Below are 72,089 nucleotides of genomic sequence, written 5' to 3'. Positions count from 1 at the left end.
CTGGATCCTCCACTAGACAACCTAAGCTCCTGTTTCTCTCTCACTAATTTCTAGTTTATTTTTCTGGGAGTTGATCACTCCCTCCATGGGCTGTATGCTTTAGAAAATAGTGATTTAGGGAAGGTTTTAAATGTGACACCCTGAATATGTATTTGTTTCACTGGCTAGGGACTCACTTACTAGGAGAGGCCTTGACGATGACAGGTGAGCTTACCCCAATATAGCTATATTACGCACATAATTCCTCTTTATGTATATGCTGACACACAGTGATTTATATATTGTTTGTTTTTTAGCGCCTGACAACAATTTTACGTTGGTCAGCTTTTGCTGTGTAATTTGCAGTAGATAAAAACTAATTACTGATTGGTAGCTGTGGTTTAATGCAAAGTCTGCACCCAAATGCAATGAAAGTAAGTTAAGTCGTTGGAATCGAAAACACACTTATCAGTTAATGCTGTAGAGGTGCTGATAAGTTGAACTGTTGTTTTCCAGTCACACTGCAACAGCAAAATCAATAGTCACAATTTGCAATCTTATCTTGTGGGATTTAAAAAATGAGTGGAGATGACTTTACTAGCAACAGAATAATAAAGATAGTTTGCGACTTTTGTCATATCACGTGCATAGATATGTGAAAGTTCATCTAGTTTTCCACCAATACCCAAACCATTTGGAGATGGGAGCATTTGCTGGCTGGAGATAGGGGGAGTAGTTTACTGGAGACGATTTTTCCCCAAACAAAAGGTCTTCAATTTTCTTTCACTTCAGAAGTCATGTTGATCAAGTCCTATAAGTGGGATGCAATGCAGATACCTGGATCCTCCATTAGGCCACCTCATATCTAGGGCCCAGTGAGCACTGAGGGGCCCGGACTACCCTAACCCATTTTTATAATGTTTTAACAAATGGAGGTGGGAATGGGATTCAAGCTGTTATGTTGCCAAGTGTCTCATGGCTTGCTTTTCCGGCCCTGGCGATGTGGACTTCAGTGCAAAATGCATTTCTAAGCACACATTGTCCAATGTAGTAAATATTATTAAATACACAAAAGTGCCACGCACAACGCCGGATTAACCCTAGGTCTAACTGGGCATTCATCTTGTCAGGGGGCATTCCCGTCCCTGGCTTGTCAGCTTGAGAATGGCAGGCAGCTAACAACAAATGTTAGGCTGCTAGCTGCCTGCTCTCACTTTAGTGCTCCAGCAGCGTGCAGTGAACTCCATACTGAGGAGATCTCATAAGAGTGAGTCTCACTCTCCTCAGTAAGGAGATTACTGCGCGCCGCGGGAGCACTACAGGACGTGCCAGAGGAACGGAAGCAGGTAAGTGCTCGGGAGGGGGGCCTCATTGGGGATTTGGCCAAGGGGGCCAATTGGGCCTCCATTCCCTTAATCTGGACATGGCCACGTATAATAAAGCCAGTCCAGATTTTCAATTGTGAGATGATTGCCATAATATTAACAGTGTCATGTCAGTATTAAAAGGGTGTAGAATAAATAAAATAGCTCTGCAAAATGTAGTAATATTTTATATGTATCAATAGCTCAGTGAAAGCTGCTAACTTATGTTTATGTATGTCATATTGTAAAACTCTGCATAGACAGTAATAGCATGAAAAACACTCCAGACATGCCAAAGCATAAGGTTTTTTCGCTGTAGTATCACTTATTATGAAATTTAATTATTAGGTAGACAACCAATTTCAAATACAGCACAAAATTTGGTTGCATTGTGGAAAATGCCTACTTCAAGCTAAACATACCATAATGCACACCCTACTGATATTAGAAGACTGTCGTAGGTTCCATGGCCATATAAAGGCACAAGTTCATATGCCAAGTACTTTTATATGGGAGAATGGCACAAATTAAGAAATTACTGGTATAATTTATGAAATTACCTGGTATATTATGCATAGATCATTTATAACACTAGAAAGAAAAAGTGTAAGACTTACAGTAATGACCTACAGTAATGACCTTAAATATTCAGCCTAATTGTGCTAACTTAATAATTTACTAACATCATTATGAGGGGTTAACAGAATTACTGTGACCTCCATATATTAAGATAACCATATCAGGTTTCATAAAGTACTAACTTTTGAATGTAATGCATGTGCACAGTACTTAGAACCCAAGAAATACACATTACACACAAAGAATGCACACACCAGACAGATCTCTTGCACTCACTGCAACAGATATATGGAAACACACCCTTTTTTATACAGAATCAACTTTTAGGAAAACTTGCATAAAAAAAATTATACAGAAGTGGAAGCTGCTCAATCAATTTATAGGCTATAGCAGGTGCTTGAAAAGGTGGGGTTATCCTAAAAGGAACAAGCACAAAATTTTCCCCCCAGCACACTGCTATAGCCAGCAACAGATCTGCCATTTCTACTGTAGATAAAAATGCAAAAGTCCTAGTTGCACACATTTGCAAATGTATGTCAAAGCCACCCACCACTCCACAGCGCTTTTGCTAATAGGGTGGTTCTAACTCTAAACAGTGAGAGTCCCATATATTTGGGCCATACATATGTGTTTTTAAATTGAGAGTTAACTTACCAAAGAGGTACCCCAGAAAAAATTATATATATATATATATATATTTTTATCAAGTGAGAACTGACACCTTCTTATATATCTCCACAATTCGGCAAGGAGGTGCGGTTGCCGCCATCTCAATTCACTCCAGTGGTGCTAGAGCTGCACAATATTTATGGTGTAGGCAAACTTTGCAGCCCTGTAGGCTGCGTTTTTCTACTTGTTACTGAGGTAACAAGGAGAAGGATTAAGGATTCAGTCATAATATATGTTAGGGCATGAAGTTCAACCTGGCGAATGTGCTCGCTCTCATTTTTGCAAGTGAATGAAAGCTTTCAACATTCTACTTACTGATTTCCTCTAAGGCCATGTGTGGGCCTAGCCACGTCAGCCGCAGATCCCTTCTATATCATATTAAAATGTATGTCTTTCATTTGTCAATCAATCTCAATAATCAGCCAGACACAGGCAATTAGTGGTGTAACAACATTCACACACAAGTAATCGCAGGAGAAAATGGCCGTAAATACGCTATATAACAGCTGGAGAGGCAATCATTCAGCCTTGTCATTTTGTAATCACAACCTACAGCAATGTGATATGTTGTTATACAGCTTCATCTAGTTGCCCAATCAATCATTTATTTCTGTGTGCCCAACATTCTCTTCTATTGGTGAGTACAAGGACATAAGTGGGACAGTGTATATATACCACAACATTATTTGTAGTAATTACTGCTTTTTTCCATGTTTAGAATGATGGCTGAACCACAGCAACCTGGCCAAAGCCAAGACTCTGGATCCTCTGCCTCTAAATGGAGGCAGCCATATTTTTCAGCAAGAGAGGTGGAAGTGCTAGTGGCAGAGAAGTTGTACACTACCAGCCTTCAGCTCTCTGCCCCAGCTAAACAGCGGATCTTGGAGGAGATCACTGTGTAGGTCAATCTTGTAACTCCAATTAGAAGATCGATGACTGAGGTCAAGAACTGGTCAGCATTTTTTTTTACATCAAAATTATTATATTGTGCTCTGCATACCTAATGAAGTTATCTGAAAATTTGGCAGGACATAAAAATGTTGTCTAAGGTATGGTAGACCAACATTTTTAATAACTTTAAAAACTTGTACATTCTCATTCCTACTTTGCTATTGTTTATTGAACATTTCACACAGGTGGCAGGACTTTAAGTGTCGCCTCAAAGACAAAGTCCAAGACCACCACAGGCATGCTAGTTACCATGGCATTTACTAGCATTGGCAATCAGTTGGTGCATGTCTTGTGGTGGATTCACACACACCACTCTCACCCAAAGATAAATTGCAGATCACAATACAGGCATAAAAGACATTTGACTTAGGGAGCGGGCCTGGATTAGATGTCTTTTAAAAAGGAACAAAAAGGGATGCCCGGGGAGGGAGAGAGGTTGTTGGAGTATCTTGAGAGAGCAAGGACTTGGATTGATTGAGAGTAATCCTATTCTCTCAGGGCCAGAAAGTATTTCTATAGCAGGAGTGGACATCTAGGATTGATTCTGACACCACTCCATCGGGAGACATTCATAGATTCTAGGAAATCAGTGAGCCTGCATCGACACCTGGATCCCACCTGGGTATTAATTAATACCCTGTACCTTAAGGCCAGGATTTTTAAGGTACAATGACCTACCTACAGACTAGAACTCCCGGCGCACTTGGACTATCTTCTGTGGACTGATATTGCTGGGACTTTGTGGCTGCTAGGACTCTGTGTTGGGGATGTAACCTGCTGGGGTCTTTGTTGGGGAATTTACTTGCACTGGTCATTGTCTGACCATTGTTAATTTTGGTAAGGGAACATGTTTCTCCTTGGGGAGTACTAGTGTATTTTACTAAGTGTGTGCACTGTTTAATAAAAGGGATTATTATCTCTTACCTGTGTGACCTATGAACCTAGAGTATCTAGTAAGCTTCGGTTCCAACCCTGCTGTTCCCACAGGTTATATGGCACTTTTATTACATTTTTATAAAAGATAACACTACATATATACTTGGACTTTCAAACAGATTTTTAATAAAATAGATTTTTAATGAAATCTTCTAATATGATGCAAAAATCCTGAATGTTATGGAATCAGAGATGCTGATGTTGGGGTTTTTTTCATCCACTGTACTAGCTGAAGTTGCTTATGATGAAAAGGATGTCATCACTGCAAACGTGCACTCAAAACTCACCTCTTCCGCAAAGCCTACCAACCATCTACTTAACCACCTCACCTCCTCCACTCGCTCTCCCTTCTGGCTCCCCTTGTGCCTGTTTCTGTCTAACCTCCTTTAGGATGTAAGCTCACATGAGCAGGGCCCTCTTCCCTCCTGTCTCCTCACCTGTTCTTCTGCTCCGTGCTTATTGCAGCATCCTGTCTGGAGTTTCTGAAGTATTGGTATTTTTGTTTATTGTTCTGTACTGTTTCACCTTGTATAGCCGACTGTTTGTACTGTGTACGGCGCTGCGGAAATCTTGTGGCGCCTAACAAATAAATGATAATAATAATAATAATAATAATCACTGAGGACACACACAATGTGACAGAAGATACACCCATGGATAAGAAAGCAAGGGAGCAGCCTTCAAACTTCCAACAATTTTATGAAAACATATGCTAGTCAAATAAACACAACCCATCACACCTTCCAACACATTAATACTACATTGACTTGTCTCACCGATCTCATTGCCAATATTTCACCTATAACCCTCCTTTCCCTATGACATACATTTCCTTTCTTTCCCCTGTGCAACATTTCTTCACTACTGTCCCTATGCAACATTTCTCTACTCAGGCTCCTAGACCCCAAGTTTTCTGTTGTTATCCTCCCCAAGTTTACCCTCAATAACATTCCCAAATTTACCCTGTAACCACACACTGCTGCACCAATGCCATCTTCAGCCCGACTGCCACCTCCATCTCTGGTACCATCTCCATAATGCCCTCTGCTGACCCTTCACCCAATATTGCCCCTCCACCCTCTGCATTTCTCCATGCTCCGCTAGACCTCCTCTGCTTCACTTAACATCTGCTGACCCACCAACCTCTGCTGCAGCACCTGATCCTCCATCGCCTGTGCAATCGACATCATGGGTACCACAGAGTCAGGCTAAGCGACCCACCATAAAAAATGTTGGCCCAGGTGGCAAGTGTGTTCTGAAATAGATATAGTTTTGTTCCTATGTAGATTTCCAAGTATGATTTGGTCTGTCACTTTTTTATTGTTTTCTGTTTTTCTTTATAGACACAATAGACTTGGGAATCTGGAGGACTCGGATTGAAGTCATCCAACCCCTGGACGGCACTCTCAGCCTCTTCTACCTATGAAACCCCATTCATGATAGCGATGGTATGTAATACCACACACAGAGCAATTATGTCACATACAACACTGGGCGCATACATAAGAGCTCTAACAGACCGCTCAAGACAGCAGAATCTGGACTTTAACAGGTCAGAAGTCTGCTTTATGCCAGATCTGGTGGACATCTGTGCTGATTTGTATGCACCTTCTTGCTCCTTGTGTGAATTTAGAATGTGAGTGAGGAGCCAAGGGCGGGGGAAGGGTACACATTGACTCCTATTAAATATAACAAGAAAGAAAATAAAAATTACTAGTAATGAGTAGCTAAACAAAAAAACAATTAAGAAGATCTTTTAACATGATATGATGCTATTGTAATGCCACAATATTTACCAATTGATTCTACAAGTACATCATATGGCAAACAGTGATAATATTTTGTATTTAGGACAACAAAGGGTTACTATAAATAATCATGTGAGATAAAACAGTACTTAAGAGACACATGTTACCATGTGGCCTTGCACCACCTTGCCTCTGTTGCAATCTGCTCCACATGCCTAATTGCCTGAAGGCACAGGAATCATGGGTGATCCCCATCCACTTAGCAATCAGGCATCAGTCCTGGAGAGATGCATCATATATAGCATGAACATTGATCGAGTGGAAATGAAATCTATTAGAATAAATATAAGCAGGGCTACCATCTACTGCCCCCATAATGTTCGGAAATCCGGCTATGGTGGAAGACGACATAGGCAAGACATTCACAAGCTTTTAAAGCACACAACCGCAATGCAAATCATCATCATCATTATTATCATCAGTTATTTAGATAGCGCCACTAGTTCCGCAGCGCTGTACAGAGAACTCATTCACATCAGTCCCTGCCCCATTGGAGTTTACAGTCTAAATTCCCTAACGTACACACACAGACAAAGAGACTAAGGTCAATTTTGATATCAGCCAATTAACCTACTAGTATGTTTTTGGAGTGCAAATGTATGCAAGCGTGTAGGAACTGTGCAATATGCACATAACATTTTAAAACACACAAGCGTTGGTAAATCTTTACACATGACTGCATGAAAAAGGGATGAAAATTATTTGAGAGATATTTGCAAAAGTATGCAGTGTTTGTAAAATATAAAATAAAGCACCTATCTGTTTGGTATATAGCAATCCCATAATCCTCAGCAAACAATATAAGTAACATAATATAATCCGTGTGAGGAAATAGCACAATAGTAATCTGCCTCTGACGGTCTTATATAGTGTTGCATTACGAGGTGAGTATGTGCAGGTGAGTAGTCACTTCTCCCATTATCTGAGGCATGTTGTGTTTGGTCATCACTATCATCCATCAGTTAAACTTATGGCTGAAAAACATCATACCTCTGCGTGTGCTGGAACTTGCATCGCACGTGCCTGCTGGGGAACGCCTTTACTGTATATTGCTCACGTGCATCCATCCCTTCCCCACCCTGTTCCCTTGCTCTCGAAGGTAAATTAGACATCTCTGCGTTCTTTGGCCTATGTTCCATTTCTGAGCATGCGCAGAGCTATTTTACGCAACATATCGGCATTTACCCGCCTTAATGATTTAGGGTCTGATTCATTAAGGAACTTAGGGCCTGATTCATTAAGGATCTTAAATGAAGAGGATCCTTATTTCAGTCTCCTGGACAAAACCATGTTACAATGCAAGGGGTGCAAATGAGTGTTCTGTTTTGCACATAAGTTAAATGCTGTCTGTTTTTTTCACGTAACACACAAATACTTGATTACTTATTTGTACACTGAAATTTAAAGTTGATATGTGTGTGTTACATGAATAAACAGTCAGTATTTAACTTATGTGCAAAACAGAACACTCATTTGCACCCCTTGCCTTGTAACATGGTTTTGTACAGGAGACTGAAATAAAGATCCTCTTCATTTAAGATCCTTAATGAATCAGGCCCTTAGGCAAGAATTTGAGTACGTTTTCTTAATTAAGTTTTCTGGACAAAATCATGTTGCAATGCAAAGGATTATTATTTTGCACAGAAGTTAAATACAGGCTGTTTTTTCATGTACCACACAAATATCAACTTTAAATTTCAGTGTACATATAAGATATTGAGCATTTGTGTGCTAAGTGGAAAAACAGCCAGTATTTAACTTATGTGCAAAATAATAAACTAATTTACACCCCTTGCATTTCAAAATGGTTTTGTCCAGAAAGCTTACTCAATTTCTTGCCTAAGTTTCTTAATGAATCAGGCCCTTAGGCTCCTGGGGCCTGATTCATTAAGGATCTTAACTTGAGATCTTCTGATTTCAGTCTCCTGGACAAAACCATGTTACAATGCAAAGGGTGCAAATTAGTATTCTGTTTTGCACATAAGTTAAATACTGCCTGTTTTTTCATGTAGCACACAAATACTTGATAGCTTATTTGTACACTGAAATTTAAAGTTGATATTTGTGTGCTACATGAAAAAACAGGCAGTATTTAACTTATGTGCAAAACAGAATACTAATTTGCACCCCTAGCATTGTAACATGGTTTTGTCCAGGAGACTGAAATCAGAAGTTTCTCAAGTTAAGATCCTTAATGAATCAGGCCCCTGGTGTTTTTGTGCAGGTGATTGTAATATCCATGATCATTTACAATAGTGGGTGCTTTATTTGTTATCATATGCAAGTTTTCCAAACTGTTGATACTGTATGAATCAGTTTGTTTCCATAAATCGGTTGCGGTGATTGCCAGAGGTCTACATAATGTACGAATTCATAACATTCAAAAGGTATAACTATATGTAACTTGATATAGTTAGATATGTTTTAGATTAAGATATGGAGATCACATTCATTATGTTAATCCCTATGTCCCTGTTAGTAAATTATTGAGTTAGTAGTACTATTAGTTAGTGTTAACGGATGAATCAATGGTTATCATTCCGGGAGGGGTCAACATAACAATAGATAAACATAATGTTATTGGTTCCAGAGTCCCAGGTGTATAAAGGACAGACATCATAAAATCTGTTTGTTATGGATACATGTATAAATTGTAGGTCAATTTCTAATACAATCTATACAGGTTACAATAAACATGTTTTTAAATATCTGTGTTTCTTTTCTAACATGACTCTTTGCTATACCTGCTCAGAAAGTGCCTCTGATTTTATTAGTTGCATTTTAGTAAATGGTTTTGGGGTAATGAGACAATTACGTTATGATCTGTGAAGAAACAAATACAATACTCAGTTTTTCCACACATAATGTTGGTGGTAAACCATTCTCATCATATCCCTCAGTGTCATTAAACCAATTAATAAATGGTTATTATTCTGCGAGGGCTCAACATAGGAACAGATAAACATTACTTTATTTGAAAATATCAACTACAATACTTTTCTAAGATTTCCTACAAACAATGGTGGATTTCAATCCTTCTCATTACTGAGTTCTTCAAACTGTTTTACTCTTTTACTTACTGTATTATAGACTGAATATTTAAGGTCATTACTGTAGGTCTTACACCTATCTTTTTTCTAGTCCTATAAATGAGGTATACACAATTTAACAGGTAATTCCATACATTATACCAACCTCCCATACAAAAGCACTTGGCATATGGCCTTTTGGCTTTATAAAGTCATGGAACCCATGACAATCTTCTAATATATTTCTAATTAACAGTAGTACATGCGTTACGGTATGTTTAGGCAATTCTGCAATGCAGCCACATTTTGTGCTGTATTTGAAACTTGTAGTCTTCCTTATTATTATTATTATTATCATAGATTTGTAATGCACCACAGTGCTCCGCAGCGAGGTATGGTAGGGAAAACAGGACATACATAAAACAAGGACATAAAATATATGCAGACATAAAATTTTGGGTATGAAGGACCCTGCTTATTAGAGAGCTTATATTCTAAGTTGAAAAGGGCACAGCTTAAACAAGAGGAGCAAATGTGGCTCGGAGTAGAGATTTGGACAGTGGTGAGGGTACATTATATTATACGAATAATATTATTGCAGATAAGGAAAGCTCTAAAAAAAGAAATGTGTTTTTAGAGAGTGTTTAAAGATTTGAAGACTGTAGGAAAGTCTGACTGGGCGTGGTTGGGAATTCCATAAGTGGGGAGCAGCACGGGAGAAGTCTTGTAGGCGTGAGTGAGAGGTGATTACCAGAGACGAGTCAAAGCACAGGTCAGAGGTAGATCTAAGAGGGTGGAAGGGAGAGTATTTTGCTATGAGATTTGAGATGTATGCAAGGGTAGTGTTGTTGAGGGGTGAGTAATTTGAATTGGATTTTGGAGGACACAGTAAGCTAGAGTAGAGATTTGCAAAGTGATGCAGCAGATGTGGAGCGGTGAGAGAGGAAGATAAGTCTTCAGCAGCATTTAGGATGTATTAAAGTGTGGTTTTATGGGTGTCAGGAATGCCAGATAGCAGGAGGTTGCAGTAGTCAAGACGGGAGATGATGAGAATGGATAAGAGTTTTGGTAGCATGCTAAGCAAGAAAAAGTCATATTTTGCCAATGTTTTTAAGGTGGAGTCGACATGACTGGGAGAGAGTCTGTATGTGAGGAATAAAGCAGAGGGTGGAGTCAAGTGTAATACCAAGCCAACGGGATTGGGAGACTAAGGAAATTGTGGTGTTATTGACAGTGAGGGAGTGACCCTGGCAGGAGGGAAGATGATAAGCTCTGTTAGGACATGTTGAACTTCAAGTTGCGTTGGGACATCCATGTGGAAGTAGCAGAAAGACAGTTGGGTACACAAGATAGCACAGGAGAGAGGTCATTGGAAGAGATATATATTTGGGTTGCATCAGTGTATAGGTGGTATTGGAGACTGAATGAACGATTTAGTGCCCAAAGAGAAGAGGTGTATAATGAAAAAAGTAAAGGGCCAAGAACAGAGCCTTGAGGGACCCCAAACGATAGTGGGAGTGGAGGGGAGGAGGTGCCAGAAGTAGAAACAATAAAGGAGCTGTTCCATAGTTATAAAGAGACCCAGGAAAGAACTGTGTCACAAAGGACCATGGAGTGAAGGGTGTGTAGGAGAAGAGGATGAGCAACAGTGTCAAAAACAGCAGAGAGGTCCAGGAACTATTAATAAATATAAAATATTACTGGATTTTGCAGTGCTATTTCATTTATATAGTTTTCTACACACTTTTAATACTGGCATTGCAATTATTGTGCCAATCATCTCATAACTGGAAATCTGGATTGTCTTTATTACATGTGACACTTGTTTATTTGATATGTTTTATTACATGAGCCAATGTGTGCTTAGAAATGCATTTTTGCACTGAAGTCCACATGGCCAGAGCTGTAAAAGGAAGCCATGGGACACTGGGCAAAATAACAGTTTGCATCAACTTCTCAATTCCATTTGTTAAAAAACCCCAATAACATAAAAATGGTTTAGGGTAAGCAGGAACCTAGGTTGCTCAATGGAGGATCCAGGTATCTACTCCACGGAGTCAATCAACAGGACTACTGTAATGGCAGAGAATTCAAGACCTTTTAGTTGGGGGAAAAATCAACTTCACTCAACTTCCCCCCCCTCTCTGCACCCAGGAAATGCTGCTATCTCCAAATTGTATGGGTATCGTTGGAAAACTTGGTGTACCTGCACAAATCAATGCACCTGACATCACAAAAGGCCATTTGAGTTGTGTTGCTGCATGTTCTAAACTATCTTTAGGATGCTATGTAATCTCCACTCACTTTTTTATAACCCACTAGATAATAAGCAGACTGCAAATCATGATTATTGATTTTACTGCTACAGTATGATTGTAAAACAGTTCAACTTATCAGCTGATCTACAGCATTAATTGAGAATTGTGTTTTTGATTCCAACAAGAGAACTTATTTACCTTCATTGCATGTGGGTGCAGACTTTACATTAAACCACAACAAATCAATCAGTAACTAGTCTTTATCTATTATTACAAGTTATACAGTTAAAGCAGGTATCTTATTAGTTGCTGGACATTCTTGCAAATGTTGCACACAAATCCATACCTCCCAACTGTCCCAACTTAGGCCAAACATACTCAATATGTGGGTTGTGTCCTGTGCCAATTGCCAGATTTGTCCCAATGATTGAAATATTGGCAGGTATGAACCATTCACTGCCACTCTGCATGGCAGATCAGGTGCTGCGCAAACTTGTCACTGGTGTACAAGGCATTGCATGGGAGGTTTTAGGTTTTTAGGGGGGCAAGTGATGTGGCCATGTGCTCCATTGTGATGTTACCATGTCCCCTTTTCTGTGCTTCCCACCATGTTAGTCTGTCCCGATTCATGGACAGTGGCTCTATTACATGCGTCTCTTTTGGGTGTCACATGGTTTTTATTACATTGCTGGAAGTGTGGACATGAAAACAAAAAAGAGAGATGGTATAAGGTGCTCTAATGCTCTCTAATGGCTCATGAAACTCATGAAGAGTACAGGGAACTAGTTTATAAGACTTAACTTTTATTGCCAGTATTAATTCAGCGAAATATTAAAAAAGATCATATGACTATAAAAACAACTGTGTGCTTTAAAAATCCGCTGGATAAACTGTTAGCCATATATTCAAATATAATAGGGAAAAATTCTATAAATAGCAATCAGAACGTTCTCGGATTGCACCAAATTGTCAAATATAATCAGAAGGTTATTCTGAAAGTTGTACAGTTGCTATCATCCTAGCTGACCTGTTATAGGACAGGGTATATCACTATATAGAAAATAATATGGTGTCTTGCTAACTACCTATCTAATGCTCCATCTAATATTGGAACTATTGGAGCAGATTAGGCATGGAGAAAATCCCTTTCAATATACAAGGCAACAGAATCACCCAGCGAGACGCCGACGCGCGTTTCGCTGTGTGCGCTTAGTCGTGGCAAGACGAGGACTGTTCTGACAGTTGTTAAATACTGTCAGTGTAAGGCTAACATTATGATGTATGAGGTCCACCTCCAATCAAGGCGCCTGTCAACTTGATTGATAGCAGGATTACCCAATCTAGAAACAACAAGTCTCTAGATTAGGACTCCTCCCTAGAACTTGCTATTGCGCTTTTGCTAATAGGGTGGTTCTAACTCTAAACAGTGAGAGTCCCATATATTTGGGCCATACATATGTGTTTTTAAATTGAGAGCTAACTTACCAAAGAGGTACCCCAGAAAATTTTTTATATATATATATATATATATATATATATATATATATATATTTTTTTTTTTATCAAGTGAAAACTGACACCTTCTTATATATCTTCACAATTCGGCAAGGAGGTGCGGTTGCCGCCATCTCAATTCACTCCAGTGGTGCTAGAGCTGCACAATATTTATGGTGTAGACAAACTTTGCAGCCCCGTAGGCTGCGTTTTTCTACTTGTTACTGAGGTAACAAGGAGAAGGATTAAGGATTCAGTCCTAATATATGTTAGGGCATGAAGTTCAAGCCTGGCGAATGTGCTCGCTCTCATTTTTGCAAGTGAATGAAAGCTTTCAACATTCTACTTACTGATTTCCTCTAAGGCCATGTGTGGGCCTAGCCATGTCAGCCACGGATCCCTTCTATATCATATTAAAATGTATGTCTTTCATTTGTCAATCAATCTCAATAATCAGCCAGACACAGGCAATTAGTGGTGTAACAACATCTAGCCATTCACACACAAGTAATCGCAGGAGAAAATGGCCGTAAATACGCTATATAACAGCTGGAGAGGCAATCATTCAGCATTGCCATTTTGTAATCACAACCTACAGCAATGTGATATGTTGTTATACAGCTTCATCTAGTTGCCCAATCAATCATTTATTTCTGTGTGCCCAACATTCTCTTCTATTGGTGAGTACAAGGACATAAGTGGGACAGTGTATATCTACCACAACATTATTTGTAGTAATTACTGCTTTTTTCCATGTTTAGAATGATGGCTGAACCACAGCAACCTGGCCAAAGCCAAGACTCTGGATCCTCTGCCTCTTAATGGAGGCAGCCATATTTTTCAGCAAGAGAGGTGGAAGTGCTAGTGGCAGAGAGGTTGTACACTACCAGCCTTCAGCTCTCTGCCCCAGCTAAACAGCGGATCTTGGAGGAGATCACTGTGTAGGTCAATGCCGTAACTCCAATTAGAAGATCGATGACTGAGGTCAAGAACTGGTCAGCATTTTTTTTACATTAAAATTATTATATTGTGCTCTGCATACCTAATGAAGTTATCTGAAAATTTGACAGGACATAAAAATGTTGTCTAAGGTATGGTAGACCAACATCTTTAATAACTTTAAAAACTTGTACATTCTCATTCCTACTTGCTATTGTTTATTGAACATTTCACACAGGTGGCAGGACTTTAAGTGTCGCCTCAAGGCCAAAGTCCAAGACCACCACAGGCATGCTAGTTAACATGGCATTTACTAGCATCGGCAATCAGTTGGTGCATGTCGTGCGGTGGATTGACACACACCACTCTCACCCAAAGGTAAATTGCAGATCACAATACAGGCATAATGGACATTTGACTTAGGGAGCGGGCCTGGATTAGATGTCTTTTGAGAAGGAACAAAAAGGGATGCCCGGGGAGGGAGAGAGGTTGTTGGAGTATCTTGAGAGAGCAAGGACTTGGATTGATTGAGAGTAATCCTATTCTCTCAGGGCCAGAAAGTATTTCTATAGCAGGAGTGCACATCTAGGACTGATTCTGACACCACTCCATTGGGAGACATTCATAGATTCTAGGAAATCAGTGAGCCTGCTTCGACAGGGAGATTAATACCCAGGATCCCACCTGGGTATTAATTAATACACTTTACCTTAAGGCCAGGATTTTCAAGGTACAATGACCTACCTACAGACTAGAACTCCAGGCCCACTTGGACTATCTTCTGTGGACTGATATTGCTGGGACTTTGTGGCTGCTAGGACTCTATGTTGGGGATGTAACCTGCTGGGGTCTTTGTTGGGGAATTTACTTGCACTGGTCATTGTCTGACCATTGTTGGTGGGGGAACATGTTTCTCCTTGGGGAGCACTATTGTATTTTACTAAGTGTGTGCACTGTTTAATAAAAGGGATTATTATCTCTTACCTGTGTGACCTATAAACCTAGAGTATCTAGTAAGCTTTGGTTCCAACCCTGCTGTTCCCACAGGTTATATGGCACTTTTATTAAATTTTTATAAAAGATAACACTACATATATACTCGGACTTTCAAACAAATTTTTAATGAAATAGATTTTTAATGAAATCTACTAATATGATGCAAAAATCCTGAATGTTATGGAATCAGAGATGCTGATGTTGGTTTTTTTTTCATCCACTGTACTAGCTGAAGTTGCTTATGATGAAAAGGATGTCATCACTGAGGACACACACAATGTGACAGAAGATACACCCATGGATAAGAAAGCAAGGGAGCAGCCTTCAAACTTCCAACAATTTTATGAAAACATATGCTAGTCAAATAAACACAATCCACCACACCTTCCAACACATTAACACTACATTGACCTGTCTCACCGATCTCATTGCCAATATTTCACCTATAACCCTCCTTTCCCTATGACATACATTTCCTCTCTTTCCCCTGTGCAACATTTCTTCACTACTGTCCCTATGCAACATTTCTCTACTCAGGCTCCTAGACCCCAAGTTTTCTGTTGTTATCCTCCCCAAGTTTACCCTCAATAACATTCCCAAATTTACCCTGTAACCACACATTGCTGCACCAATGCCATCTTCAGCCGGACTGCCACCTCCATCTCTGGTACCATCTCCATAATGCCCTCTGCTGCCCCTTCACCCAATATTGCCCCTCCACCCTCTGCACTTCTCCATGCTCCGCTAGACCTCCTCTGCTCCACTGAACATCTGCTGACCCACCAACCTCTGCTGCAGCACCTGATCCTCCATCGCCTGTGCAATCAACATCATGGGTACCACAGAGTCAGGCTAAGCGACCCACCATAAAAAATGTTGGCCCAGGTGGCAAGTGTGTTCTGAAATAGATATAGTTTTGTTCCTATGTAGATTTCCAAGTATGATTTGGTCTGTCACTTTTTTATTGTTTTCTGTTTTTCTTTATAGACACAATAGACTTGGGAATCTGGAGGACTCGGATTGAAGTCATCCAACCCCTGGACGGCACTCTCAGCCTCTTCTACCTATGAAACCCCATTCATGATAGCGATGGTATGTAATACCACACACAGAGCAATTATGTCACATACAACACTGGGCGCATACATAAGAGCTCTAACAGACCGCTCAAGACAGCAGAATCTGGACTTTAACAGGTCAGAAGTCTGCTTTATGTCAGATGTGGTGGACATCTGTGCTGATTTGTATGCACCTTCTTGCTCCTTGTGTGAATTTAGAATGTGAGTGAGGAGCCAAGGGCGGGGGAAGGGTACACATTGACTCCTATTAAATATAACAAGAAAGAAAATAAAAATTACTAGTAATGAGTAGCTAAACAAAAAAACAATTAAGAAGATCTTTTAACATGATATGATGCTATTGTAATGCCACAATATTTACCAATTGATTCTACAAGTACATCATATGGCAAACAGTGATAATATTTTGTATTTAGGACAACAAAGGGTTACTATAAATAATCATGTGAGATAAAACAGTACTTAAGAGACATATGTTACCATGTGGCCTTGCACCACCTTGCCTCTGTTGCAATCTGCTCCACATGCCTAATTGCCTGAAGGCACAGGAATCATGGGTGATCCCCATCCACTTAGCAATCAGGCATCAGTCCTGGAGAGATGCATCATATATAGCATGAACATTGATCGAGTGGAAATGAAATCTATTAGAATAAATATAAGCAGGGCTACCATCTACTGCCCCCATAATGTTCGGAAATCCGGCTATGGTGGAAGACGACATAGGCAAGACATTCACAAGCTTTTAAAGCACACAACCGCAATGCAAATCATCATCATCATTATTATCATCAGTTATTTAGATAGCGCCACTAGTTCCGCAGCGCTGTACAGAGAACTCATTCACATCAGTCCCTGCCCCATTGGAGTTTACAGTCTAAATTCCCTAACGTACACACACAGACAAAGAGACTAAGGTCAATTTTGATATCAGCCAATTAACCTACTAGTATGTTTTTGGAGTGCAAATGTATGCAAGCGTGTAGGAACTGTGCAATATGCACATAACATTTTAAAACACACAAGCGTTGGTAAATCTTTACACATGACTGCATGAAAAAGGGATGAAAATTATTTGAGAGATATTTGCAAAAGTATGCAGTGTTTGTAAAATATAAAATAAAGCACCTATCTGTTTGGTATATAGCAATCCCATAATCCTCAGCAAACAATATAAGTAACATAATATAATCCGTGTGAGGAAATAGCACAATAGTAATCTGCCTCTGACGGTCTTATATAGTGTTGCATTACGAGGTGAGTATGTGCAGGTGAGTAGTCACTTCTCCCATTATCTGAGGCATGTTGTGTTTGGTCATCACTATCATCCATCAGTTAAACTTATGGCTGAAAAACATCATACCTCTGCGTGTGCTGGAACTTGCATCGCACGTGCCTGCTGGGGAACGCCTTTACTGTATATTGCTCACGTGCATCCATCCCTTCCCCACCCTGTTCCCTTGCTCTCGAAGGTAAATTAGACATCTCTGCGTTCTTTGGCCTATGTTCCATTTCTGAGCATGCGCAGAGCTATTTTACGCAACATATCGGCATTTACCCGCCTTAATGATTTAGGGTCTGATTCATTAAGGAACTTAGGGCCTGATTCATTAAGGATCTTAAATGAAGAGGATCCTTATTTCAGTCTCCTGGACAAAACCATGTTACAATGCAAGGGGTGCAAATGAGTGTTCTGTTTTGCACATAAGTTAAATGCTGTCTGTTTTTTTCACGTAACACACAAATACTTGATTACTTATTTGTACACTGAAATTTAAAGTTGATATGTGTGTGTTACATGAATAAACAGTCAGTATTTAACTTATGTGCAAAACAGAACACTCATTTGCACCCCTTGCCTTGTAACATGGTTTTGTACAGGAGACTGAAATAAAGATCCTCTTCATTTAAGATCCTTAATGAATCAGGCCCTTAGGCAAGAATTTGAGTACGTTTTCTTAATTAAGTTTTCTGGACAAAATCATGTTGCAATGCAAAGGATTATTATTTTGCACAGAAGTTAAATACAGGCTGTTTTTTCATGTACCACAAAAATATCAACTTTAAATTTCAGTGTACATATAAGATATTGAGCATTTGTGTGCTAAGTGGAAAAACAGCCAGTATTTAACTTATGTGCAAAATAATAAACTAATTTACACCCCTTGCATTTCAAAATGGTTTTGTCCAGAAAGCTTACTCAATTTCTTGCCTAAGTTTCTTAATGAATCAGGCCCTTAGGCTCCTGGGGCCTGATTCATTAAGGATCTTAACTTGAGATCTTCTGATTTCAGTCTCCTGGACAAAACCATGTTACAATGCAAAGGGTGCAAATTAGTATTCTGTTTTGCACATAAGTTAAATACTGCCTGTTTTTTCATGTAGCACACAAATACTTGATAGCTTATTTGTACACTGAAATTTAAAGTTGATATTTGTGTGCTACATGAAAAAACAGGCAGTATTTAACTTATGTGCAAAACAGAATACTAATTTGCACCCCTAGCATTGTAACATGGTTTTGTCCAGGAGACTGAAATCAGAAGTTTCTCAAGTTAAGATCCTTAATGAATCAGGCCCCTGGTGTTTTTGTGCAGGTGATTGTAATATCCATGATCATTTACAATAGTGGGTGCTTTATTTGTTATCATATGCAAGTTTTCCAAACTGTTGATACTGTATGAATCAGTTTGTTTCCATAAATCGGTTGCGGTGATTGCCAGAGGTCTACATAATGTACGAATTCATAACATTCAAAAGGTAGTACTATATGTAACTTGATATAGTTAGATATGTTTTAGATTAAGATATGGAGATCACATTCATTATGTTAATCCCTATGTCCCTGTTAGTAAATTATTGAGTTAGTAGTACTATTAGTTAGTGTTAACGGATGAATCAATGGTTATCATTCCGGGAGGGGTCAACATAACAATAGATAAACATAATGTTATTGGTTCCAGAGTCCCAGGTGTATAAAGGACAGACATCATAAAATCTGTTTGTTATGGATACATGTATAAATTGTAGGTCAATTTCTAATACAATCTATACAGGTTACAATAAACATGTTTTTAAATATCTGTGTTTCTTTTCTAACATGACTCTTTGCTATACCTGCTCAGAAAGTGCCTCTGATTTTATTAGTTGCATTTTAGTAAATGGTTTTGGGGTAATGAGACAATTACGTTATGATCTGTGAAGAAACAAATACAATACTCAGTTTTTCCACACATAATGTTGGTGGTAAACCATTCTCATCATATCCCTCAGTGTCATTAAACCAATTAATAAATGGTTATTATTCTGCGAGGGCTCAACATAGGAACAGATAAACATTACTTTATTTGAAAATATCAACTACAATACTTTTCTAAGATTTCCTACAAACAATGGTGGATTTCAATCCTTCTCATTACTGAGTTCTTCAAACTGTTTTACTCTTTTACTTACTGTATTATAGACTGAATATTTAAGGTCATTACTGTAGGTCTTACACCTATCTTTTTTCTAGTCCTATAAATGAGGTACACACAATTTAACAGGTAATTCCATACATTATACCAACCTCCCATACAAAAGCACTTGGCATATGGCCTTTTGGCTTTATAAAGTCATGGAACCCATGACAATCTTCTAATATATTTCTAATTAACAGTAGTACATGCGTTACGGTATGTTTAGGCAATTCTGCAATGCAGCCACATTTTGTGCTGTATTTGAAACTTGTAGTCTTCCTTATTATTATTATTATTATCATAGATTTGTAATGCACCACAGTGCTCCGCAGCGAGGTATGGTAGGGAAAACAGGACATACATAAAACAAGGACATAAAATATATGCAGACATAAAATTTTGGGTATGAAGGACCCTGCTTATTAGAGAGCTTATATTCTAAGTTGAAAAGGGCACAGCTTAAACAAGAGGAGCAAATGTGGCTCGGAGTAGAGATTTGGACAGTGGTGAGGGTACATTATATTATACGAATAATATTATTGCAGATAAGGAAAGCTCTAAAAAAAGAAATGTGTTTTTAGAGAGTGTTTAAAGATTTGAAGACTGTAGGAAAGTCTGACTGGGCGTGGTTGGGAATTCCATAAGTGGGGAGCAGCACGGGAGAAGTCTTGTAGGCGTGAGTGAGAGGTGATTACCAGAGACGAGTCAAAGCACAGGTCAGAGGTAGATCTAAGAGGGTGGAAGGGAGAGTATTTTGCTATGAGATTTGAGATGTATGCAAGGGTAGTGTTGTTGAGGGGTGAGTAATTTGAATTGGATTTTGGAGGACACAGTAAGCTAGAGTAGAGATTTGCAAAGTGATGCAGCAGATGTGGAGCGGTGAGAGAGGAAGATAAGTCTTCAGCAGCATTTAGGATGTATTAAAGTGTGGTTTTATGGGTGTCAGGAATGCCAGATAGCAGGAGGTTGCAGTAGTCAAGACGGGAGATGATGAGAATGGATAAGAGTTTTGGTAGCATGCTAAGCAAGAAAAAGTCATATTTTGCCAATGTTTTTAAGGTGGAGTCGACATGACTGGGAGAGAGTCTGTATGTGAGGAATAAAGCAGAGGGTGGAGTCAAGTGTGATACCAAGCCAACGGGATTGGGAGACTAAGGAAATTGTGGTGTTATTGACAGTGAGGGAGTGACCCTGGCAGGAGGGAAGATGATAAGCTCTGTTAGGACATGTTGAACTTCAAGTTGCGTTGGGACATCCATGTGGAAGTAGCAGAAAGACAGTTGGGTACACAAGATAGCACAGGAGAGAGGTCATTGGAAGAGATATATATTTGGGTTGCATCAGTGTATAGGTGGTATTGGAGACTGAATGAACGATTTAGTGCCCAAAGAGAAGAGGTGTATAATGAAAAAAGTAAAGGGCCAAGAACAGAGCCTTGAGGGACCCCAAACGATAGTGGGAGTGGAGGGGAGGAGGTGCCAGAAGTAGAAACAATAAAGGAGCTGTTCCATAGTTATAAAGAGACCCAGGAAAGAACTGTGTCACAAAGGACCATGGAGTGAAGGGTGTGTAGGAGAAGAGGATGAGCAACAGTGTCAAAAACAGCAGAGAGGTCCAGGAACTATTAATAAATATAAAATATTACTGGATTTTGCAGTGCTATTTCATTTATATAGTTTTCTACACACTTTTAATACTGGCATTGCAATTATTGTGCCAATCATCTCATAACTGGAAATCTGGATTGTCTTTATTACATGTGACACTTGTTTATTTGATATGTTTTATTACATGAGCCAATGTGTGCTTAGAAATGCATTTTTGCACTGAAGTCCACATGGCCAGAGCTGTAAAAGGAAGCCATGGGACACTGGGCAAAATAACAGTTTGCATCAACTTCTCAATTCCATTTGTTAAAAAACCCCAATAACATAAAAATGGTTTAGGGTAAGCAGGAACCTAGGTTGCTCAATGGAGGATCCAGGTATCTACTCCACGGAGTCAATCAACAGGACTACTGTAATGGCAGAGAATTCAAGACCTTTTAGTTGGGGGAAAAATCAACTTCACTCAACTTCCCCCCCCTCTCTGCACCCAGGAAATGCTGCTATCTCCAAATTGTATGGGTATCGTTGGAAAACTTGGTGTACCTGCACAAATCAATGCACCTGACATCACAAAAGGCCATTTGAGTTGTGTTGCTGCATGTTTTAAACTATCTTTAGGATGCTATGTAATCTCCACTCACTTTTTTATAACCCACTAGATAATAAGCAGACTGCAAATCATGATTATTGATTTTACTGCTACAGTATGATTGTAAAACAGTTCAACTTATCAGCTGATCTACAGCATTAATTGAGAATTGTGTTTTTGATTCCAACAAGAGAACTTATTTACCTTCATTGCATGTGGGTGCAGACTTTACATTAAACCACAACAAATCAATCAGTAACTAGTCTTTATCTATTATTACAAGTTATACAGTTAAAGCAGGTATCTTATTAGTTGCTGGACATTCTTGCAAATGTTGCACACAAATCCATACCTCCCAACTGTCCCAACTTAGGCCAAACATACTCAATATGTGGGTTGTGTCCTGTGCCAATTGCCAGATTTGTCCCAATGATTGAAATATTGGCAGGTATGAACCATTCACTGCCACTCTGCATGGCAGATCAGGTGCTGCGCAAACTTGTCACTGGTGTACAAGGCCTTGCATGGGAGGTTTTAGGTTTTTAGGGGGGCAAGTGATGTGGCCATGTGCTCCATTGTGATGTTACCATGTCCCCTTTTCTGTGCTTCCCACCATGTTAGTCTGTCCCGATTCATGGACAGTGGCTCTATTACATGCGTCTCTTTTAGGTGTCACATGGTTTTTATTACATTGCTGGAAGTGTGGACATGAAAACAAAAAAGAGAGATGGTATAAGGTGCTCTAATGCTCTCCAATGGCTCATGAAACTCATGAAGAGTACAGGGAACTAGTTTATAAGACTTAACTTTTATTGCCAGTATTAATTCAGCGAAATATTAAAAAAGATCATATGACTATAAAAACAACTGTGTGCTTTAAAAATCCGCTGGATAAACTGTTAGCCATATATTCAAATATAATAGGGAAAAATTCTATAAATAGCAATCAGAACGTTCTCGGATTGCACCAAATTGTCAAATATAATCAGAAGGTTATTCTGAAAGTTGTACAGTTGCTATCATCCTAGCTGACCTGTTATAGGACAGGGTATATCACTATATAGAAAATAATATGGTGTCTTGCTAACTACCTATCTAATGCTCCATCTAATATTGGAACTATTGGAGCAGATTAGGCATGGAGAAAATCCCTTTCAATATACAAGGCAACAGAATCACCCAGCGAGACGCCGACGCGCGTTTCGCTGTGTGCGCTTAGTCGTGGCAAGACGAGGACTGTTCTGACAGTTGTTAAATACTGTCAGTGTAAGGCTAACATTATGATGTATGAGGTCCACCTCCAATCAAGGCGCCTGTCAACTTGATTGATAGCAGGATTACCCAATCTAGAAACAACAAGTCTCTAGATTAGGACTCCTCCCTAGAACTTGCTATTGCGCTTTTGCTAATAGGGTGGTTCTAACTCTAAACAGTGAGAGTCCCATATATTTGGGCCATACATATGTGTTTTTAAATTGAGAGCTAACTTACCAAAGAGGTACCCCAGAAAATTTTTTATATATATATATATATATATATATATATATATATATATATATTTTTTTTTTTATCAAGTGAAAACTGACACCTTCTTATATATCTTCACAATTCGGCAAGGAGGTGCGGTTGCCGCCATCTCAATTCACTCCAGTGGTGCTAGAGCTGCACAATATTTATGGTGTAGACAAACTTTGCAGCCCCGTAGGCTGCGTTTTTCTACTTGTTACTGAGGTAACAAGGAGAAGGATTAAGGATTCAGTCCTAATATATGTTAGGGCATGAAGTTCAAGCCTGGCGAATGTGCTCGCTCTCATTTTTGCAAGTGAATGAAAGCTTTCAACATTCTACTTACTGATTTCCTCTAAGGCCATGTGTGGGCCTAGCCATGTCAGCCACGGATCCCTTCTATATCATATTAAAATGTATGTCTTTCATTTGTCAATCAATCTCAATAATCAGCCAGACACAGGCAATTAGTGGTGTAACAACATCTAGCCATTCACACACAAGTAATCGCAGGAGAAAATGGCCGTAAATACGCTATATAACAGCTGGAGAGGCAATCATTCAGCATTGCCATTTTGTAATCACAACCTACAGCAATGTGATATGTTGTTATACAGCTTCATCTAGTTGCCCAATCAATCATTTATTTCTGTGTGCCCAACATTCTCTTCTATTGGTGAGTACAAGGACATAAGTGGGACAGTGTATATCTACCACAACATTATTTGTAGTAATTACTGCTTTTTTCCATGTTTAGAATGATGGCTGAACCACAGCAACCTGGCCAAAGCCAAGACTCTGGATCCTCTGCCTCTTAATGGAGGCAGCCATATTTTTCAGCAAGAGAGGTGGAAGTGCTAGTGGCAGAGAGGTTGTACACTACCAGCCTTCAGCTCTCTGCCCCAGCTAAACAGCGGATCTTGGAGGAGATCACTGTGTAGGTCAATGCCGTAACTCCAATTAGAAGATCGATGACTGAGGTCAAGAACTGGTCAGCATTTTTTTTACATTAAAATTATTATATTGTGCTCTGCATACCTAATGAAGTTATCTGAAAATTTGACAGGACATAAAAATGTTGTCTAAGGTATGGTAGACCAACATCTTTAATAACTTTAAAAACTTGTACATTCTCATTCCTACTTGCTATTGTTTATTGAACATTTCACACAGGTGGCAGGACTTTAAGTGTCGCCTCAAGGACAAAGTCCAAGACCACCACAGGCATGCTAGTTAACATGGCATTTACTAGCATCGGCAATCAGTTGGTGCATGTCGTGCGGTGGATTGACACACACCACTCTCACCCAAAGGTAAATTGCAGATCACAATACAGGCATAATGGACATTTGACTTAGGGAGCGGGCCTGGATTAGATGTCTTTTGAGAAGGAACAAAAAGGGATGCCCGGGGAGGGAGAGAGGTTGTTGGAGTATCTTGAGAGAGCAAGGACTTGGATTGATTGAGAGTAATCCTATTCTCTCAGGGCCAGAAAGTATTTCTATAGCAGGAGTGCACATCTAGGACTGATTCTGACACCACTCCATTGGGAGACATTCATAGATTCTAGGAAATCAGTGAGCCTGCTTCGACAGGGAGATTAATACCCAGGATCCCACCTGGGTATTAATTAATACACTTTACCTTAAGGCCAGGATTTTCAAGGTACAATGACCTACCTACAGACTAGAACTCCAGGCCCACTTGGACTATCTTCTGTGGACTGATATTGCTGGGACTTTGTGGCTGCTAGGACTCTATGTTGGGGATGTAACCTGCTGGGGTCTTTGTTGGGGAATTTACTTGCACTGGTCATTGTCTGACCATTGTTGGTGGGGGAACATGTTTCTCCTTGGGGAGCACTATTGTATTTTACTAAGTGTGTGCACTGTTTAATAAAAGGGATTATTATCTCTTACCTGTGTGACCTATAAACCTAGAGTATCTAGTAAGCTTTGGTTCCAACCCTGCTGTTCCCACAGGTTATATGGCACTTTTATTAAATTTTTATAAAAGATAACACTACATATATAATCGGACTTTCAAACAAATTTTTAATGAAATAGATTTTTAATGAAATCTACTAATATGATGCAAAAATCCTGAATGTTATGGAATCAGAGATGCTGATGTTGGTTTTTTTTTCATCCACTGTACTAGCTGAAGTTGCTTATGATGAAAAGGATGTCATCACTGAGGACACACACAATGTGACAGAAGATACACCCATGGATAAGAAAGCAAGGGAGCAGCCTTCAAACTTCCAACAATTTTATGAAAACATATGCTAGTCAAATAAACACAATCCACCACACCTTCCAACACATTAACACTACATTGACCTGTCTCACCGATCTCATTGCCAATATTTCACCTATAACCCTCCTTTCCCTATGACATACATTTCCTCTCTTTCCCCTGTGCAACATTTCTTCACTACTGTCCCTATGCAACATTTCTCTACTCAGGCTCCTAGACCCCAAGTTTTCTGTTGTTATCCTCCCCAAGTTTACCCTCAATAACATTCCCAAATTTACCCTGTAACCACACATTGCTGCACCAATGCCATCTTCAGCCGGACTGCCACCTCCATCTCTGGTACCATCTCCATAATGCCCTCTGCTGCCCCTTCACCCAATATTGCCCCTCCACCCTCTGCACTTCTCCATGCTCCGCTAGACCTCCTCTGCTCCACTGAACATCTGCTGACCCACCAACCTCTGCTGCAGCACCTGATCCTCCATCGCCTGTGCAATCAACATCATGGGTACCACAGAGTCAGGCTAAGCGACCCACCATAAAAAATGTTGGCCCAGGTGGCAAGTGTGTTCTGAAATAGATATAGTTTTGTTCCTATGTAGATTTCCAAGTATGATTTGGTCTGTCACTTTTTTATTGTTTTCTGTTTTTCTTTATAGACACAATAGACTTGGGAATCTGGAGGACTCGGATTGAAGTCATCCAACCCCTGGACGGCACTCTCAGCCTCTTCTACCTATGAAACCCCATTCATGATAGCGATGGTATGTAATACCACACACAGAGCAATTATGTCACATACAACACTGGGCGCATACATAAGAGCTCTAACAGACCGCTCAAGACAGCAGAATCTGGACTTTAACAGGTCAGAAGTCTGCTTTATGCCAGATCTGGTGGACATCTGTGCTGATTTGTATGCACCTTCTTGCTCCTTGTGTGAATTTAGAATGTGAGTGAGGAGCCAAGGGCGGGGGAAGGGTACACATTGACTCCTATAAAATATAACAAGAAAGAAAATAAAAATTACTAGCAATGAGTAGCTAAACAAAAAAAACAATTAAGAAGATCTTTTAACATGATATGGTGCTATTGTAATGCCACAATATTTACCAATTGATTCTACAAGTACATCATATGGCAAACAGTGATAATATTTTGTATTTAGGACAACAAAGGGTTACTATAAATAATCATGTGAGATAAAACAGTACTTAAGAGACACACATGTTACCATGTGGCCTTGCACTACCTTGCCTCTGTTGCAATCTGCTCCACATGCCTAATTGCCTGAAGGCACAGGAATCATGGGTGCTCCCCGGCCACTTAGCAATCAGGCATCAGTCCTGGAGAGATGCATCATATATAGCATGAACATTGATCGAGTGGAAATTAAATCTATTAGAATAAATATAAGCAGGGCTACCATCTACTGCCCCCATAATGTTCGGAAATCCGGCTATGGTGGAAGACGACATAGGCAAGACATTCACAAGCTTTTAAAGCACACAACCGCAATGCAAATCCCCATCATCATTATTATCATCAGTTATTTTGATGGCGCCACTAGTTCCGCAGCGCTGTACAGAGAACTCATTCACATCAGTCCCTGCCCCATTGGAGGTTACAGTCTAAATTCCCTAACGTACACACACAGACAAAGAGACTAAGGTCAATTTTGATATCAGCCAATTAACCTACTAGTATGTTTTTGGAGTGCAAATGTATGCAAGCGTGTAGGAACTGTGCAATATGCACATAACATTTTAAAACACACAAGCGTTGGTAAATGTTTACACATGACTGTATGAAAAAGGGATGAAAATTATTTGAGAGACATTTGCAAAAGTATGCAGTGTTTGTAAAATATAAAATAAAGCACCTATCTGTTTGGTATATAGCAATCCCATAATCCTCAGCAAACAATATAAGTAACATAATATAATCCGTGTGAGGAAATAGCACAATAGTAATCTGCCTCTGACGGTCTTATATAGTGTTGCATTACGAGGTGAGTATGTGCAGGTGAGTAGTCACTTCTCCCATTATCTGAGGCATGTTGTGTTTGGTCATCACTATCATCCATCAGTTAAACTTATGGCTGAAAAACATCATACCTCTGCGTGTGCTGGAACTTGCATCGCACGTGCCTGCTGGGGAACACCTTTACTGTATATTTCTCACGTGCATCCATCCCTTCCCCACCCTGTTCCTTTGCTCTCGAAGGTCAATTAGACATCGCTGCGTTCTTTGGCCTATGTTCCATTTCTAAGCATGCGCAGAGCTATTTTACGCAACATATCGGCATTTACCCGCCTTAGTGATTTAGGGTCTGATTCAGTAAGGAACTTAGGCAAGAATTTGAGTAAGTTTTCCTAATTACCTTTTCTGGACAAAACCATGTTGCAATGCAAAGGATTATTATTTTGCACATAAGTTAAATACAGGCTGTTTTTTCATGTACCACACAAATATCAACTTTAAATTTCAGTGTACAAATAAGATATTGAGCATTTGTGTGCTAAGTGGAAAAACAGCCAGTATTTAACTTATGTGCAAAATAATAAACAAATTAACACCCCTTGCATTTCAAAATGGTTTTGTCCAGAAAGCTTACTCAATTTATTGCCTAAGTTTCTTAATGAATCAGGCCCTTAGGCTCCTGGGGCCTGATTCATTAAGGATCTTAACTTGAGAAACTTCTTATTTCAGTCTCCTGGACAAAACCATGTTACAATGCAAGGGGTGCAAATTAGTATTCTGTTTTGCACATAAGTTAAATCCTGACTGTTTTTTCATGGGTTGTGTCCTGTGTCAATTGCCAGATTTGTCCCAATGGTTGAAATATTGGCAGGTATGAACCATTCACTGCCACTCTGCACGGCAGATCAGGTGATGCGCAAACTTGTCACTGGTGTACAAGGCATTGCATGGGAGGTTTTAGGTTTTTAGGGGGGCAAGTGATGTGGCCATGTGCTCCATTGTGATGTTACCATGTCCCCTTTTCTGTGCTTCCCACCATGTTAGTCTGTCCCGATTCATGGACAGTGGCTCTATTACATGCATCTCTTTTAGGTGTCACATGGTTTTTATTACATTGCTGGAAGTGTGGACATGAAAACAAAAAAGAGAGATGGTATAAGGTGCTCTAATGCTCTCCAATGGCTCATGAAACTCATGAAGAGTACAGGAAACTAGTTTATAAGACTTAACTTTTATTGTCAGTATTAATTCAGCGAAATATTAAAAAAGATCATATGACTATAAAAACAACTGTGTGCTTTAAAAATCCGCTGGATGAACTGTTAGCCATATATTCAAATATAATAGGGAAAAATTCTATAAATAGCAATCAGAACGTTCTCAGATTGCACCAAATTGTCAAATATAATCAGAAGGTTATTCTGAAAATTGTACAGTTGCTATTATCCTAGCTGACCTGTTATAGGACAGGGTATATCACTATATAGAAAATAATATGGTGTCTTGCTAACTTCCTATCTAATGCTTCATCTAACTTTGGAACTATTGGAGCAGATTAGGCATGGAGAAAATCCCTTTCAATATACAAGGCAACAGAATCACCCAGCGAGACGCCGATGCGCGTTTCGCTGTGTGTGCTTAGTCGTGGCAAGACGAGGACTGTTCTGACAGTTGTTAAATACTGTCAGTGTAAGGCTAACATGATGATGTCTGAGGTCCACCTCCAATCAAGGCGCCTGTCAACTTGATTGATAGCAGGATTACCCAATCTAGAAACAACAAGTCTCTAGAATAGGACTCCTCCCTAGAACTTGCTATTGGTCCACAGTAAACATGGCATGAGTAATGGAAAACCGAATAGGAATAGCCAGTACTAAGTTAGTGAATGAGATCCAAGCGGAACATACATTTTAATATTATTAAGAAGGCAAACGAATATTATAATTGCACTGATTTGAATTATATAACGTGGTTATGATAGAGACTAGCCGTAATCTAATCCTTTATAATACATGTTATTACGATCGGGACAGACCTCGATATCTTCCTTTAATAAATTCATATAATGGAGAATAATTGGAAATAATTAATTTAAATAAAGTACCGAATATGATAGTAGCAACTTATATAAAGGAGTTTATTACCAATCCTTAACAATGGCTACCAATTAGAACTCGACAGAACAAAATAAGTAAAATTATAGACCTCTCTATTGATCAGGCTTATAACTAAAATTCCCCCCACCTATTCTCTATGGATCCAAAACGATCATAGCATTAATAAAGAAAGGGGAGAAACAAGCAAATTCACAATACATAAATAGATAATACACTTTATGCTAATGGCAACAGGGCTGTAGAACCACTGTTTTAATATTTATTAGGTAAGTATTATATCCAGGTAAGTTTACAACGTATGGAATAGTCATAATAATACGACTGAACATATTCATATACTTTAACAGATTCACAAAATAAATATTAAGAGCCCAATTCATGTCCAGTTTATTGTTAGATTATTATAACATAATTGAAGTGAGGCAGTATGAGAGTTGAATAACTAAATAAGCCATTAATAAGTCTTGTAAGCTAAAGTGATTAGCAAAGTAAGATGCTGAGAAAAGGTATCATAAAGTGACTTCAATAATAATATCAGTAATATTGAAGAATAAATAAACTAAGATAACAAGGAATAAGATATTATTATAATGTCTGATAGATAAATATTAATGTAAATTTACGTGATCTAGAATAAGTATCATGCAATGAATAGTATTAGTTCCCTATTGCTCTGCACTAAGTAAATAATGAGGGACCAATGAATGGCCGATCATGTGTTAAAATATAATAAAGTGATTACAGTGAATTATTATGGGAGTAAACTAACCCTATTAATTAAAAGTGAAAGTGAATAGTAAAATAAGGATACTAAACGAAGTATCAAATTGTGACAAAATTCAAAAATAAGTTAACTTAGATAATAACTAGTAAGAGAGGTTAAGTGAAGAAGTAGGAATGATGTGTAATCATATTAATAATGATATATTATATTGCTCTATTAACACTTAAATATTATGACTTAATGATAATAGGACATGTCATAATCAAAAATTGTCCGTTAGGTACAAGTATTGCACAATAGATTCTAGAATGGCATTTATATATATTAATCCCTATTTATTGTCTTAATTATAATAAGATTATTAGTGTAATTGTTCAGAGAAAGATATTATAACTATTATTTTCATTTAATCCTTTGGGAAATACCATTCCCATTAGGAAAATCATATTTGCTTCTTGTCACAGTAATGTCTGTTTCATATCACTCCCTCTGGTTCCAAGATTAGTCTTTTCCATTCCGAATGCTGTTAGATATTTAGGATCATTATTATGTACCTTCAAAAAATGTCGGACTACTGAACTTAAGGTTTGGATCTTCTTAGTTTCTTGTACGGCATTTTGAATATTGCCAATATGCTCCAGCAGTCAATGTTTAAATGGTCTGGTGGTCATTCCTATGAATCTTAGCTCGCAAGGACAAGATAGACAATATATGACACCTGATGTGTCACAGTTTATAAAGTTCTAGATAATATGACTGTTACCAAATATATCCACAAATTGATTAGTTTTCTTTGAGTATTTACAAGCCTTGCATTTTTCCCACAAGGATATAATCCGGTTTAAGTTGTTCTGGTTATTGCTGGAAGTGTGCTCAGAAATGTGCTTTTAATTAGCTTTGCAATTGGAAGGTATGAAGTGGGTCGCATTACAAGGATAGTTATGACAATCCTAGTAGTAGTGGAGGATCCAAAGCCCTTCACAAAGCAAGGAATAACTTTATACATGCACCCCTTTATTTCTTTTACATATTCCCATTATGCAAAATTAAATTTAGCTATTGAACTTCGGTGCTAACTTCACCTAATCCACACAAAACAAGAAATGCCCTTTAACTGCCCGACATACAAACTCTACACAGATAAGCCTATGGTCGGAAATCGAACTCATGACCCCAGCGCTGTGAGGCAGTAGTGCTAACCACTAGGCCACAGTGCTGCCCATAAATACACTACATGTATTTAGTATCCTTAAACTCAGGAATAAAAGTTGTTGGGATTGTTCTAATTGCGTGAAAGTAAATATGGTCACAATCTTTAAAAAAAAAAAAAAAAAAAGCATCTACTTCAGTTCACTTTCCCCTATCAAATGAAGATATATCAAAACAGAAACTGTTCACTCTGAATTACCATCTTTGCTTCCAACTCCACATGCACATAGGGAGGAAACAAAGGCAAAATGACTAATGAGAGACAGCCAGCAGCAGGTGACAGAAATAAAAAATAAATTACTTAATGTACTAAAAGACATCTCCACCCAAATGACCACTATCTACTGTATGTTCTGTGGAGGCCACGTACACTAAACATACACATCAATGGCTCCTAGCAAATGTATAGACATATCTCATAATTTTCGTAAAAAAAAAAATCTGTGTCTCACACTGTTTGTGACAAAAGGGCACAGTAACGAGTGGTGAATGTTCTACTTTCATCCTGTGTATCCAGTGCTCCCTCCAAATCTGAGTCCAAAATATTTTCCCTTTGCAAGAGACTGCCAAGAGTCATTTTCACAATACATTGACATACATCACAATACTGTTTGCAAAAACAGCTTTCACAAACTTGAAAGACACCCCTGGGAAAAAAAAATGTGTAAATATATATCTAATATATAAAAGAGAAAATTTGTCCTTCTGTCCTTATGTCTGTCTTTCTATACAAATCCACATTTTTCAAGCGAAGATCATGAAATTTGGCATACGAGTGTATTAAAACATGACGGAGGCAACTAAAAAAATTTAAAATTGAAATTCATTACGGGGTGGGGGTGGCGAGGGAGGTAACACCTAAAAATCATCGAAAACGACCATAACTCTGGAATGTCTGGAACAATTTACACCAAACCTGGTACACATATGACTTACAGTCTGACAACAAATATTGTGGGGGCAAGACACCCCTAGCACTCCAAAGGGTGGGGGTGACGAGGGGGGTAACACCTAAAAATCATCGAAAACGACCATAACTCTGGAATGTCTGGAACAATTTACACCAAACCTGGTACACATATGACTTACAGTCTGACAACAAATATTGTGGGGGCAAGACACCCCTAGCACTCCTAAGGGTGGGGGTGGCGAGGGGGGTAACACCTAAAAATCATCGAAAACGACCATAACTCTGGAATGTCTGGAACAATTTACAACAAACCTGGTACACATATGACTTACAGTCTGACAACAAATATTGTGGGGGCAACCCACCCCTAGCACTCCTAAGGGTGGGGGTGGCGAGGGGGGTAACACCTAAAAATCATCGAAAACGACCATAACTCTGGAATGTCTAGAACAATTTACACCAAACCTGGTACACATATGACTTACAGTCTGACAACAAATATTGTGGGGGCAAGACACCACTAGCACTCCTAAGGGTGGGGGTGGCGAGGGGGGTAACACCTAAAAATCATCGAAAACGACCATAACTATGGAATGTCTGGAACAATTTACACCAAACCTGGTACACATATGACTTACAGTCTGACAACAAATATTGTGGGGGCAACACACCCCTAGCACTCCTAAGGGTGGGGGTGGCGAGGGGGGTAACACCTAAAAATCATCGAAAACTACCATAACTCTGGAATGTCTGGAACAATTTACACCAAACCTGGTACACATATGACTTACAGTCTGACAACAAATATTGTGGGGGCAAGACACCCCTAGCACTCCTAAGGGTGGGGGTGGCGAGGGGGGTAACACCTAAAAATCATCAAAAACGACCATAACTCTGGAATGTCTGGAACAATTTATACCAAACCTGGTACAAATATGACTTACAGTCTGACAACAAATATTGTGGGGGCAAGACACCCCTAGCACTCCAAAGGGTGGGGGTGGCGAGGGGGGTAACACCTAAAAATCATCGAAAACGACCATAACTCTGGAATGTCTGGAAGAATTTACACCAAACCTGGTACACATATGACTTACAGTCTGACAACAAATATTGTGGGGGCAAGACACCCCTAGCACTCCTAAGGGTGGGGGTGGCGAGGGGGGTAACACCTAAAAATCATCGAAAACGACCATAACTCTGGAATGTCTGGAACAATTTACAACAAACCTGGTACACATATGACTTACAGTCTGACAACAAATATTGTGGGGCCAACACACCCCTAGCACTCCTAAGGGTGGGGGTGGCGAGGGGGGAAACACCTAAAAATCATCAAAAACGACCATAACTCTGGAATGTCTGGAACAATTTACACCAAACCTGGTACACATATGACTTACAGTCTGACAACAAATATTGTGGGGGCAAAACACCACTAGCACTCCTAAGGGTGGGGGTGGCGAGGGGGGTAACACCTAAAAATCATCGAAAACGATCATAACTCTGGAATGTCTAGAACAATTTACACCAAACCTGGTACACATATGACTTACAGTCTGACAACAAATATTGTGGGGGCAAGACACCCCTAGCACTCCTAAGGGTGGGGGTGGCGAGGGGGGTAACAACTAAAAATCATCAAAAACGACCATAACTCTGTAATGTCTAGAACAATTTACACCAAACCTGGTACACATATGACTTACAGTCTGACAACAAATATTGTGGGGGCAAGACACCACTAGCACTCCTAAGGGTGGGGGTGGCGAGGGGGGCAACACCTAAAAATCATCGAAAACGACCATAACTCTGGAATGTCTGGAACAATTTACACCAAACCTGGTACACATATGACTTACAGTCTGACAACAAATATTGTGGGGGCAACACACCCCTAGCACTCCTAAGGGTGGGGGTGGCGAGGAGGGTAACACCTAAAAATCATCAAAAACGACCATAACTCTGGAATGTCTGGAGCAATTTACACCAAACCTGGTACACATATGACTTACAGTCTGTTACGGACTTACCTTATCCCCGCCGCTCCGTCCAGCCGCACTTCCGCATTCAGGACCATGTGACCGCACCCGGAGGCGGTCACATGACCACAACCTAGAGGCGGGGATTTTGAATCCCCTTCTGTATAAAAACCTCACTCTGACACTCGCTGAGTGTCAGAGCAACACTTACCTGTTCCTGGCTCCTGCTCTTCGTGGATTGCAGTGTCTTCCTGTTCCTGTGTCTCCTGTGTGCTGATCCCTGCCTGTTTGACTTCCCTGGCTCTCTATTCCCTGTGTACCGACCCGGCTTGCTGACCATTCTCCTATTCTTGTGACCCGTGTACCGAACCTGGCTTGTTGACTCCGAGTTGCCTTCTGATTCTGCCTGACTCCATTCCTGTGTACCGAACCGGCTCGTTGACTCCGCTACCACCGCTTCACTCCGCTGTACTACATCTTGAGGCAAACCTGGGGACCGCGACCTGCGACTCCTGGCAGCGAAGCCCACCCCGCCTTGCGGCGGTTCTTGGTGAACACCGGGGAGATCGTTAGACTCCGCACCTCAGGTAAGCCAGCGCTAATCAAGATTAGTAATATAGTATCCAGAATCTGTTACAGTTTGCTCTGACCATGGATACCACAGCTAAAGATCTGTTGGAGCATTTAGTAGGAAGGATGGATAAACAAGAAGCTAACCAAGAGCAACTTTTAAAATTCCTCAATAGTCTATCCACTCGCTTGGATGTTGTCCAGAACACCCTAGTGGCTGGTGGATCACCTGGGCCGGCAGTGGCCCCTGTACCTCAGGCCGCAGCAGCAGCTTCTTCCTCGCAGCTACGGTTGCCTAACCCACCTAAGTTCGATGGAGACCCTAAAAATTGCAGAGGTTTTTTAAATCAATGCTCCATACAATTCGAGCTTCTACCTGGGAACTTCCCCTCCGGAAAAACGAAAGTGGCCTATGTGATTTCGTTATTGTCCGGTCAAGCTTTAGCATGGGCTTCCCCCTTGTGGGAGAGGGACAACCCCATTCTACATAACTTCAACCTCTTCTTGTCCACCTTCAAGAAAATATTTGATGAGCCAGGAAGGGTGTCCAATGCCGCTTCCGGCTTACTACGTCTCCGCCAGGGAAACCAGTCTGTGGGGCAGTATGCGGTCCTCTTCAGAACCATGGCCTCTGAACTTCGCTGGAACGATGAGGCTCTAGTAGCTACATTCTGGCAGGGCCTTTCAGACCGAATCAAAGACGAGTTGGTATCCCAGGAACTCCCTACGTCTTTGGACGACATTATCTCCCTCTGTGTCAAAGTTGATTTGCGTTTCAAGGAACGTAATTCTGAGAAGGAACAGTCGCGGCGTAGCATGATTCGCTTGGCCCCCAACTTCCAAACCCCTGTTCTTCCCCCTGAAGAGCCCATGCAACTTGGGAGGACCCGCTTATCAGCCGAAGAGAGGGAGAGGAGATTTCGGAACAAGCTGTGTTTATATTGTGGAGAGAGTGACCATCTTCTGAGTTCTTGTCCCAAACGCTCGGGAAACGACAGGGCCTAACGAGTTCTGGAGCTGTGTCGTTGGGCCTCTTTTCTCAGTGTCAGTCAGTTCCCAATAGTAATGATTGCCTGTCTATTCCCATTTCCCTTCAGTTAGGACAAAAGACCTTCCCGCAGTCGGCTCTTCTAGATTCCGGAGCCGCAGGAAATTTCATTTCCGCCACAGTGGTTAAACAATTCGCTATTCCCACACAAGCCTTGGAACAACCCATCTCTCTGATGGCCATTGATGGAGGAAGAATCCCTGAGGGGTCCATCCTGGTACGCACTATTCCTCTTCTACTTCAGATAGGAGCACTTCATCGGGAGAAGATTTCTTTTTTAGTAATACAAAGATCTACCAACCCAGTCATCCTAGGACTTCCTTGGTTTCGTGCCCACTCTCCCACCTTGGACTGGAAATCTGGTCACATATTGTCCTGGGGACAGTCCTGCTTCTCTCGCTGCCTACAGAGAGTGGTTCCCCCGAATAGTCCCAGACGTACCCAAGAATTTCCTGTGACTCTCCTGCCTGAGCCATACCAAACCTTCTCTGATGTTTTCTGTCAACAAGAGGCCACTAGACTTCCCCCTCACAGAATCTGGGACTGTGGCATTGATCTGATACCTGGTAAACCCATTCCCAGGGGCCGTGTTTACCCCCTTTCCCTCCCGGAATCTAAGGCTATGGAGGAGTACATCCAAGAAAATCTAAACAGGGGCTTCATCCGCAAGTCTGCCTCCCCAGCTGGGGCTGGCTTCTTCTTCGTAAAAAAGAAAGATGGGGGCCTCCGCCCTTGCATTGATTACAGAGGCCTGAATGCCATTACCGTTAAAAATCGGTATCCACTGCCACTGATTTCTGAACTATTCGACCGGATCAAGGGTGCCACCATCTTTTCTAAACTTGACCTCAGAGGAGCGTATAACCTTATACGCATTAAGGAGGGGGATGAATGGAAGACGGCGTTTAACACCCGAGACGGCCACTTTGAATATCTGGTCATGCCTTTCGGGCTATGCAATGCCCCAGCCATATTTCAGAGCTTTATGAATGAGCTGTTTCAAGACCTCTTGTACCAATCTGTAGTCATCTACTTAGACGACATTCTCATCTTTTCTCAAGATCTAGCATCTCATCGTACTCATGTATTGGAGGTCCTCTCTCGTATCCGAAGAAATCAGTTATTTTGCAAATTGGAGAAATGCACCTTTGAGCAGAGACAAATTCCCTTCCTGGGATATATTATTTCGGGCACCGGTCTACAGATGGATCCCACAAAATTGAAAGCCATACTTGACTGGCCCCAACCTTCAGGCCTTAAAGCCACTCAACGCTTCCTAGGATTCTCCAACTATTATCGTCAATTTATCAAGGGGTACTCCTCTCTCGTGGCTCCCATCACAGCATTGACCCGCAAATCTGCTGATGCTGGTATTTGGTCCTCTGAGGCTATCCAAGCCTTTACATTATTAAAGTCTCTCTTTTCATCCGCACCCATTCTTCAACAGCCAGATTGCTCTCGTCCCTTTGTCCTGGAGGTAGACGCCTCTTCTGTTGGCACAGGAGCCGTACTATCACAACGAGGTCCTTCTGGAAAACTTCATCCCTGCGGATTCTTTTCCCGTCGCTTTTTACCTGCTGAGCGGAATTATGGGATTGGCGACAAAGAGCTCCTGGCCATCAAATTGGCTCTCTCCGAATGGAGACATTTACTAGAAGGAGCGCAATTCCCTATCACCATATATACCGACCATAAGAATTTGCTTTACTTACGCACTGCCCGATGTCTAAATCCTCGTCAAGCAAGGTGGTCCTTATTCTTCTCACGCTTTGATTTCAACATCACTTTTCACTCAGGATCTAAGAACACGAAGGCAGACGCTTTATCTCGCTCTTTTGATCCAGCTGACATGGAATCCTCGGAAGATAAGAAATTCATTGTAAATCCATGTCAAGTATTGGCAGCTACACACCTGAAAAAGGGTTGTCCTCCAGGCAAAACATTCATCTTGCCACATCTACGCACCCGGCTCCTTCACTGGGCTCATCACTCACTCTTCGCTGGGCATGCTGGCATTCGCAAGACCTGGGACTTATTGTCCCGAAGCTACTGGTGGCCTTCCTTGCTGGAGGATGTGAAGAGATTTGTTGCTGCTTGTTCCAAATGTGCCCAACACAAGACCTCTAGGAAGAAGCCTTATGGATGCCTGCTCCCATTACCCATTCCTGATTACCCTTGGTCACAGATCTCCATGGATTTTATCACGGACCTTCCCCCTTCCAAATCCTGTACTGTAGTGCTTGTGGTCACGGATCGCTTCTCTAAAACAGCCCACTTTATTGCTCTCAAAGGCCTTCCTTCTTCCTCCTCCTTAGCCGATATTTTTATTAAAGAAATATTTCGCCTCCATGGCTGTCCTCAACATATTGTCTCCGATAGGGGATCACAATTCATATCAAAATTTTGGCGGTCTTTTTGCAATAAATCCGGGATCAAGCTTGACTTCTCTTCCGCATATCATCCCCAGTCCAATGGGGCTACTGAGAGAACCAACCAAGAATTAGAGAAGTTTCTCAGAATATTTATCTCTAGTAACCAAGACAACTGGGTGGACCTTCTCCCTTGGGCCGAGTTCGCCCATAACAACCATTTTCATGAGGCCATCTCTAACTCCCCCTTTTTTGTTCTGTATGGCTGCCATCCTAGACTACCCACCTTCTCTCAAGTCTCATCTTCTGAAGTTCCAGCAGTGGACTCTCTGGTTCGTAACTTCTCTGATATTTGGGAACAAACCAAGACAAACTTAAAACAAGCAACTACTCGTTCCAAAAAATTCTACGATAAAAGGAGAAGAATGACTCCAAGTTTTGCAGTTGGTGACAGGGTATGGCTATCCACCCAGAACATTTGTTTAAAGGTTCCCAGTAAAAAATTTGCTCCCAAGTTTATTGGCCCATTTGCTATATCTGAGATTATTAATCCCGTAGCCTTTAGATTGAGTCTGCCTCCCTCCTTACGCATACCCAATGTCTTCCATGTCTCCTTGTTAAAACCGATGGTAACCAACAGATTCTCCACCTCATCCAGAACTCCTCCTCCTGCTGTGGATCGGGATCAAGTGGAATACGAGATTAAAACTATCCTAGATTCTCGTAAAGTTCAAGGTGCCATACAGTTCTTGGTGGATTGGAAGGGTTACGGCCCTGAGGAGCGCTCATGGGTAAGAGCCATTGACCTACATGCTCCCCGTCTACTTAAATCCTTCCATAAAAAATTTCCTTTGAAACCCTATTAGGTGTTCGGAGTCCACCTTTATGGCAGGGGGTACTGTTACGGACTTACCTTATCCCCGCCGCTCCGTCCAGCCGCACTTCCGCATTCAGGACCATGTGACCGCACCCGGAGGCGGTCACATGACCACAACCTAGAGGCGGGGATTTTGAATCCCCTTCTGTATAAAAACCTCACTCTGACACTCGCTGAGTGTCAGAGCAACACTTACCTGTTCCTGGCTCCTGCTCTTCGTGGATTGCAGTGTCTTCCTGTTCCTGTGTCTCCTGTGTGCTGATCCCTGCCTGTTTGACTTCCCTGGCTCTCTATTCCCTGTGTACCGACCCGGCTTGCTGACCATTCTCCTATTCTTGTGACCCGTGTACCGAACCTGGCTTGTTGACTCCGAGTTGCCTTCTGATTCTGCCTGACTCCATTCCTGTGTACCGAACCGGCTCGTTGACTCCGCTACCACCGCTTCACTCCGCTGTACTACATCTTGAGGCAAACCTGGGGACCGCGACCTGCGACTCCTGGCAGCGAAGCCCACCCCGCCTTGCGGCGGTTCTTGGTGAACACCGGGGAGATCGTTAGACTCCGCACCTCAGGTAAGCCAGCGCTAATCAAGATTAGTAATATAGTATCCAGAATCTGTTACACAGTCTGACAACAAATATTGTGGGGGCAAGACACCCCTAGCACTCCTAAGGGTGGGGGTGGCGAGGGGGTAACAACTAAAAATCATCTAAAACGACCATAACTCTGGAATGTCTGGAACAATGTCTTGCAAGAAGTTCCAAAAAAAAGGTGAAATATATTTTTTCTGGATGCACCCGGAGGAACAGGTAAGACACTTCTCACCAAGTTGTTACTTGCTAAAATTCGAGTACATTCCAAGATAGCTATTGCTGTGGCCTCTTCTGGAATTGCTGCAACTTTGCTCCCTGGTGGAAGAACAGCACATTCAGCTTTCAAGTTACCGCTTAATCTGGGCCAAAGTGAAACTCCCGCCTGCAATATCACTAAACGAACAGAAAAAGCTCATATTCTGCAGCAATGTCAGGTCATTGTATGGGATGAATGCACCATGTCACACAAAAATGCTTTACAGGCCCTCAATCAAACACTTCAATTTTTAAGAGGCAATGATTTACTAACGGGTGGAGTCACTGTTGTATTGGCTGGAGATTTCATTGGAGGTCATTCCAAAAGGAACAATGGCGGATAAAATTAATGCATGCCTTAAATCATCACATCTTTGCAGGCATGTTCGCACTTTGCGACTGACCACAAATATGAGAGTTTCTCTGCATGGCAACACAATGGATGGTCAGTTTGCTAATCATTTGTTAAATATTGGGAATGGTTTAATGCTGCTTCATCCAGTAACTGGTCTCTTCAAACTCAGAGAAACACTTTGTAACACAGTTGTGTCTTAAAATTCTTTAAATCCCGGGCAACGCCGGGTATTCTGCAAGTATATATATATATATATATATATATATATATATATATATATATATATATATATTTATATATATATATATATATATATATATATGTGTTTGTTTATTTTTTTCTTAGTTTGTAGGCGAATATCTGCCACACCCCTGCACCGATTCGGATGAAACCAATGGGTTGTAGTCCAGTTGGAACCCAGGCAGATATTAAGTGGTTTTAAGTTTCAAAAGACTTGTCAAATTTGATCCCAGAAGATATACTATAGGGTGAAGGTCTCACTTGAACCTCCCGTTGGTGTACGCTGTATACTCTCCCTCCTGCCCTCTTAGTTCTACCTCTGACCTGAGTCTTGTCTCGTCTATGATAACCACCTCTCACCTACAAGACTTCTCCCGTGCTGCTCCCCACTTATGGAATTCCCTACCATGCTCAATCATACTTTTCCACAGCCTACAAATCTTTATATGCCCTTTGAAAACCCATCTCTTTTTTTAGAGTGGACCTTATCCTTAATAACACTATTCACACTAATGCATCCTCACAACTATCCCAATCTCCACTCTGAACCACACTTGCTCCTCTTGTTTCAGCTGTGCCCTCTTCCCCTTAGAATGTAAGCTCTCTAAAGTCCTTCAAACCCTTTGTTTTCATGTCTCCATTAGTTTTATTTGCCTTTTCTGTTCTTGTTTTACGTATGTCCTGTTTTATGTATGTCCTTGTCTTCCCTACTGTATGGCACTGAGGAGCACTGTGGCGCCCTTACAAATCTGTGATACTAATAATAATAATAATGGATTTGGTTTGTTTGCATTCGGTCACCCCTGCACCGATGGGGATGAAACCAAAGCAAAGTGGTCCAGTTGAATCCTGGGCAGGTTGGAAGGGGGTTTGGGTCCCGGTCTGACCTCCCAATGGTGTACGCTGGGCAGAGCTTTGACTCAGGAAGCCTTTACTGAGCAATCCAATGGATACATTTGGACAAAAACTTCACAGACAGGTAACATTGGATCCCAGAAGACATATTAGGGGATAAGGTCCCTGTCGGACCTCCAGTTGGTGTACGCAGGCCAAAACTTTGACCCGGGGAGCCTTTTCTGGCCTTTCCACTAGATGGATTTGATTTGTTTGTCTGTCTGGACACCCCTGCACCGATTGGGATGAAACCAATGCGAGGTGGTCCAGTTGGATCCTGGCCAGGTTTTAAGGGGGTTAAGGTCCCAGTCATACCTCCCGTTGGTGTATACTCGGTATAACTTTGACCCGGGAAGCCTATTCTGAGCTTCCACTGGATAGATTTGGACAAAAACTTCACAGACTGGTAACATTTTATCCCTGAAGACATATTAGGGGTTCAAGGTCCCGGTCAGACCTCCCGTTGGTGTACACTAGCCCGAAATTTGATTTGGAAAACATCTATATTTATAAAATAAGAAGTTTGTTGGCAAATATCTTCAACACCCCTGCACCGATTGTGATGAACCCAATGCAATGTGGTCCAGTTGGATCCTGGCCATGTTTTAAGGGGGTTAGAGTCCATGTCGGACCTCCCGTTGGTGTACGCTGGGTAGAACTTTGACACAGGAAGTCTGTTCTGTGCCTTCCACTGGAGTGATTTGGATGAAATTTTCACAGACTGGTAACTTTCACAGACTGGTAATACTGCATCCCAGAAGACATACTAGTGGGCTGAGGTCCCAGTCTGACCTCCCATTGGTTTACATTAGCCAGAGCTTTGACCTGGGAAGCCTGTTCTGGGCCTCCACTAGATGAATTTGGTTTGTTTGACTGTCCGGTTATGCATTCAGACAGGCCTGTTCTGATTGGGATGAAACCAATGCAAGGTGGTCCAGATGGATTCTGGTCAGGTTTTAGGAGGTTTTGGGTCTAGGTCGTACCTCCCATTGATGTACACTGGCCAGAACTTTAACTCGGGTAGCCTGTTCTGAGCTTTCCAATGGATGGATTAGAATGAAATCTTCACAGACTGGTAACACTGGTTCCAAGAAGACATACGGACTTCCTGTTGATATACCCATACCAGACATTTGACCTGAGCAGCCTGTTCTGGGCCTTCCACTGGATGGATTTGAATAACATTTTATATAAAAACAAAAACAACACTGGACAGCCAACTAATGGGTGTGCTGGAAGAGCTTCTAATCTGCTAATTACTTTTTAAATGTTGACAGTGACATCCAACTAATTGTTAACTTAATAACTTGAAGATTCCAACACGGGCAACGCCGGGCACTTCATCTAGTGTATATATATATATATATATATATATATATATATATCTATATATATATATAGATATATATATACAGGGACTGTAATGACATTGTATTCAAATACATATATTTTAATATGGAGTTGGTCCCCCTTTTGCATTTATAAAAGCTTCCACTCTTCTTGGAAGGCTTTCTTTCCACAAGATGTTGGAGTGTTTCTGTGGGAATTTGTGCCCATTCATTCTGTGGACATGTATAAGGTCAGGCACTGATGTTGGATGAGAAGACCTGGCTCACAATCTCCTTTCCAATTCATCCCAAAGGTGTTGATGAGGTTGAGCTCAGCGCTCTGTGCGGGCCGTTCGAGTTCTTTCATACCAAACTCCTTAAACCATGTCTTTGTAGTCCTTGCTTTGTGCACTGGGACACAGTCATGTTGGAATAGAAAAATGTCTTCCCCAAACTGTTGCCACAAAGTTGGAAGCATAGCATTGTCCAAAATGACTTCATATGCTAAAGCATTAAGATTGCCCTTCACTGGAGAAAAGGTGCCTAGCCCAAACCCTGAAAAACAGCCACATATCTTTATCCCTCCTCCACCAAACTTCACATTTGGCATAATGCAGTCAGGCAGGTAACATTCTCCCAGCATCTGCAAAACCCAGACTTGCCCATCTGGCTGCCAAACAGAGAAGCGTGATTCGTCACTCCACAGAACACGTTTCCACTGCTCCACAGTCCAGTGCTGGTGTGCTTTACACCCCTCCACGCTTGGCATTGGTCTTGGTGATGTGAGGCTTACATGCAGCTGTTCGGCCATGGACACCCATTCCATTTAGCTCCCGCCGCACATTTTTTTTGCTTACATTAATGCCAGTGGAAGTTAGAGAGCGCTGTCGACTTTTACGCACCATGCGCCTTAGCAGTCATTGACCTCGCTCTGTGATTTTATGTGGTCTTCCTTTTTGAGGCGGAGTTGCTGTTGTTCCTAAACACTTCCAATTCTAATAATATCACTTACTGTTGATTGTGGAATATCCAACAGGGATGAAATTTCACAAACCATGTTATTGCAAAGGTGGCATCTTATCACAGTACCACGCATAAAGTCACTGAGCGCTTCAGAGCGACTCATTTTGTATCACAAATCTTTGCAAATGGAGACTGCATGGCTAGGTGCTTGATTTTACATACCTCTGTCAACAGGTCTGATTAAAACACCTTAATTTAATAATTAACAGATGTGGCCAAATAATTTTATCCATATAGTGTATACAGTAGATAGATTAATAGATAGATAGGCGAATATCTTCGACACTCTTATACCGATTCAGATGAAACCAAAGCGTGGTGGTCCAGTTAAATCCTGGACAAGATTTAAAGGGGTTTAGGGACCAGGTCGGACCTGTTGTTGGTGTACAATGGCCAATACTTTGACCCGCGGAACCTTTTCTGAGCCTACCACTGGTTGGATTTGAAAGAAAATTTCAAAAAACTTGTAACATTGGATCCCAGAAGACATACTAAGGGGTGTAGGTCTCATTTGGACCTCACATTGGTGTACGCTGGCCAGAACTTTGACCTCGGGAGCCTGTTCTGGTCTCTCCACTGGATGGATTTGGTTTGTTTGCATTTGGACACCCCTGCACTGATTGGGATGAAACCAACGCAAGGTGGTCCAGTTGGATTCTGGTCAGGTTTTAGGAGGTTTCGGGTCTAGGTCATACCTCCCATTGATGTACACTGGCCAGAACTTTAACTCGGGTAGCCTGTTCTGAGCTTTCCACTTTCCACAGGCTTTAGGCGGTTGGGGGGCCCAGTTCAAACTCCAATTGGTGTACACTGGGAATAACTTTGACCTGGGGATACTATTCTGAGCATTCCACCGGATGGATTTGGAGGAAAACTTCACAGACTGCTCGCATTGGATCCTAGAATACATACTAGGGGTATGAAGTCCCAATCCTGTTTGTGTACGCTGGCCAGAACTTTGACCCAGGGAGCTTTTTCTGAGCCTTCCACTGGATGGATTTGGATGACATGTAATATAAACCACAAGAAAAATATACACAGCATAGAAGTCAAGATACACACAGTGAAGAGTGATTTAAAAAATATATTATAAATATTCCTCCAAGGCAACTACAAAATTAAGTAATGTTATTACAATCCTATATAAAAATGCACATATAATATTAAAAACAAAGTTAGAAGCAAATAAACATCTCAATATTCTTGACAATATGCATATAATAAACCAGAAGTATACATAGAAAGTCTAATTATCTAACATACATTTTTGACAAATATAAATATACAGAGTCCAATGCTGCAAGCTATAAATCTCTGTAGGAATGGTATATGTTTTAGGACTCCTCAAGCCAAAGTAATGGAAATCCACAGCGCTGCCGTTTTTCCAATAATCAAACCAAGTCAAAGTCTTCATAACTTCCTAACTTGAGGCCATCAGACTGAACACCTCCTCGTCCCCTTCTCCTGCCACCCTCATCGCCTCGCTTCCCTCCAGCAACCAACTCTGGTGCTCCTTCTGCCCCACAACAGGGGAAGAAGTTCGGTCCCTTACCCTTTCATCTCCTCCCTCCACCTGTCCTCTCGATCCCATCCCCTCCTACCTCCTCCGCTCTCTTTTTCCCACTGTCTGCTCTTACCTTGCACACCTCTTCAACTTATCACTCTCCTCTGGTGTAGTTCCCTCCTCTTTCAAACACGCTCTTATCTCTCCCATCCTTAATAAAACTCTACATCTCCTCCCCTGATCTTTCTTCCACCCTCCTCTCTCGTATATCTGACTGCCTCTCCGCCATCTCCTCCTGGATGTCTGCGCGCTTTCTCAAAATCAATATCTCTAAGACGGAACTCATTGTCTTTCCTCCGTCCAGACTCCCATCTCCCCATGACCTCTCTATTGTTGTCAACAACACAACCATCTCCTTTGTCACCCAACTCCGCTGCCTGGGTGTCACCCTTGACTCCTCTCTCAATTTTGCCCCCAATATTCACTCCCTTGCCCAAGCCTGTCGCTTCCAACTACGCAACATCGCCCGCATCCGTCCCTTTTTCTCTCAGGATGCTACCAAGACTATCATCCATGCACTCATTATCTCCCGCCTGGACTACTGCAACCTCCTCCTCACCGGCCTCCCCCACTCCCATCTCTCCCCCTTCCGTTCAGTACTTAATGCGGCCGCAAGACTCATCTTCCTCTCACGCTGCTCCTCCTCTGCCTCACCTTACACTGGCTTCCCTTCCCCTACAGAATGTCACGGTTCAAATACAAGTGCAGCTCAGGAGCCAGGAATGAGGTGGAAACACACAAAGTTTATTGCTGAATACTGAATATACAGGAATATTCAGAAATAAATACCGGGTAGATGGCTGATGAAGGTAAGTGGTAATATGGAGAGATCCAGGCAGCAAGAAACCAAAAGCACAGCAGAGGAAAGTAACAACAGGATGGGACAACAATAACCAGCAATGTGTGCTGGGAGTGTCAGGTATATATAAGGGAAATGAGAACACACCCAGGTGCATGGAATAATTAGTGAACAAGTTAACCCCTAAGGCAAACAAGAAAGGCACAATAGCAGCACCTCTGGTAATAAGAGGTACTGCTGCAACACAATAATAAGGACAAAGGCAGAAGCTGGCAGGCAAAGCAGCATGTAATGCATAAGCTTGCAGGCAGATCCTGACAGTACCCCCCCCCCCTTAGGGCGGATTCCAGGCGCCCGATTACCAAAAATGTCTAAATTCATCGGAATCATAGTCCACAATAGGCGGCCCGGCAGAAAAGTCCTCGTCCATGGGTGGAAAGGCAAAAGAGACCATGCCAGTTGTCAGTTCAAGCACTGCAGAAGCACCTCTCTTCTTACGTCCTCCTCTCTTTCGGGACTTCCTCGGAGTTGGGACTTGAGCCAACAGGGTGGAGCACAAAGGTAGTTCTCGGACTGTAGTGCTGGGTAGTGTTGCCGAAAGCACAGGTGACCCACAAGATGGCACTGCAGGGATTGGAGAAAACTTTTTGATTACTGCCTCAACAAACAGTTGTAAGTCCGATAGGATGGAATGATCCATTTCAATAAATGGGTTTGCCCATTCCAAAGCTTCCTCTCTAAAATATGAAATGAGAAACAGTACCTGTCTCTTGGGGTTGTTAACAAGCTCAGGTATGGAGGGAATATAAGAAGCAGCAAATCTCAAAAGGGCACCAAGTTGGGAAATGTGCCCCTCAAAGAAAGGCAGCGGCTCAGACTTGGCACTCCCAGCAAAGGATGGCTTGGCGGGGACAGTACTGTGAGAAGCCTCGGGGCAGACAGCACTGTGAGAAGCCTCGGGGCAGACAGCACTGTGAGAAGCCTCGGGGCAGACAGCACTGTGAGAAGCCACAGAGCAGACAGCACTGTGAGAAGCCTCAAAGCAGACAGCACCAAGTGGTAACTCGGGCTGAACCGAATAGAGTGGCAACTCGGGCTGAACCACATGGACAGGCAACTCGGGCCGAACCGCATGGACAGGCAACTCGGGCTGAACCGCATGGACAGGCAACTCGGGCTGAACCGCATGGACAGGCAACTCGAGCTGAACCGCATGGACAGGCAACTCGGGCTGAACCGCATGGACAGGCAACTCGGGCTGAACCGCATAGACAGGCAACTCTTCTACAGCAGACTGGAGAGACAGGACCCCCTCTGGAGCAGGCTTTAAGGGCAGCGCCCCCTCTGGAGCATGCTGTAGCTCAGGAAGAGAGACAGCGGCTGAAGACTCGGAACTGGAGACAGTGTCTGAAGACTCGGAACTGGAGACAGCGGCTGAAGACTCGGAACTGGAGACAGCGGCTGAAGACTCGGAACTGGGAAGCACGGTGGCAGGAGACTCGGGTGCAGAGGCAGTGGCAGGAGACTCTGGACCGGACACCGTGGCAGCAGACTCAGGACCAGAAACCGTGGCAGCAGACTCAGGACCGGACACCGTGGCAGCAGACTGAGTACCGGACACCGTGGCAGCAGACTCAGGACCGGACACAGTGGCAGCAGACTCCAAGCTGGTGGAAGATGATGACACCTCAGGGCTGGAGACAGAGGCTGGCACCTCAGGGCTGGAGGCAGAGGCTGGCACCTTAGGACTGGAGGCAGAGGCTGGCACCTCAGGGCTGGAGGCAGAGGCTGGCTCCTCAGAACAGGAGGCAGAGGCTGGCACCTCGGAGCAGGAGACAGAGGCTGGCACCTCGGAGCAGGAGACAGAGGCTGGCACCTCGGAGCAGGAGAAAGAGGCTGGCACCTCAGAACAGGAGACAGAGGCTGGGAGCTCACAACAGGAGACAGAGATTGTTGGCGCCTCAGGGCAGGCGGCTGGAGCTGGCGCCTCAGGGCAGGTGGCTGGAGCTGGTGCCTGAGGGCAGGCGGCTGGAGCTGGCACCACAGGACAGGTGGCAACTGGAGCTGGTACCACAGGACAGGTGGCAACTGGAGCTGGCGGATTAGGCTCCATCCCAGGGAACAGATCAGATTGTAATATAGCAACAGAAGGTGAAGTGCAGACAAATCCAGGGTCTGGAGAGGAGCACACTGAAGGCTGCTGCATAGGATGTCGTGGTCTACGGATAGGACAGTCCTGTAAGAAGTGTGCATTGCTGGCACAGTAGAGACACAACTTGTTTGTTATTCTGCGCCGTCGCTCCTCTTCGGTCAGATGGGTCGTGGACCACCTGTGAACTGGGAATTAATTACCCCATAGTTCTCACTAAACAGCAAATTTGTAGAACCACAATTAGGAGGTACTGTTTGCACAGGTTCAGCAGCAGTAAAGGTGGATTGAGACAGACCAGCAGCTTCTGTATTAGGAGAGACATAATCAGACAGTCTCCTGAGAGGGTCCACAAGTAAAGCGGAAAATCTAGCAAGCTGAGAGCGTAGCAAAATAATGTGCATCTGTAAAGTTTGTAGCAGTGGCAATTCCAAGATTGGTGAAACAGACATGTTGCAAAAACAAATGAAAAAAGAATTGCAGAAAAAGGTCCCAGAAAATATCTTCCACACGACTCCTAAGCTTTTTTTTCCGTTAGGCTGGTTATACTGTCACGGTTCAAATACAAGTGCAGCTCAGGAGCCAGGAATGAGGTGGAAACACACAAAGTTTATTGCTGAATACTGAATATACAGGAATATTCAGAAATAAATACCGGGTAGATGGCTGATGAAGGTAAGTGGTAATATGGAGAGATCCAGGCGGCAAGAAACCAAAAGCACAGCAGAGGAAAGGAACAACAGGATGGGACAACAATAACCAGCAATGTGTGCTGGGAGTTTCAGGTATATATAAGGGAAATGAGAACACACCCAGGTGCATGGAATAATTAGTGAACAAGTTAACCCCTAAGGCAAACAAGAAAGGCACAATAGCAGCACCTCTGGTAATCAGAGGTACTGCTGCAATACAATAATAAGGACAAAGGCAGGAGCTGCCAGGCAAAGCAGCATGTAATGCATAAGCTTGCAGGCAGATCCTGACACAGAATCCTTTTCAAACTCCTCACCACCACTTACAAGGCTCTCTCCAACTCTACTGCCCCCTACATCTCTAACCTTCTTTCCATTCACACTCCTGCCCGCTCCCTGCGCTCAGATAACGACCGACGCCTCTCCTCCACTCTTATCACCTCTTCCCACTACAGAATCCAAGACTTTTTCCGTGCTGCCCCCCTTCACTGGAATGACCTCCCTCGTTCCAACCACCTCTCTCCTACTCTGTGCTCCTTCAAACGTGCGCTGAAAACCCACCTCTTCCTCAAAGCCTACCAATTATCCACATAACCCCTTTTTCTATACTCCACTCGCTCTCCCCTTGCCTTACCTGGCTCCCCTGTGCCTAATCTGGCTCCCCCGTTCCAGTCTGTTTTCCCTCCCATAGGATGTAATCTCACATGAGCAAGTCCCTCTTCCCTCCTGTCTCCTTACCGTTCTTCTGCTCCTTCCTTACTACATCAGCCAGCCTGAAGTTTCTGAAGCATTGGTATTTCTGTTTATTGGTTTGTACTGTTTTACCCTGTTTAGCCTACTTTTTGTACTGTGTACGGCGCTGCGGAAACCTTGTGGCGCCTAACAAATAAAGGATAATAATAATAATAATAATAACTTGAAGATTTAAACACGGTCAACGGCGGGCACTTTAGCTATAATATATATATATATATATATATATATATATATACACATATATATATATTTGATATTAGTCACTTTATTGTTAATGTAATATTGAGTGCTAATTAACATTACTTTGTTCCATGAGCTGTTCTTACGTATAGTTTGTTATACTGACTGCCTGGCACTGCAGTGTTGTACTTCTTTGCAAGTAAACAATATTGATGATAGAAAGGTTGTCCGTCATGACCTAATATGGGGCTACAGACAAACAAAAATACTTCCACCCAAATAAAAACTGTATGTAAAATAACTTCAATGCTGATAAGATCCTGAAACATAAAAATATATGTTAATTATATAAGTAGCTATTTTAACATATTTCAACTTTTTATAGATAATTAGCAGCTGAGCAGCTCTTCCAACACACCCATGAGGTGACTGCCCAGTGTCGTTTTTTGTTTTCATATTAAATGTCATCCAAATCAATCCATTGGAAGGCCCAGAACAGTCTCCCCATGTCAAAGTTCTGCCCAGCGTACACCAATGGGAGGTCTGGACTGGCACCTCAACCCCCTGGTATGTTTTCTGGGATCCAATGTTGCCAGTCTGTGAAGTTTTCGACCAAATCCATCCAGTGAAAGGCTCAGAACAGGCTCCCTTGGTCAAAGTTCTGCCCAGTGTACACCACCGGCAGGTCCGAACAGGACTCTAACTCCCTAAAACCTGACCAGTATCCAACTGGACCACCTTTCTCTGATTTTGTCACCTTGTTGCTATGTCGTGTTGTCACGATGGTTCCTTCCAGGAGTCAAACAATTGTTTACAACCAAAAAATTATGTTTCCAACATTTGTCGCTGTGTCACAGTGTCGCTTTGTGGTCTAATAGGTCCCTTTTTTGATACTAAAAAACTATGTAAGATTTGGCAGCTTTACATTGAGTGCTGTAGAAGATATTCACCAACAAACAAACAAACAAACGTCTTCTCTTATATATGTATAGATTAACTTTATTATGTTGTCAGGGGAAATTGTTATTTATTTGGTACCTGTGCTAATTTTCATTCAAGCTGCTGTCACTGCAGCTTGAACTGCTGTTAGAATTGATATTATTGATCTTTACAGTGATTGTGATTGCCAGTACACATTGTCAAGTTACTGGATTCTTGACTGATCATGAACTTTGCTTGTTTGTACTAAATATTGCAAATGAAAACAATAATCTCTCAACATCAGTAGAACTACAGGTTGCCCACACCTGCTTTAAGTAATGTAGAGGCCAAACAGCATATTGCCACACAAAGTTCACTGGGCAACTGGTATCAAGTAACAACATTCTTGAGAAAAAGCAACAATAAATGACCATTTCCACTAAAGTTAAAAGTCAATAGAAACGCAACACGTTTCAGAGATTCAGCTCTTTTATCAGACATAATAACAATCTATAATAGCAAACATTAAATAAAAAACAGTTCAATGAATCAATTTAAAAGCAAATAATGTAGGCATAATAACAAAATATAAATATAAATTTAAAAAAATAGAACTAATTAAAATAGCATATAAAACATACAGGGTGACTAGCAGTACAATAAGAGAAGGTTAAAAGCAAAAAATAGCATATTTTTAACTATTTCATTAAAACTGACAAATCAAGTACCTAATTTAGGGGACATAATCTTCACGGAACATGTTCTGAACATAAAAATCCGCAAATATTCACTTTGGTACAGTTTTGGATGTAGGAATGAGCTACAGGTTTATTACAAATATGTTCAATTCCCACTGATGTTAGGGAGCTTGGAGCATTCAACTGTTTTGAAAAAAAAAAAAAAAGGCTAGAGATGCTATACAACTGATATTCTCGAAAGATCATCATTAGCTATTGATATAGCGCCACTAATTCCACAGCGCCGTAAAAAGAACTCACTCTCATCAGTCCCTGCCCCATTTGAGCTTACAGTTTAAATTTCCTAATGTACATACACGCAGCCCAAGACAGACTAAGGTCAAATTAATAGCAGCCAATCAACCTACTATTATGTTTTTGGAGTGTGGGAGGAAACCAGAACACCTGGAAATCCACACAAAAACGGGAACATACAAACTCCACACAGATAATGCCATGGTTGGGAATCAAACTCATGACCCCAGTGCTGTACAAACCCCTAGTGGAACAGCCTACATATTGGATTTCACAGCTAGAGATTAGTAAATAATTAACAAATTATATACTATAATTTATATGACTTCATGTTGGATATCATTAACAATGATATCCAACATGAAATGGCTGGAGGGAAAGTGCTCTCACTGGCTGGAGAGATGGATCCCTCTCAGGAGCAGGCTGAAGAGACAGCGCCCTATCTGGAGCAGGCTAGAGGGTAGCTGTGCTTAAAGCAGGTGTAGAAAACAATCCCAAGTTACATTGTTTTTCAGAGTCCAAAGAACTCTTGGGGTAACTGTGAGGATATTTTTCGGTTTGTGCAGCAGGCTTTGCACCAGGAAGTGTTCTGGGCTGGCACAGTAGAGGCATTGGTGATTAACTCTTCTGTGCGTGTGTTCTTCCTCACAGAGAGACATGGTTGGCCTGCAGGCCTAGAATCCAGAGTGGCAGGGGCCTCATGCTTTCAAGGGAGGTGCGGGACATTAAGTCTTTTTATAATGGAGTGAATAATCTGGATTGGGTACTGTGGTCTTAATGTTCTCACTGACAGAAAAATAATTTATTCCAGAACTGGTATTCAAGCAGGAATCACACAGAGTGGAGACAGGAAGCTGTTTAAGTAACTCTTGCAATAATGTAGACATTTGAGAATAATGTCAATTTGAAGCATTTGAAACAGAGGAATTTCAGACATACGCCCAGGGTCTCAAATGCCAATTGACAATCTATATTTGATTAAGTCATTCTTTTGTAGAAAAAGTTACTCATCATTACTTAAAACAAACCTCCACAGCTTACATAACTGCTGACACTCTAAGTCTCTATCATTAATTGTCACTCACCGGACCGTGAGTGCCTCTACTCTGGTGCGAGGTCCTCCATCTTTTCTACCTACACCTGTGTGGAATCGTGGCCGCCCACTATCCTGCCATCTGCGCATGCGCAGGACCCGCTATTAACTTCACCTGTCCATTGAGGTGATTGACAGATCAATCACATAACCCTATTTAAGGCACCTGCAACCCTAGGTAAGGGCCTGATCTTGAAGTCTCATTCCCAGTGAACTTCTATAGGTGTGTGCAGATCCCAAACTGCTTCCAGCTTTACTCGTTATACAGTTTCCAAACTGTGTGCAGATAGCTCTTACTACAGCTTCCACGCTGCTCCCTTGTTCAACTCAGCGGCGGTTCCCACACCGCTACAACACTATCATCCCGCTGATCGTGTCACAGCTTCCACGCTGCTCCTGGCTCCACTCAGCAGCGGTCCTCTGACCGTTCTAATGCTGACACCCTGCTGATCGTGTTACAGCTTCCACGCTGCTGCCCTGCTCAACTTAGCGGCGGTTCCCATACCGCTACAACGCTTCATCTCCCAGCTGATTCCGGATCTACACAACTGGGTATGCGTTACTAACTATTGACTATTATCTATACTACTCACATACCAGTTGCATCCGTTATTGTTTATTGCGCAGGGTACAGGTACCCATATAGACTGTGTTTCCGCTTTGCTCCAGTTAGGACTGCTGTCACTCAAGCTCGTTACCTACTCACGCTACTACTTGGTGTCATTGTGCATAAACTACTGTGATCAGCTTCTCCCCACTGCAAGGCACCAACTATATAAACAGACTATTCATTGTGCCTTCCAAGACATTGCTCTACTCGCGCTGTTCCCATACAGCCACAGTTTGCCTTTCAACTTCACTCTCCTGCACCTGGACAAGTCCTCACTCCCTCCACAGCAGTGGTACAACTTGCTGCACGCAGACCACTGACTTCCCTGCTACATACCTGCACCTGGACAAGTCCTCCTATCACAGCGGTGGTACAACTTGCTACTCGCAGACCACTGACTTTCCTATTACCTACCTACACCTGGACCCGTTTCCTCACCATAGTGGTGGTACAACTTGCTGCACGCAGACCACCGACTACCCTGCTACCTACCTGCACCCATCCTATTCTTCCCATCAGAGCAGTGGTACAACTTGCTGTACGCAGACCACTGACTCCTCCTCTACCTATCATCACCGATCCACGTCCACTCCTCGTGTCTACATTATCTCCAGTTTCCAGTTTACAACTCCAAGTCGTTGATTTCCTCAGACTATCTCTACTCTCCTGCTGTTGTGTCGCTCCAATCATTCACCTGCCTGCTTTGAGGTGCGTGCCATATCCCCGCCTCTCCAGCAGAGTACCATCTGGTGAAACTCGGGTAGCAACTCCTAGTGCCCGTGACATTAATCTTCATTAAAGTGACATGTTCTTGGAGGGGTCTTTTGGAAGGGTCTTCTTGACCTTATTTGGAGCAAATATGGCCTTGGCCTTGTCCGGCCATTGTGAAATATTATTATTATCCTTTATTTTTTGGGCGCCACAAAAGTTCCGCAGCGCTGTACAATGTACAGACAATAGACAGTACAGGGTAAAACATTACTGAGCAGTAAACAAAAATACCAATAATTCAGGAGCTCCAAGCAGGCTAATGCAGAAAAGATGGAGCAGAAGAGTAGGTAAGGACACAGGAGGGAAGAGGGCCCTGCTCAAATGAGCTTACATCCTAAGAGAGGGTGAACAAAACTCAGGTACAAAAGGGGCCAGTTGATGTAAAGGAGAGAAGAGGGGACAGGAGGAGGGAGGGGAGAGCGGGTTAGGTGGAAGGGTGGTAGGCTTTGAGGAACAGGTGGGAATAATGGAATAATGGTCCTAGATTCTTTTACCTTTCAGCTACCACCCCCTCTTCCCTCCATTCACTCACCACTTCGAGTACAGATATAAAACACATTTGATACCCATTGAGTGTTCTGGTCAGTGTCTCTAGCATCTCCAGCTTCTCCCCTCTGATGAGGTGGTAATCAACAGAGCAAATGGTGATGGGTGAAAGTTGGACATGACCCATCAGCTTGTATAAGATTTTTATATTCTTCTCTTTAAATAATAATTGAGATTAGCAGGTTTCCAAAATATAATATTTCTATTATTTATTAAAAGATATTATGCATAGATACAGCCATTACTGGATGAAGCAGACATACACCCAGGGTCTCAAATGCCAATTGACAATCTATATTTGATTAAGTCATTCTTTTATAGAAAATGCTGCTCATCATTACTTAAAACACACCTTCCCAGCTTACATTACTGCTGCCACTCTAAGGGCTAGATTTACTAAGCTTCGGGTTTGAAAAAGTGGGGATGTTGCCTATAGCAACCAATCAGATTCTAGCTTTCATTTATTTAGCACCTTCTACAAAGTGACAGCTAGAATCTGATTGGTTGCTATAGGCAACATCCCCACTTTTTCAAACCCGCAGATTAGTAAATCTAGCCCTAAGTCTCTATCATTAATTTTTATTAAAGGGACATGTTCTTGGAGGGGTCTTTTGTAAGGGTCTTCTTCACCTTATTTGGAGCAAATATGTTCTTAGCCTTGTCCGGCCAATGTGAAATAATGGAATCTTACCAAAAACATGTTTCTTGTTGTTATTCTCTATTGTGTAATATGTAGAGTAAAGGTCAGTACTTTTCTTCTTAAAAGTACAGGCACTAATTTTAGATTAGTTCTATATATTAGTAATATATGAGCTTATATGTATTTTTGTTAATTTTGCTAATAATTACTTCGACAGTTTCACCCTTTTATATACACATAAAAGGTACTTTTTCATGTGACTATAATTAATTGAATAGGAGTATATATTTCTGTCAGCACTGATGTTCTCGGATTGGTTTGATTTCGCAAATATTTGTATACAAAACAAACCATACTTTAAACAAGAATACAGAAACAATATTGACACAATCATTATCGCAATAAATTTCATGTAAATATACATTAGGTTCCAAGTTCCAAGTCCAAAGAACCATATGCTTGGATTTAACCATGTCCGTGATAAATCATTTTCAAAGTCTTTATAATATTAATTTTTTTCGGCAAAATTCTTCTTTTGTATTGTGAGCGTTGTTTTTATAACTTGTAATTACAGTTTCTGCTTCAGAAGTGTTGTTGATTAGGTAAAAAACAATGGACTCCTAGTTCAGTCTCAAGGATTAAACAATATCCTCTTGTTTGTGCCGTTAAATAGTCCAAAACTACTCAATCTTGTAAAAGTTAATTTTTAAATACCTTCAATTCATAACAGTAGGTTTTATCATACATTCTCAATATCAATTATCGATGATTCAAACTAAAAATTACATTTCATATTGATTAGTCATAAATACAAAATTTCCATAAGTAAACATATTATCAATATTTATACCCACTTTATGTCTTACTGACTTATTAATAAGTAGAACATATTTTTATTAATAATATATTTTTTAACTCATTGTACAATATTATATCAAACTGAGGAACCACTCTTTCTAAACAGCATCATTTAGAATTAATTGATAACCATTTAAATGTATATTTTCCATATATATATATATATATATATATATATATATATATATATATATATATATATATATATAAATATATATATATATATATATAATAAATGTCTCCTGGTAAAAGAAATGGACCACAATATTTTAACACCATGGTTGAGATTAGCATACCCAAATGACATCTTGTATCTGGTATATTATCTACTCTGTCTGAGACTGGTCTAATAATTAATTTTATAACAATGCATTGTGTACATATTTAACTCTTAAGAGATTTGATGGCATATCTTTCACACTTAGTTGCATCTGTTTGAAGTTCTATCTGTAGTTTAGCTTCCTCATTTTATGTAATGTCTAAATGTCTGTCTACAAGAAACATACAAGGTTCTTTACGCTTGGCTTTGGCACTGTAACTAATGTATTACACTTATGTAAACTAACTCTTCCAACTTGAAGTACTTGGTGTTCCAAGGCAGCAGTTTATATACCTTGAGGTGTTATCATTTTAACCTTTTCTATTGTTTTATTAAAACAAAAAGTAATTTATGCAGTTATGTGTGGTGCTAAAAATATAACCAGAGGTTTAGTCAAGTTATATAAGCATTCAACAGTTCGACCATTATCACTAAAAACTCAATCTTGTTCTTGACATTTTATATAAGGACTAATGTGTGTCATTCTTCATAATATACCGCAACTGGTAACATTGGCATACATGTACTCAATAAAGTAGTTTTATTACACACCCAACAATTTGTAACTCCTAACATTTCACATAACATTACATACAATTGGATATTCTCTCTAGCAATATTCATTATTATCGGACCACCATATTAAACACCTTTCTTTTGGTGGAGTACCACAATACTCACAAATACATTTTGGAATTGATGGTAATCCTTTACAACTTCTGAATTCTCTGGTTTTCCTGTTAAGAAAAGAAGCAGAAATGGTCTTATTAAAATCATCCTCATCTTATATATCAGATGGGCTATCACCTTACCAACTTCTCCTCAATTCCTTTCCACAATATATAAATAACGTGTTGAGGCTACAAATATCATTGTTCCTATAAGACAGGCAACAAGGTTGAAGGTTCTTTGCATCATAAGTCGATAACCATGTAGCTGATTATACATCATCACTTCCATCTTGATTGAAGAGATCTTTAAAATATAACTCAGTCTCTTTATCTGTGTTCAGTTCTGAGTCCTTTGCTTCCTCTAAGCTTGGGTCTTTGATCTGTTTGCAATGGGAACTGTGGATCCAAGTGTCTTTCTCTTCAACCTTTACAGCAGTATCAGTTGATAATAGAACTTGCCTTTAGCAGGACCATCCCATCGATCTGCAAGGTAACCAGAGCGTAAGAAATTTTTACCATAACATAGTCTCTAGGTTGTATTCTATCTGCAGGCCCAAAGCTGCTTCTGGTTCAATGTCTTTGTTCAAGTGTTCTTCTGGGCCTTCTGAAGCTTCTGCAACTGTTTAGAGACAACTGTATGACATATTAAGCAGTTAGATCATGATGCAGCTTCAAGTCAGTCTGTGGATTAATAACGTATCTTGGCTGAAGTCTTAATAACAGTTCATATGGAGAGAGATTGAGAAGAGGTTTAGAAGTGATTCTAACACTATGATAAACTAAATAAGTGCAATTCCTGTTTCTTTAGTAAGCTTAGTTATTCTTTAATCACTCCATTATTTCAACTTTCTCTGAAGCTTGAGAATGCTATAGTGTATAACGTTTTGAACCTATTCCCATCATATTACACATTCTTTGAAACACTTTTCTGTGAAATGAGTTCACTCTCTGGGTAAACTACATCTACATACAAATTCTGCCAAAATCTTCTTAGCAGTAAATTGCACTATGTCTGAGGCAGTTAACTAGGCCTCATCCCACCACTACGTATCAATACCAACTAACACATACTGTAACCCTCTTAACTTTCTTTTCTCTTAATTAAATAAAATCAATAAACTAATTTACAACCTCTGAAAAGGTTATATTAGGCAACTGTCTGACCTTAGTAGGTACTATCTTTTGTTCATTGTTCTTAAAACAAATTATACATATTTCCCATTTAAACTTAGCAACTGTAGTAATTTCTGGGCATACCAACAAGATATACCAATTCTAATCATGGTATCTGCTCCCATGTATACTAACCCATGAACACTTTCTGCAAAGGCTGGTAACAACATTTTTAATGCTACTGGTTTTTTTTTTTTTATATCTACCCAAATTTCATCCTCTGTTTTATAACATTGTTTAAATTTCCATGTAATTAATTTCATTCAATGTAGCGTTTTCCTGACATTGTTGTAAGTTCTCAAATGTGATATCATGAAAAATCATCATTTGGGTATGTGACCTTCTTTCTAAAGCTGCTTCTCGAGCTGCTGAATCTGCTAGTTTGTTTCCTAGTGAGCCTTCATCTGTCTGTTTGGTGTGTGCCTGACACTTAATGACTGCAACCTCTTTTGGCAACTGTCTAGCCTCTATCAGTTGTTTGACTGTTTGTGCATGTGATATAGGTGTTCCTGTTTATGTTAGGTAACCCCTATGTTTCCAAATAGCTCCAAAATCATGAACTACAGTAAAAGAGTAACGTGAATCAGTGTAAATGTTTTCTCGTTTTCCTTCAACTTGCTGGCATGCTGTGATGAGTGCTGTAAGTTTGGCTACCTGAACTGAGTGTAAGCCTAATGACTTAACTTCAATTATCTCATTATGTATAGTGACTGCATATCCTGTCACTAGTGAACCACATGTGTCTATCTATGAAACATTTTCATCAGTAATGAAAATTTAATCTAGATTCTCCAATGTAGTCTCAGAAATGTCTGGTCATACAGAAAAACTTACACATTTACTTAATTCAATCATGCTTATTGTCTTCCTTGTCCTGTGAGGTTCCTGAGGGCAACAATGTAGCAGGATTGAGATTCTGACATTTGTATATTGTAATGCTAGTAGGAGTAATGCAATTTAATTTAATTTTAATTTCCCACTGTATAAACCTTGCTACAGACTCATGTCTGGTCTGTGCACTATTCAGGAGTTGTGCGTTAGCACGAGGGACAAACAAATGTAACCCATGCTGCAACACAATATTCTGTAACTTTTCCACATGAATAGCTGCTATGGCTATAAACCTTAAACATGAAGTTAAAGCTTTTGCTACCTATCTAATTGTATGCTAATTATCTTCTAAGTATCCTAAACAGTGTTCTCATCATCAGTACAATAGAAAACATTTCTTAGAATTGTGAATGCCTAATGTGGGGGTAAAGGCTAGAGTCTTTTAATCTCTTGAAATGCCTCAATGGATTCAGAATTGTGTTCAACAGTATCTGACATATGGCTGTGGCTGAAAATCCTGGTATTCACTGACTATAGAATTGCAACATAAACGCACTGCCTTTTTTTTACTTTTTTTTTATTATTCTGAGGTAGAGGGTGTTCAAATATCAGGACCACCCTTTAGGAAATCTAAATATCTCTGATCAGGTGTCAAACAATTTAACCTTGTTGGTACATAAATGAATTTACTCCTTCTTGGATACTTCTGAAAGAAAACACAATAATTGTTTAGTATCTTCACAGCAGAACATCACTCACATATTCTGGTCTCCTGTGGGTACAAAAGATTGCAAATTATTCTCTAAACATTATAGCAAATAATTAGAACTGTCTATGAAACCTTATAAAGATTAAACCCCCTGTAGGTAATAGCAAAAGAAAATATTGTGAATCATTCTTATTAGCATTAAAAATCAACAGTGCTCAAATCTATGACTGCAATAAATAGATCTGCATCAAAATACAGGGCGGGGTCCAGTCATTTGTCCGTTCTGTGGTACAAACTGTGTTCAAGCTCAGATTTCAATATACTGAGCTCCTCCTCTTGGCATAGGAAAAAAAACATCCACCTCATTCCATAGGATGAGGGAGATGGGAGGAGAGACATCTTTGTAACATGAGAAAACTACAAACAAATGGAAAACTGACGCAGTTAAAGATCCCACTATGTAACACAACACAGATGCTATAGTCAAAGCAAAACAACTACTACTGTTCAATGCAAATTTTCTGATAACGCTAACATAAAACAAATAACAAATAACAATTATTCTACTGCAACAGCAAAGAATTCTCGAAGTTTAAACACATGCACATTGTTTTTATGATCGGAGATTCGGTTCACAATAGGCCACATGCCAAATGCCAAAAATATTGAGCAATCCCTCTGAAAATATTTTAACATATATTACATTTGCAAAATCACTATATTAAAGACCTTGTTTAAGTATTCATCTCATGCCTCTATGCCGCTCTAACTCAAATGTCAAATACTATTTGTTCACTTAATACATCCATAAAAATTCTTTAAATCTTAAATTTAATCTGGACATCTTCCAGAGTCATAAAACCAGCATATTTGTTTAACAATCTTTTATGATGTTCAACAACTGTTTCTAACACAAATACCTCTACGACTTACATCAATCAATCACAAGCTTTCTGTTGAACATGAAAACTGCTTAATTTTTCTCTGTGCCATTCTGAAATTAAAAGGTAAAGGCACCATTTGTTTATCGTTTGGCCACATTATTAAAACCAGCTGTTTCATTTAAATCACTCCAAGGAAAGAAACTCTGGAGTGTGTGTTCCCATATAAACTTAAGAGAAGTTAATACCTAGCTTGCAACAGGACATTTATCTATAAAGTCTTTAAAACCACATTTGTTTATTGTTCAAGTCTTAACAGGATCTACAGAAAATCAGACAAAATCATCTTTAGTCTACTGTCTTTACCAACAGACTTATTTACACAAATACATATTTATTCACACCTCTGTCTCCAAGGTGATAAAGAAATTAAATGTCCAGCATTTATTGCAATAGAGCTGAGTGAATAGCACAACCCCAGAATGACAGAAGTACAACACAACATTTTTAATGCTGCTGTTTTTTTTTATATATCTACCCAAATTTAATTCTCTGTTTATAACATTGTTTAAATTTCCATGTATTAATTTCATTCAATGTAGCCTTTTCCTGACATTGCTGTAAGTTCTCAAATGTGATATCATGAAAAATCATCAATTGGGTATGTGGCTGCCTTTCTAAAGCTGCTTCTTGAGCTGCTGAGTGTGCTAGTTTGTTTCCTAGTGAGTCTTCATCTGTCTGTTTGGTATGTACCTGACACTTAATGACTGCAACCTCTCTTGGCAACTGTCTAGCCTCTATCAGTTGTTTGACTGTTTGTGCATGTGATATAGGTGTTCCTGTTGATGTTAGGTAACCCCTATGCTTCCAAATAGCTCCCAATCAATGAACTACAGTAAAAGCGTGATTACTCCCATTTTAAAAAAAACAGAATTCTGACCCTAACTCTCTCGTAAATTACCACCCCATCTCCCAACTCCCATGCCCCTCCAAGCTTCTCAAGAGAATTGCCTACACTCGCCTCACACACTTTCTTACAGAAAACAACCTATTGGATCCTCTTCAGTCAGGCTTTCGCTCTTAACACTCCAGAGACTGCGCTGACCAAGGTTGTCAATGATTTAATCACAGCAAAAAATAACAACCATTACTCTCTTTTAATTCTCCTGGATCTTTCTGCTGCATTTGACACTGTTGACCACTGACCAAGGTTGTCAATGATTTGATCACAGCAAAAAATAACAACCATTACTCTTTTCTAATTCTCCTGGATCTCTCTGCTGCATTTGACACTGTTGACCACTCTCTCCTCATACAAACGCTACAATCCCTAGGTCTTGAAGGCACTGTCCTATCCTGGTTCTCATCCTACCTATCTAATCGCTCCTTCAGTGTTAATTTCTCTGGATCCACCTCTGCTCCGCTTCCTTTATCAGTTGGAGTACCACAAGGCTCAGTCCTAGGTCCTCTGCTATTCTCTATCTACACCACTTCTCTTGGAAAACTAATAAGCTAATTTGGATTTCAGCATCATCTCTTTGCAGATGATACACAAATTTATCTATCCACTCCTGATCTTTCACCATCTGTGTTGTCTCGCGTTACTGACTGTCTTTCTGCCATTTCATCTTGGATGTCTTCTCGCCAACTCAAACTCAATCTTTCAAAAACTGAATTAATAATATTCCCACCCAAAAACAGAAGCTTCCTGCCTGACATTTCTATTTTTGTTGATAACATGACCATAAATCCCACCCCGCAAGCTCGTTGCCTAGGTGTAATCCTTGATTCTCAACTGTCATTTATTCCCCACATCAACTCTATATCTAAATCATGTTACATACACCTAAAGAACATTTCCAGAATACGCACATATCTGACACAAGACACCGCAAAAACATTAATTCATGCACTCATCATCTCCCGCATCGACTATTGCAATTCCCTCCTTACTGGTCTTCCCAAAGTCAGACTTGAACCCCTGCAATCTATTTTGCACGCAGCGGCTAGATTGATTTTCCTTACTAACCATTATTCCTCTGCTGAGCCACTTTGTCAGTCTCTACATTGGCTGCCTCTATATCAACGAATCCAATATAAAATTCTTCTACTAACATACAAGGCCATCAACAAAATTGCACCGACATACATCTCCTCACTTATCTCAAAATATCTCCCTACCCGACACCTCCGTTCTGCTAAAGATTTACGTCTCTCCTCCAGTCTCATCACATCCTCTCATTCTCGGTTACAGGATTTTTTCCGGGCTGCACCCAATTTGTGGAATTCCCTCCCACGCACAATAAGACTTTCCTCTAGTCTTCAAACCTTCAAGCGTTCACTGAAAACCCACCTCTTCAGACAAGGTTATGATATTCCTCAACTACCATCTTAATTTCTCTAGATTACCCTATTACCATCTTCTACACTGCTAACGCAAGACAACAACCCTCTGACCAACATTGCAACACACACAGCCCACTCAATACTTTTACCTTTGCGTTCTAGCTGGTCCATTGTGCAATATGATGTAGCACATGCCCTTGTGTTTCTAACTCCCATTGTCCTATAGATTGTAAGCTTGCGAGCAGGGTTCTCTTACCTCTCTGTCTGTATGTATTACCCAGTATTGTCTTATCTGTGTTTGTTCCCAATTGTAAAGCGCTACAGAATTTGTTGGCGCTATATAAATAAATGTTGATGATGAATGTTGATGAAAAGCGTAACGTGAATCTGTGCAAATGTAGACTCGTTTTCCTTCAACTTGCTGACATGCTCTGATGAGTGCTGTAAGTTCGGCTACCTGAAATGAGTGTAAGCCTAATGACTTAACTTCAATTATCTCATTATGTAATTTTATCATATATGGAACAAATAATTTACTGATCAATAATATTAACACAGTTGAAGTAAGGTTTGTAATTTTACAAACAGATGAAGTATTTTACACATAGACAGCAGGACAGTTATTAGTTCTTAAGTAGCTTTCTTACCAGAACCGTCCTCTGGAACCATAGCTCGATGTAATTTCAACATCTTTTTAGTTATAGTTCCGATATGCATCTGTTTATGTACTACTCACAAGATTCTCAAGTTACAATGTACAATATGCAGTGAACCAATAGTATTTTCATGATAGACACATTTAGTGACACATGCAAGACATCAGGATATAAAAAACCAAAACATTCAGCTATTCAGGAAGAGCTGAAACATGAGAATGATATACACTGCGCAATGACTGTATCATCCTTTTTTTTTTTCTTTTTGCTTTCTTTTGAAATTTATAACATTTTGATTGCTCATATCACTTATTAACAACTAACAATAACATAACATTTATTTATTTTTCACTTTACTCTTATAAGAGAATTTTATCCTTCATTAAGTCTAAGGTTCAACATTAAAAATTCCAGTCTCTGGAAAACACATTTCAAAACTTCTTTGTTATTTTCCCCAACACCACTTTTCAGAGTTTCATGTAATCAGGATTTAAACTCTACATGCACACTTTTGCCCGGGTGCTACCTTTTCTCTTCTTGGCAATGAAATCTCATATCCTGATTAGATATTCCATTAGTCTCAAGAGATACGTCTATCGCGAGGAACAGGCATTTCTACTCACATATTAACTTATTAACTTTCTAAATAAGTCTACAGAATAGTTCACAAAACATCACATTGCCTTCTGCCAGATATAGGTGATCAGCCTATATGTACTGCAAAGCATTTCATTTAATACATTATCTTTGCAAGTCACATCTCTTAACTTTACAAACAAGTATACACAGTGCTAAAAAACTAAAAAGTCTTTTGCCAGTTATGGGTGGTCAGTCCATATTGGAAAAAAGCACATTTTAGCAACATTTAAAACTAAAAATAGTTCCTGTAAAAACACATTAATAAAACATTTAGCAATAAGGTCCTAGATTCTTTTACCTTTCAGCTACCACTACCACTTCCCTCTATTCACTCACTACTTCGAGTAGATATTAAACACATCTGATACCCATTGATTGTTCTGGTCAGCGTCTCTAGCATCTCCAGCTTCTCCCCTCTGATGAGGTGGTGATGAACAGAGCAAACAGTGATGGGTGAAAGTTGGACACGAGTCCCCAGCTTGTATAAGATTTTTCTATTCTTCTCTTTAAATAATAATTGAGATTAGCAGGTTTTCAAAATATAATATTTCTATTCTTTATTAAAAGATATTAAGCATAGATACAGCCATTACTGGACGAAGCAGCCATACGCCCAGGGTCTCAAATGCCAATTGACAATCTATATTTGATTAAGTCATTCTTTTATAGAAAATGTTACTCATCATTACTTAAAACACACCTTCCCAGCTTACATCCAGCTGACACTGTAAGTCTCTATCATTAATCTTCATTAAAGTGACATGTTCTTGGAGGGGTCTTTCGGAAGGGTCTTGACCTTATTTGGAGCAAATATGTCCGTAGCCTTGTCCGGCCATTGTGAAATAATGGAATTTTACTAAAAACATGTTTCTTGTTGTTTTTCTTTACTCATGAATAGGGGATTAAAATGAAACCAGACATGACACATTTCCTATAACCTGAACCTTATGTTTTACTAACATGCATATAACCTATAATATTAAACATAAATACTACTATATTTTGACATAAATAACTATGTGTTGCAACTACAATTAGTGTGTACTAATTACAAATGTGTGTGTTTGTACGAATGCGTGTAAAAGTGTAAAAACTGTTATTGCCACTTGTTGCAGCTGGATACACCCTTCCATGCCGTAGCGTGCTCTACGCATCTTTTCAGACAAAGACAACCAAGTTTACTCGATATTAATTGAAATGACTTTATCCAATTTGCTGACTTCGACAGTATCCTTGGGAAAAGTGCAGGAGTTAGAGTCAGGTGCATAGACTGAAAAGGAGTGGTTAGTGAGGTAAGAGGAAAAAAAGACAGTATCATAGAGGCCTATAGATTGGAGGGTTTGGAAAAGGAGGGAATGGGCAATCATATCGAAAGCAGCAGAGTGGTCAATAAGGATACGAAGAGAGAAGAGTCTCTTAGATTTGGTGAAGAGAAGGTTGTTAGTGGCCACAGTGAGGGCAGTTCCAGTGGAGTGGAGAAAGCAAAATCCATATTGGTGTGGGATAAGGAGTGAACGAGAGAAGAGAAAAGAGGTAAGACAGATGTAGACAACCTGTTTGAGACGTTTGGAGGCAAAAGGAAGGTGGGAGATAGGGTGGTAATTAAACAGAGAGGAAAGGTCAAGGGACATTTTTTTTGAGCATGGGGAAGAGGACAGTATGTTTGAAGAGGACAGGAAAGTACCAGAGAAATTTGAAAGACTGAGTAGGTGGGCATGGATGGAGATAGGGAGCGGAGGAGGTGAGAGGGAATTGGGTCAAGTTGGCAGGTGAAGGGGGGTAAGGAAGATAGAAGGGTGCAGACTTTATTGGCAGATAGCAGATTGAAGGAATAGAAGATGGGTGGTCTAGTGAGTGGGAGTTACACTGGGGGGAAGGGATGGAGATAATGTCCATCGAGGAGGGTGGGGAGAGAGGTTGTGGTGAGAAGGGACTGAAGGGAGTGGATGCCATGTCGTATACACTCAGGTAAAAAAGTAAAAAGCAGACAGCAATGAGGAGGTGTGGAATGTGAGTGAGGAAGGGGTGAAAAGGAAATTGGTGACATAAAGGCAACAAGGGTTTGGAAGACTGGAAATTAGAGCCTTGAAGAAGGAATGTTTAGAGAGTGATAGGGCAGAACTGCAAGAGGAGAGAATGAACTTAAAGTGAATGAAGTCAGACTATGGGAGCATTTTTGAAGGTAGGGGGTAAGTTTGGAATGCCAAGGCTGAGGCAGTGACCAATGAAGCTTGTTAGTGACAGGCAGGGCAACAGAGTCCAGTGTAAGTGTGTAGAATTTAAGCACAACATATGTGAGCATTTTTGATTAGCAATTTTATTAAATAGGAAGAAATTGCTTTTGAGACAGAATTTTTTTTTTAATGTGCACTCACCTGTTACCTCCTCGTCTTTGGTTAGCTATAATGAGGATGACAGCCCTTGTCTTTCAGAAGAACTTGTTGATTAAACCATGGAAAAAATGATTCATTTGTGACTATTATCAATGTTTATGCTGTGCAGTAAGAATATGTTAGAAACGTGGGTTCTGATTCATCAAGAAAGTCATTCTGAGCACAACTTGCGTTTAGTATGAACGTATTTCGATGAACGTATTTCGGCTTTGCATACTCCCGAATTCATCAAGGCACGAATCTCAAGATACATGTGCTGTTGAAATTGGGGGCAGATCTTCTGTGCTCTACTACACAAGATGTTGCAAGATACGTCCACTACTTATGTGGATTCAAAATGTGCAAAAGAACATTTTTTAAATTGAAATACATTTATTAGGATTTTAATGACATATATTTCTACAGTTGCTTGTGATGGCAAACAAATGTTATAGCATAGAAAAAGGTATTTGTCCCCTTGGCGCTCAAACATGGAATTGTTGGGATTCTATAGATTTTAACCTTTTATTTGTAGGTACCTAGAATCATAGACATGTTAAACAGGTTGCAACCTTACATTGAGTACACAGATTAGCAAATCTCTTATAAGTGTACCCACATACATATAAACTTGGTGCACCAATGGGTAAAAGAGCTTAGCAAAAATATGTATATACAGCGCAAGCATAAATTACATACATAGAAAACTTATGGAGTTATGTACTGGCGTTCAAATGTTATTTACCTAGTCCATTGTGACAAATATCTCCTTTGTACACCGCACTACAAGTGTGTATATACGTACTCGTTGATACAAAGTTTATAACGCTGTAATGTTTGTGGACACTGTTTTAATTGCAGTCCCACATGCTGATAAATTGAGCAACAAAAGGCATTTGTATAAAAACTAGTATCTCTATTTTTGTGCCAAGGGGATACTATTCTAATCTTCAACACTGATATTTGAGACATTCTTTATGAATTATTCAGAGACTGACCCCTGTATAAACAGGACCAATATATTGATATTTTGGACTTTCTATTCAGCTACTTACAATCAAGAGGCTAACCAATTAGAGCCTCCATATAAGTTGATCTATTCACCTGCATTTTCTATATATGTAATTTATGCTTGCGCTGTATATACATATTTGTGCTAAGCTCTTTTACCCATTGGTGCACCAAGTTTATATGTATGTGGGTACACTTATGAGATATTTGCTAATCTGTGTACTCAATGTAAGGTTGCAACCTGTTTAACATGTCTATGATTCTAGGTACCTACAAATAAAAGGTTAAAATCTATAGAATCCCGACAAAATTCCATGTTTGAGCGCCAAGGGGACATATACCTTTTGCTATACCTATTTAAGGGTTGGAACTTCCCTTATTATCCCCAGAGCAGCTAACTCCATCTTTCTAGGAGGGAGCGCTTACCACACCTCTAACCCCTTTTGAAATGTTATAGCATGCATATGAAACTGTCATCACTACTGATCAGGACTTAGACTAGCCCTATAGCTAGTCTAAGCAGTTAAATACTGACTGTTTTTTCATGTAGCACACAAATATCAACTTTAAATTTCAGTTTACAAATAAGCTATCAAGTATTTGTATGCTATATGGAAAAACAGACAGTATTTATGTGCAAAATTATAAACTAATTTGCACCCCTGGCATTGCAACATGGTTTTGCCCAGAAAACTAAGAAAACTTACTCAATTTCTTGACTAAATAAATCAGGCCCTACATGAACAGGCATGTTTATATAATCCGACAGCTAGTTCTCTGCAGTTAGTTATTTATGTTCTGATTTCTCCACGTAAGAAATTGTAGTGCCTGTGTAACCTGTCCATAAAGTGAGGAACATTGGCAGGGTACTCCTAACTTAGCTTGTAACCTCCACCCATCTTCTTCACACTCCTTGTGCGAACTACTGCTCCTTCGTACACACGGTTATCGCACCCCTTACAACTCTGACCCCCGGAAGAAATCAAGGCTAACCTGTGTTAATTGAAGAGCATAGTAGACCCAAAGCCATTAATGATCGGAGGAAGGAATAGACACATTGATTTATATTAGATATACTGTATGTTGTACTATAAGTAAATAATTTCTATATATTAACAGTTATTTACATAGCACTGACATTTTACACATTATTTTACAGAGAATATTTAATCATTTACATCAGAGGCGGAACTAGCGAGCTGTGAGCCTCGGTGAAGGGAGGAGGGAACCGGGACCCCAACCCTATGCATCTGCTATGTAGCGGGCTCCTTTATCTCCATGGGCCCTGATGCATGGCACTTGCTTCACCAATGATTCACATTAAACCCTGCTCCAGTCAAGCTTACAATCTATATATGCCTTAACACACAGACATACACATTAGGGTTCATTTTCATTAGAAGATAAATAACCTACCAGTTTGTCTTTGGCGTGTGGAAGGGAACCAGAGCACGGGGGGAGCCACGCAATCACAAGAACATACAAACTCGACACAGATAAGGCCCTAATCATAATTGAACCTATGACCCCGGTTTTGTAAGACAGCAATGCTGAGCACTGTGCTGTATATTTTAGCTACAGAGTTTAAGTAGTAGATACGCAGTATTGAGGCATTCATTCTTAGGTTCATAGTGGTTCATAGCCGAGATACACGTTCAGCATATCTTGTAAACTCATAAACTTTTATTGGCTGTAGTTATTACTTCTATTTGATCATTTGCCAGTTACATGTCCAGTCATTGTACGTGACAGAGATGTTTTTTGGAATATTCTTATTCCATGAAATAAGGTCCAAGTATAATAATAATGAAAGTAAAAATAACTTCTTCGTTTTGTTTTATAACAAAGAATACAGACTGTTTTGTCAGAGCGTCAATGAAAGGTTCTAATGGCTATCAGATGTCCAGGCCATATTCTATAGATAGATACATGTCTTACTTGGAACCAATCATTTTACAACAAGTATTAATCAATTAATTTCTTCATACAACTAACATAGATACAAACAGACAGAGGACCTCATACATCAAGGAACACAAAGCGAACGTAATGTGCATATAATGTAAACGTTGCTTAAAAATATGGTGGTAAGTCACTTGCGTGGCGTAAAAACTGGTGCACATAGCAGTGCATTATAGTTTGCACCTCTAGCTATTTCACTGCAAATGTACGTTTGTGTGTTATATGTAGTTTTATTGTTGATTGACAGAGGAACGCACAAGCGTGCAATTCCTTCCCTACACCCATGTTTTAATCATTTTCTACCAACCCCGCTTATTAACCCTTTCTAAGATGTTGTATGTATGCTGTTTGTATGATCACCATCATCCTCATTTATTTATATAGCGCTGACATATTCCGTAGCGCTTTACAATTGGGGACAAACATAGTAAACTAATAAACAAACTGGGTAAAACAAACAAAGAGGTGAGAGGGCCCTGCTCGCAGGCTTACAATCTATGGCACAGTAGGAGTTTGACAGATGAAGTTAAGTCTACATTTTGCATTTCGGCCCAGCCAGACTGCAAAGGTAAAAGTGACTCATAAGCTACATGATCCTGTCACACAACAATATTGGTCAAGGTGTAGTTGTCTTGTGTGAAATTGTGTAACGGGTGGTAATAGGGTAATGTAGTGATGTATGATATTGCTTGATATGAAAAAAATGTTGTCAGTTGTTTGATTATAATGGCTGTGCTGCCGTAGACTGTTATTATGATGGCTGTGCTGCTGTAGACTGTGTGGTCATAATGGTTGTGCTGCCATAGACTGTGTGGTTATAATGGCTGTGCTGCCATAGACTGTGTGATTATTATAGACTGTTATTATGATGGCTGTGCTGCTGTAGACTGTGTGGTTATAATGGTTGTGCTGCCATAGACTGTGTGGTTATAATGGCTGTGCTGCCATAGACTGTGTGATTATTATAGACTGTTATTATGATGGCTGTGCTGCTGTAGACTGTGTGGTCATAATGGTTGTGCTGCCATAGACTGTGTGGTTATAATGGCTGTGCTGCCATAGACTGTGTGATTATTATGGCTGTGCTGCTGTATACTGTGTGATTATAATGACTGTGCTGCCATAGACTGTGTGAGTATAATGGCTGTGCTGCTGTATACTGTGTAATTATAATGGTTGTGCTGCCGTAGACTGTGTGATTATAATGGTTGTGCTGCCATATACTGTGTGAGGAAAAGAAAGGATTATCACCCAGACAAACTGTACTTCATTACTCACACTAATAGGGGATGAGTTACTATACATTTTATCCCTGGTTCCCCCATCACAGATTTCAGATGAAAGGGACAAATGTATTTCATATATTCAGTTATGTTCCAAATGTGCCTTCATTATGGTACAAATGTACATTGGAACACTTCTTCTTTACAAAAATAAAACACACACACAGAAATGTTTTGTAAACAAACAACTTTTTATAAAAAATATTTTTAGATTAAATTTAAAGAATCAAAATCAGAATCAACTTTAAGAATTAAAATAATAAGTTTCCAAAATTTTTATTTTTTATTTTATATTTTTTTTTATAATTTCTTAAAACATGGGCAGGTGGTATTTATTTACCGCCTGCAAAAAAAATAAAAAATAATAATTTTACATTCGCAATCTTATGACATTTTTAAAACACATCTTGGGAGCACTATGGGTGCACTTTGCGTACCTTAGGTGTAGTTTGTTCATACATTTTCCAAGCTCAGCAGAGTTCAGAGGTAGTACATAACGTGAAACGCTCTGAAAGGTTCATGGTAGCCAGAGGACTGCATTTTGGTGGTACATAGATAGATATATTGGTGGTGGGGGGGATTGCTTGGCAACAAGCACTTATTAGGCTCATGATATTAGACATCTGTGTAATGGTAAACTTTGCCTAGGCCTAGGGAATGTCACATTTAGCTTTCTAAGGACTACACT

This window comes from Mixophyes fleayi, chromosome 4, assembly GCF_038048845.1.
Source record: "Mixophyes fleayi isolate aMixFle1 chromosome 4, aMixFle1.hap1, whole genome shotgun sequence".
Taxonomy (NCBI): Eukaryota; Metazoa; Chordata; class Amphibia; order Anura; family Limnodynastidae; genus Mixophyes; species Mixophyes fleayi.
The sequence above is the reverse complement of the archived record's forward strand: the minus strand, read 5'-3'. Positions refer to the sequence as shown.